At 40.2% G+C, this 72,089-nt stretch overlaps 1 pseudogene; it reads right to left on the bottom strand.

The window, feature by feature from the left end:
• Positions 1-7,362: 7,362 nt before the first annotated feature.
• LOC142176062 (uncharacterized) lies at positions 7,363-50,094 on the bottom strand (annotated as a pseudogene).
• Positions 50,095-72,089: the final 21,995 nt, after the last annotated feature.

A 72,089-nucleotide genomic window follows, 5' to 3' on the forward strand; every position in this document is an offset into this window, starting at 1 on the left:
TGCATAATAAGGCTCCTGAGGTCTAGGAGGAGCTGGAGCACTACTGGCTGCTTGAAGAGCTGAATGAACAGGGCGACTCATATAATCCCTACCATGACAACCTGTTGTTGGGCACGGGCACTAGAGAAATAGCCCGACTCTCGAGACCTCTTGGCCTCCCTCTCCTCTCTCTCCCTAGCATGCATGCCCTCAATCCTCCTAGTAATGCTCACCATCCGCTGATAAGAAATATCCATCTCTAACTCACAAGCCATGCTAGACCTGATGCTGGGAATAAGGTCCTCAATAAATTGGCGAACCATCTCGCGAACAGTAGAAACCAAGGCTGGTGTATGCCTAGCCAAACTGGTGTAACGGACAGCATACTCTGAGACAGTCATAGCACCCTAGTGTAAATGCTCAAACTCGGTACACCATGTGTCCCTGAGGCTCTGAGGAACATACTCTCTCAGGAACAGATCTGAAAACTGAGTCCAAGTAAGTGAAGCAGCCTCATCCGGACTGTCTAACACATAGGTACGTCACCACTCATAGGCGGCTCCTTGAAGCTGGAAGGTAGTGAAGGAAACCCCGCTTGATCCTAATATACCCATGGTACAGAGAATGTGGTAACTCTTATCTAGAAATCCCAGAGCATCCTCTGATGCTAGACCGCTGAATATAGAAGGCTTGTACCTCTTGAACCTCTCAAGCCTCAGTTGCTCCTCCTCGGAAGTCGCTTCCCTTTCCTCGGGCTGAACTAGCACTGCAGGCGATACAAGAATAATCTTAGGTACCTACTTAACATGCACTCGCTGCTCAGGAGTGTGGGCGGCGGGAGTCTATGCTCCTACCCTGGCCCGAGATATAGCTGCAGCAAGGGGAAGCAATCCTGCTTGAGCCAGAGTGGTGTACATGCTCATGAACTATGCCAAAGTCTCCTGAAGAGCTGGAGTAGTTATAGCAGTAGGCGTGTCAGGTGCTTGGATTACGGCTAGAACTACTGGTGGTACCTCGGCAGCAGCTCGCGCAGGTGCTCTGGCTACACCACGTGCGCATCCTCGGCCTCTACCCCGGCCCCAGCCTTTGACGGCTGCAGTAGAGGGCGCGGGTTCCTGACCATCTCGGGTAGCACGTGTCCTCACAATCTGTGAGAGAATAGAAGATAGAAGTTTATAATTCTGATGTCAAAATATCGCACGACAAGGAAATCAAATAAAGTGAAATTTTCCTAACAGTTACATAGCCTCTCGTAGATAAATACAGATGTTTTCGTACCGATCAACGAGACTCTAATAAACCGGCTTGTGATTCATGACTCCTATGAACCTAGAGCTCTGATACCAACTTGTCACGACCCTAGTTCGCCCTCCATGAACCATTGTGACGGCACATAGTCTCTACGACTAGGTAAGCCTAAATTGCGGAAGAAAAACCAAAATTTTCGTAAGTAAAACAATTTAAAACAGGAATAAAGTAAAAATAGTGTTTAAATAGGCCGCTCATCATACACCATGTTTAAATCTCAATACCAATACGTAAATCCAAGACCCGGAAACCCACGAATCACAAGATAAGAAAATACTACATAGCTCTAACTCCGGAATGTTTACTAAGAACAGAAAAATACAGAAGGGCTAAATACTAAAAGCAGGAATAGAAAGGGACTCCTCGGTCTGCGGATGCGGCAGATGTACCTCAAAGTCTCTAAAATACTCGCCTCCCTCAAGGATGGTAGGCCTGAGTAGCGGTACTTGGATCTACACATGAAAAACATGCGTAAAAGGGGCATGAGTACACCACAGTGGTACTTAGTAAGTGCCAAGCCTAACCTTGGTCAGATAGTGACGAGGAAAGTCAGGGCCCTACTAAGGTTAAATAAATAATAAGATTACAGGATAAGATAAACAGTACAATTGAGAATCTACAGTAAGAAATAAAGGCAAACACCAGGAAGTATCACTCATAACAAGGATGATATCCGGGAATCTCTTGGTATCCTCAATATATTCTAGAGATCTCTTGGTATCATCAATATATGCTAGGGATATCTTGGTATCCCGAGGATCTCTTGGTATCCTCAATATACGTGTCAGGGATCTCTTGGTATCCCGCACCTCAATTCAGATCATAAATATGTACAGGGGATATCTCGGGATGTCGTCCCGTAGTCCCAAAGTAAAAACACATAGCAGCAATACAAGAATACCCAATTAAGCTAAATTTCGTACCAAGTAAACAGTTAATTCTGGCCTAACATGCTTCACGTAATGCAATTAAGGCAGTTTAGGCAAATAGGCAATTAAGTCAACTAAACATGCTTTTCTAAACTAGCAACAGGCTAAATTCGCAAATAGAATAAAACAGGAAAAAGAACTTAATTGAAATACTTAAGGAAAAACTGGACTTTTCAACAATTAGCTCAAATACGCGCTCGTTACCTCACATACAAGGCATTTCAATTATCAAATATAACATATCCTAAGGGGAAGGTCCCCCACACAAGGTTAGACAAGTCACTTACCTCGAACCGGCTCAATAATCAATCTGAAACCATGCTCTTGCCACGAGTACTCGACTCCAAATGGCCCAAATCTATTCAATTCAATTGCATAATGTAAATAACACTTCAAGTAACTGATTCTACAATTAAATTCTAAGCTAATACACAAAATTATGTAAAATGAACAAAACTCCCCTCGGGCCCACGTCTCGGAACTAGGCAAAATTTATATTTCCAGAATCCTCAAACTCTCACGAGTTCAGTCATACCAAAGCATCAAAATCGGACCTCAAATGGTCCCTCAAATCATCACTCAAAGGACTCCAATTAGTCAAGGCCTACCCCCCCCCCAATTACCACTGATTTTCCTTAATTTTTCATGCTTAAATTGATAAAAAAACATTCCAATAACGAGTTTAGGGAACAAAGACCTTACCCCAATGAACTCCTCTGAAAGTCTCTCTTGAAAAGTGCTCCCCAAGCTTCTTCCCGTTTTGAAAAAGATGAAAAATTGGCTAAATTTTGTGAAGGCAAGAATTTATATGTTTTGCCCAGCGATTTCCGCATTTGTGATCCTAGGTCATATCTGCGACTTTCACTTAAAGGGCCATTTTCCACATTTTTGGTTACCCTACCGCAGGTGCGGTACCGCTTCTACGGTGAACTACCCGCATCTGCGGTTCCTGAAGAGATGGCCAAATTCAACTTCTGCGGCGACTTAGCCGCTTCTGCAGTGCCGCACCTGCAGAACCCAAATTGCAGGTGCGGTTATGACAGAACCAGCAGCTGAAGCTGCAACTTAAATTCCAAAAGCTTTCCGTCAACCATCCGAATTCATTCCGAGGCCTCCGAGACCTTAACCAAAGGCACCAACAAGTCACAAACGGCTATCCAAACTTGTACCAATCCTTAAAACACCTAAAACAACATCGAAACCTCGAATTAACCTTGGATTCAAGCCTAAGAACTCCAAAATTCTCAAAATACGCTTTCGATCAAAAAGTCTATCAAACCTCGTCCGAATGACCTAAAATTTTGCTTACACGTCACATTCAAAACTACGGAGTTAGTCCAACATCCGGAATTCCATTCCAACCCTCAGATCAAAATCTCACTATCGGACCGGAAACTTCAAAAATTCAACTTTCGGCATTTCAAGCCTAAATTAGCTACGGACCTCCAAAACAAAATCCGAACACGCCCCTAAGCCCGAAATAAACTTGGGGAAAGCAGTTAATAGGGGATCGGGGCATTAATTCTTAAGACGACCGGTTGGGTCCTCACATTTTTTATCGAGTGGGAGAGGTGGCTTACAGACTTGCGTTGCCACTTGGTTTATCAGCAGGTCCATCTAGTATTCCATATGTCCATGCTTCGGAAATATCACGGCGATCCATCTCACGTGTTAGACTTTAGCACTATCCAATTGGACAAGGATTTGACCTACGAGGAGGAGCTGGTAGATATTCTAGACCAACAGGTTCATCAGTTGAGATCGAAGAGTTTTCCTTCATTTCGAGTGTAGTGGAGAGGTCAGCCTACTGAGGTAGCTACCTGGGATTTCGAGTCCAATAAGCGGAGTAGATGTCCCCACCTTTTTCCCATCTCATGTACTTTTCTATGTGCATTCGAGGATGAACGGTTGTTTTAGAGGTGGAGAATATGATGACCCGATAGGTCATCTTATGATTTTAAACCAAATTTCGTGTTCTGAGGCCTTTAAAACCTCATATTATCCCTCTTCGATTTGTGTGGACAGTCCGAACGTATTTTCAGAATACTTTTGTGTTGAAAGTTGATAAAAATAAGGATTTTTTCTTAAAACCTTCATTTCAGTTGTCTTCGGTCAATATTTTTGGTAAATGAACCTGGATTCATGTTTTGATAGTCCCGGTAGCTCCGTATCGAAATATGGGACCTGGGCGTATGCCCGAAATCGGATTCGGAGGTCCCTAGCCGGAGTTATGATTTTTTTTAAAAAATGGAATCTTAAAAAATTATTGGTTTTTAAGAAATTGCTAATGTTTGATCTTGTTGGTACCGGGTCCGTATTTAGTTCCGGAGAACAGTACAGGTTCATTATAATATGTAAGACATGTCTATGAAATTTGGTATTCGGACGTCCGGTTGTGAAAATAGAAATTTCAAAGTGTTCTTGAGAATTTCGTTTGATTTGGTACTAAATTCGTAGTTCTCGGTGTTATTTTGGCGATATAATCGTGCGAGAAAGTTCGTATGTTCTTTATAGACTTTTGTGCATGTTTGGTTTGGAGCCCCGAGGGCTCGAGTGAATTTCTGATAGGCTACAGAGTGATTTAAACTTAGAAAAAATTTGTTGGTGTAACTGAGGTTGTTGCAGGCCTCTGATCTCGTAATTGCAAGATCAGGCATCGCAATTGCAATCTCTGAGAGGTTGGTATTTGCGAGAATCTCATCGCAGATGCGAAGAGAAACTAGGCCATACAGACTTGCAATTGTGAAGAATTCTTCGCATTTGCGAAGTAAAGACGGGAGGGGCAGTGATCGCAAATGCGATCATTTTTTCGCATTTGCGGAGATTCAAGTTCGCAATTGCGAAGGAAACAGAGATGTGAAGGACCTCGCATTTGCGATGGTCCCTTTGTATTTGCGAGCTTCAATTGTGAAGCTCAGGTCGCAAATGCGACATCTGCAGCTGATGAAAAGGGACTTAGACAGGATTTTTCTCCCATTCTTCAAATTTTCAAAACCTAAAACAAAAGAGGCGATTTTTCAAAGATCTTTTCTTCCCCAAATCATACGTAAGGGATTGTAAACTAATTTCTTTCAATCTTTCACTTCATTTTACAGGATTTTATCCTAGAATCTAAGGTTTTCATGGTGGAATTAGAAATTTTTGGGTAGAAACTAGGGATTTCGAAATTTTGGGATTTAGACCTCAAATTGAGGTCAGATTCCAAAAGTAATTACATATCCGGGCTCGGGGTGAATGGGTAATCATGTTTTGGTTAGAATTTCAGGCTTGGACCAAATATGCCCGGGTGTTAACTTTTGTTGACTTTTTCAATAATAGCCTAAATTGAATGCTTATTGATCGTGGGTGATTTCTAAGTCTTATTTTGAAATGTTTGGTTGGTAATTTACTAGATATTGTTGGTTCGAAGGCTAGTTTGAAAGGCAAAGCTGCGATTGAGCTTTGAGTGGCCTTTGGAGCAAAGTAAGTGTTGTTTCTAACTTGACTTGAGGGAATTATGAACCCTCGGACTGTGCTATGTGAATTCCATATGAGCGGTGTGTATGCAAGGTGACGAGTGTTTATACGCCGCCGAATTATTTATTTTTCCTGATTTATCATTTTTTCTTAATTGTTTTTCCTCCGATCTTAATTGTTAAATGATCTAAATGCTTTACATGCTTAATTGCTACATGTTAATCAATATTTTCTTTTGTTAATCATGTTAGCTCTTTTCATAGTTTTCCCTAATCCCTGATATTTGCTTAATTTGACTTGTTTGTACCTTTTAGTTGTAAACTGCTGGTTTGGTCTCGTTGTATAGTATTATTTGTGTAGATTCTATGTTGAACAACGTTCCTTTTCTTGGTTCAGTTTGTTATTTATTTATAATAAAGGCCTTGTGATTTAGCATAGTTATTTGACTGTGTACATTGACTGTTTGGTATTGGTATGGTGGGATCAAGCTGTACGCCGCAACAGGTGTAATAAGGGAGGAATGATATGATGGAATAAGGGTGATATATATATACAGTAAGATTGGATTGCACGCCGCAACATGTGGAATATGGGTGAATTGATATGGTGAAATAAGGATGAATTATGATATTTATATTGATATATGGTGGGATTGCGTTGCACGCGCAACAAATATATATATTATTTACTGTTATTAATAATGTTATGGTGGAATAAGGGAGGATTAACTGTTGTCTGGTGGGATCGGGTTGCACGCTGCAACAACCTATATGTTTCTATTTCTTCAGCTGCATTGTTTTTTGGTATTTTTATTTGAGCTGGTAGAGAATGGTAAGTTTGGGTGATAGTGGTTTATTTTCGAAGGTGTGATTATCATTTACTATTGGCTATTTAATTCTTTACTGTATTTCAATTATTCTGTCATTATTATAGACTACGTACAGGTTTCAGCATAGGTGACCCGCCTTAGCCTCGTCACTACCTCGTCGAGGTTAGGCTTGGCACTTACCAGTACATGGGGTCAGTTGTACTGATACTGCACTCTGCACTTTCTGTGTAGATTTTGGAGCACGGTCCCAGCTGCGGTTATTAACGAGCTCGGATCGGACATTTGCGGAGACTTGAGGTCCGACTGTTCAGTGCCCGCAACTCCTGGAGTCTCTATCTTCTGGCTATTTAGTTGAGTACATTCATTTGAATAGCTTGCTATTTATTCCAGACCCTTATGTGTATTGGTCTAGTAGTTCATGCACTCGTGACATCAGGTTCAGGAAATTGTAATAGATATTTGGTTAGTTCAGCTTCTTCATTGTTACTTTAAATTTATTCACTTACTTTAGTTCCACTTTAATATCTAATTTGATATGTTAAAAAGATTATATTATTCTAACATTGGCTTGCCTAGCAAGTGAATTATTAGGCGTCATCACGGTCCTGATGGTGGAAATTCCGGATCGTGATACTTTTAATACTCTAACCAAAAAATAAAGTAGCAATATAAAATGTACTTAGTACATTATAGATAATATCAAATCAAATGATTTGTTTTCACATAAAACCCAAATCTAACTAAATCATAAAAGAAAATAACTTCAGCCTGTAATTACGTTAAGATCACTCCTAATTCGAATTAATTTCCTTAACTTCTAGACTAAATCTTATAAAACCAACTCTCCACAAGTCAAGCTTTTCATTGCCAGTAATTGACATGCATCACTTCCTTCAAAAATGTTGCACAAGAAGTCACAAAAAAAAAAGAATCATAACTTTATAATAAAGTGAATTCTTTCCTCCTCTAAAATAATTGGAATACCAAAAATAATAACCGATTAAGGTTCTAAAAGAGAAACAAATTGATAATGAATGCAATAATAGCAGCTGAAGAGAGAGATAAATAGATAACATAAAGCAAAAAATCCAACAAAGTGAACGCAACCGCCCAAACCCAACAACAACTAAAATAATATTATTTGGTTGTGGGGGAATGTGGGAGAGGGGAGAGTTGAATTTTAAAATATTAGTTTTGGTAAATGGTATAGTGAGTTGAAAACTAATGAATGTTATATAAGTTTTGCAAACTAACATGAAGGATTTCTCCCTTTGAAAAGAAAGAACAAGAATCTTGTAATTATTTCAAACTTACATGCTTCTTTTTCTTTGTGCCAACTTCACTAACTTCAGTTTTCTTGATTATATTATCCTGAGAAGAAAACTCTGGTAACTTCTCAATCAAATCCCTTTATAATATGTTTCATATTAGTAATAACAACTCCAAAATCACTCAAGATACTTCTATTAATTGCATTTGGAAGATGAGGTCGCTAAATAAGATAAAGTTAATTTGACTTCTATGCCAGGTAAAACAACCCATTAATTATCTCTTAAGTAAGAGATCAATTTATCTAGCTGAAATGAACTATACATCGATCAGAATATACCCTTCAAATTGTTTTACTCTCAAGCAGCACATAATAGCTACATATCCAAAAAAAGAGAAAAAGCAGACAGTAGAATTTTAAACCTTATAAGAAATATGCAAGAGAAGAAACCAAATAACTTATAAATCAAACATCATATGATGCTAAAAAATAATCCAACATTCTATGTGAATAAAGAATACCTGAATCAAATATACGAGCAAAATTAAACTTGCAAAACTTACAGTGTGACCTATTTTATACGACCAATCAGCCGCACTCCAACCACAAATATAAGCAAATAACTTCTACATAATCCAATACAACATTTAATCCTTAAGCCCTTGGTAAAGTAATTTTTCTTTTCCATGGCAGAGATAAATCAAATTGTGCAACTAAATGTGGCAAACATAAACCACCTTTTAGATTTGATTGTTGCATTAGCTTCTTTAGGTCACAGGATTACATGGAATTGTCCTAAAAAAAGCTCCCTATCAATAAAAGTTACTTGAAATTAGAGGGAGATAAACCCATGTCCCTACAAAAGACCACCGAGTGAATAAGATGGACATAATTCAGTTGAGAAGAAGGGAAAAATGGTAAGGAATTGGCTAGAGAGAAACAATGAAGATGATAACCCAGTCTACTAAAACTAGATCCACTCTGACTTCCCCCTGCTGGCTTAAGGCCGACTGCTAGCCTCTATGATCATTACAACGCCACAAACTTTAGCCACTATCACTTACCACCTACGTTTATTACAGATTGAATTTTAATCAAATGCACATATGCAAGAAAAGGAGAAATATTCGGTCACTGTAAAGTTTTTACCAATAACTTAAATCGACTATATGTACTTAAAAAAGCATTGTTATTTTGAAATTATCGGAGCCCATCTGGTTAAAGTGCAACCAGCACAATTAAACCCTTAGCCAATAACTCCAATATAATGTAGACATATAAATGATTATAATTAAATCTTTCCCAAAATAGCACAAGCTACAAATCCAGGATTCTTTAAAATGGGAATGCAACTATCCCTGAACCCATGTGAGGTACATACCCAAAAAACATATACATAACTTTTTTAAGTTGAAATTAGACACGAACAGAAAGTAAAAGCAATAAACGAAGGCTACATCCATAGTAACATCAATTCGTAATTTATAGTTAAAAGGGTATAGTTAAAATGAGTTTATGAACTCACCTTCTTTTTGTGAACAACTGAAATAAGTGATAGTGATAGTTGGTGATCGTCCATTGAGTTATTAGAAACCTCTTACAAAAGAGGAAGATTACTACAATTAAAAGAAAACTAAATTACAAGATTATCTTAAAAACAATAATTTTTTGCTAAAGAGCACAATATTTTTTACCTGCTCATTACCAAATAATTTCCTATTTGAGCCAATAGTAATACCCAAAGACTCTAGATATGCACCTATACCCAACTTTACTTTATTGTCTAATTTTGCTTCCATATTCTTTGTTTCTTCAAATGTTTTTTCCCCATCGTTTTTATTTCTTCTTTTGCTTCAAATAACTTTTGCTCCTTCACTTCTATTTCTTCTTTTGCTTCAGACAAATTTTCTTCCATCTCAATTCTTATAGCGGAGGTAGATTTTTCAACTTCTATCTCAACCCTTCTATCAAATTTTCTTTGCTCGACCTGGGATCTTTTATATGCAGGGCCATAAACAAAATTTGGAGCTGCTCCTTTTCCTAGAGTTCGAACATTTCCATGAGTGTCTGGCCCCATAATGTCACGACCCAAATTTCATTATAGGTCATGATGGCGCCCAACATCATTATTAGGCAAGCCAACACTAATCAACTAGTGAATTCCCATTTTTTATTTAAGCAATCTGTCACGACACAAACCGATGGATCGCGACGGGTGACGAGTCCTACCTGTCGAATACCTTTAAGCATGCGTCTAAGATATAAACATGAATAAAATCTGCAGAACCAGTAGAATAGCGTACGTGAGGAAACCTGTCCAAAAGACATATATACATACACGTGCGAAATACGTAGGGCGAACCGACAAGGCTGCTATAGAAAACTACATATCCAAAACTAAAAGTCGGCAAGGCCACATACTATACGACCATACATATTGTCTACAGACCTCTAATAGAAATATAATTGTACAAAGATGGGACTAAGCCACATCATACCCATATATATATATACACAAACATATCGTACCAAAATCAAAAACAACTCTGGATCAAGTGGAGCACGCTAATTCTCATTGATCAAGTGTCACGACCTCGATTCTCCCTCCATGAACCATCGTAATGGTACCTAGTCTCTACGACAAGGTAATCCTAAACTTGCGGAAGATAACCAAAACTTGCGAAAAATAACCAAAACTTGCGAAAGTAAAACAATTTAAAACAGAAATAAGGCAATAACAGTGTTAAATGTGCCGCTCGGCATACACCATATTCATATAGATCTCAAAACCAATATCTAAATCTAAGACCCGAAAACCCACGAGTCACAAGCTAAGAAAAAGAAATTAACTCTAACTCCGAAATTTGTCTAATAAGAACAAAAAGTACAGAAGGGCTAAATACAAAAAGGCAAGAATAAAAAGGGACTCCTCGGTCTGCAGACGCGGCAGATGTACCTCGAAGTCTCTAAGTAGTCGCCTCCCTCAAAGATGGTAGGTCTGAGTAGGAGTACCTGGACATACACATGAAAAATATGCGCAAAAGGGGCATGAGTAAACCACAACGGTACTCAGTAAGTGCCAAGTCTAACCTCAGTTGGGTAGTGACGAGGAAGGTCAGGGCCCTACTGAGATAAAATAAAGAATATGAGACATGACAGTATAAGATAAGTAGAACAGTTGAAAATCTACAATAAGAATCTACACAGGAAAATAAGGAATACAATAACGGAAACAGAAATAATGGCAAACACTAGGAAGCACCACTCATAACAAGTATAATAATTGGGGATCTCTTAGTATCCCGAGGATCTCTTAGTACCCCCAATATATGCCAGGGATATCTTGGTATCCCGAGGATCTCTCGGTATCCTCAATGTATGCTAGGGATCTCTTGGTATCCCGAGGATCTCTTGGTATCCTCAATATATGTTAGGGATCTCTTGGTATCCTCAATATATGCTAGGGATCTCTTGGTATCCTCAATGTATGCTAGAGATATCTTGGTATCCTTAATATATGTGCCAGGGATCTCTTGATATCCCGCACCTCAGTCCAGATCATAAATACATACAGGAGATCTCCCGGGATGCCGTCCTGTTGTCCCAAAGTAAAAACACACAGCAACAACATAAGAATACCCAATTAACCTAAATTTCGTACCAAGTAAACAGTTAATCCTAGACTACATACTTCACGTAATGCAAGTGAGGCAGTTTAAGCAAATAGACAATTAAGTCAACTAAACATGCTTTTCTAAACTAGCGACAAGCTAAATTCACAAGTAGAATAAAACAGGAAAAGAACTCAACTAAAATACTTAAGGAAAAAACCGGATTATCAACAATTAGCTCAAGTACGCGCTCGGCACCTCACGTACAAGACATTTCAATTATCAAATATATCATATCCTAAGGGGAAGGTCCCCCACACAAGGTTAGACAAGTCACTTACATCGAACCGGCTCAAAGTCAACTCGAAACCACTCTTTTGCCATGAGTACTCAACTACAAATGGCCCAAATCTATTCAATTCAATCGCATAATGTAAATAACTCTTCAAGTAACTGATTTTACAATTAAATTCTAAGCTAATACACGAAATTATATAAAATGACCAAAACGCCCCTCGGGCCCATGTCTCGGAATCGGGTGAAATTTACATTTTTAGAAACCTCGTACTCTCACAAGTCTATACATAATTAGAACACTGAAATCTGAGTCCAAATGACCCCTCAAATCCTCACTTAATGTCCTCTTAAACTCAAGCGCTAATTAACCATTTTTCTCAAATTTCTCACCACTAATTAAGTCTTTAATCACATAAAAACGAGTTATGAAGTCAAGGATATTACCTCCAAGTGATTCCCCTTTGTTTTCCTCAAAAATCTCTCTTAAAAGTTTCAAACCAGGATGAAAATGGTGAAAGAATCACTCAAATTCGCGAAGGCAACTATTTATATGTTCTGCCCAGCGATTTTCGCATTTGCGTATGCGGAAACTACGTCGCATCTGCGACTTTCATTAAATAACCAGAAACCACATCTGTGATCACCCTTTCGCAGATGCGCTACCGCTTCTGCGGTATTCTTTCCGCATCTGCGGATCCTGAAAAAAGGACCAAAATTCGCTTCTGCGATCTCCTTAGCCGCTTCTGCGGTCCCCAAATCGCAAATGAGAAAATACCAGAAGCAGCAAAAACACAGCAGCTGCAACATTTCCTCAATTTCTTGTTAACCATCCGAAATCACCCCGAGGTCCCCGAAACCTCAACCAAAGGCATCAACATATCCTAAAACCTTATTCAAACGTATACCAATCTTCAAAAAAACTTCAAACAACATCAAAACACATCAGATTCAAGCCCAAGTTTCTAAAATCTTCCGAATTCTGCTTTTGATAAAAAAAACTCAATCAAACCACATCCGAATGACCTGAAATTTTTCACACACATCCCAAATGACACAATGGAACTACTGCAACTCTCGGTATTCCTTTCCATCCCTCGGATAAATATCTCGCTTTCGAACCAGAAACTTCAAAAATTCAACCTTCGGCATTTCAAGACTAAATTAGCTACGGACCTCCAAAATACAATCTGAACACACTTCTAACCCCAAAATCACCCAACGGAGCTGACGGAACCATTGATTTTCCATTCTGAGGTCGTCTTCACACTATTCTGACTACGATCAATTTTCTAACACTTAAGCTCTCATTTTGGGACTAAGTGTCCCATAACTCTCCGAACATAAAACCGAACATCCCGGCAAATCAAAATAGTAGAAATAAACTCGGGGAAAGCAGTTAATAGGGGATTGGGGCGTAAATTCTTAAGATGACCGGCCGGGTCGTCACATCCTCCTACACTTAAACTTTCATTCATCCTCAAACGAGCATAGAGACATACCTGAAGTAGTGAGAAGATGAGGGTAACAACTGTGCATATCCTACTCGGTCTCCCAGGTCGCCTCCTCGACCGGCTGGCCCCGCCATTGGACCTTCACTGATGCAATGTTCTTTGACCTCAGCTTTCTAACATGCCTGCCCAATATTGCCACTGGCTCCTCAATATAAGATAGATCCTTGTCCAACTAGACTGAACTGAAATCCAACACGTGCGATGGATCTCCGTGATACCTCTAGAGCATCGAAACATGAAGCACCGGATGAACTCCTACCAAGTTGGGAGGTAAGGCAAGCTCATAAGCAACCTCCACAACACGCCTCAATATCTCAAAAGGGCCAATAAACCTCGGAATCAACTTCCCCTTCATCCAGAATCTCATAACACCCTTCATAGGCAAAACCCGAAGCAGAACCCGCTCTCCAACCATATAGGAAATGTTACGAACCTTTCGGTCCGCGTAACTCTTCTGTCTGGACTGGGCTGTATGAAGTCTATCCTGAATCACCTTAACTTTCTCCAAAGCATCCTGAACCAAATCTATGCCCAATAGTCTAGCCTCACCCAGCTCAAACCAACCCACCGAAGATCTACACTGCCTACCATATAAAGCCTCATGCGGTGCCATCTGAATGCTAGACTGGTAACTATTGTTGTAAGCAAACTCCGCCAATGGCAAGAACTGATCCCAAGACCCTCCAAACTCAACCACACACGCACGGAGCATATTCTCAAGAATCTCAATAATTCGCTCGGACTGTCCGTCCGTCTGAGGGTGAAAAGTTTTACTCAACTCTACCCAAGTACCCAACTCACGCTGAATGGCCCTCCAAAACCGTGATATGAACTGAGTACCTCTATCCGAAATTATGGAAACTAGAATACCATGCAAACAAACAATCTCTCAGATATAATCTCCGCCAACCGCTCCGAAGAATAAGTAGTACACATAGGAATGAAATGAGCAAACTTGGTCAGCCGATCCACAATCACCCAAATAGCATCAAACTTCTTCAAAGTCCGTGGGAGTCCAACTACAAAGTCCATGGTGATCCGCTCCCACATCCACTCCGGAATCTCTATCTGCTGAAGCAACCCACCCAGCCTCTGGTGCTTATACTTCACCTACTGACAGTTGAGGAACCGAGCTACAAATCCAACTATATCTTTCTTCATCCGCCTCCACTAATAGTACTGCCTCAAATCCTGATACATCTTCACGACACCCAGATGAATGGAATTCCGCGAGCTATGGGCCTCCTCTAGAATCAACTCTCAAAGCCCATCGACATTGGGTACTCTGACCCTACATCCTCAATACCGCATCATCACCAATAGTCGCATCCCTAGCATCACCATGCTGAACATTGTCCTTGAGGACAAGCAAATGAGGGTCATCATACTGTCGCTCCCTGATACGATCAAATAACGAAGACCGAGAAACCACGCAAGCTAGAACCCGACTGGGCTCTGAAAGATCCAATCTCACAAACTGGCTGGCTAAAGCCTGAACATCCATCGCCATAGGCCTCTCTGATGCTGGTAAATAAACCAAACTCCCCAAACTCTCTGCTCGGTGACTCAAAGCATCGGCCACCACATTGGCCTTGCCCGAGTGATACAAAATAGTGATATCACAGTCCTTCAGAAACTCCAACCATCTCCTCTAGCGCAAATTTAGATCATTTTGCTTGAACAAATGCTGCAAGCTCCGATGGTCAATATAAATCTCACAGGGAATCCCGTATAAATAGTGGTGCCAAATCTTCAGGGTGTGAATAATGGCAGCCAACTCAAGGTCGTGAATAGGGTAATTCTTCTCATGTATCTTCAACTATCTAGACGCATAGGCAATCACCCTACCATCCTGCATCAACACCGCTCTGAGTCTAACCCTCGAGGCATCACAATAGACCATATAAGACCCCGAACCTGTAGGTAGTATTAAAATTGGGGTTGTGGTCAAAGCTGCCTTGAGCTTCTGAAAGCTCGCCTCACACTCATTCGCCCATTAAAATGGAGCACCCTTCTAGGTCAACCTGGTCAAAGGGGCTGCAATCGATGAAAACCATTCCACAAAGCGACGGTAATAACCCGCCAAACCAAGGAAACTACATATGTCTTTAGTTAAGGATGGTCTGGGCCAACTCTGCACGACATCTATCTTCTTCGGATCTACCTGAATACCTTCACTCGATACCATGTGGCCTAAGAATGCCACTAAATCCAACCAAAACTCACATTTCGAGAATTTAGCATATAGCTTCTTCTCTCTCAAAGTCTAAAGCACGATCCTCAGGTGCTGCTCATGATCTTCCCGACTTCAGGAATACACCAGAATATCATCAATAAAGGCAATGACGAACGAGCCAAGATACGGCCGGAACACACTATGCATCAGATGCATAAAGGCTGTTGGGGCATTGGTCAACCCAAATGACATCTTGTAATGACCATACCGAGTCCTGAAAGTAGTCTTCGAGATATCGGGCTCCTGAATCTTCAACTGATGGTAACCTAAGCGCAAATCAATCTTAGAAAACACCCGCCCGCCGTGAAGCTGGTCAAATAGATAATCGATACGAGGCAATGGATAACGGTTCTTCACTGTAACCTTGTTCAACTGGCGGTAATCAATACACATACGCATAGAACCAACATTTTTCTTTACAAACAAGACAGGAGCACCCCAAGATGAAACACGGGGTCGAATAAAACCCTTATCAAGCAATTACTGCAACTGATCCTTCAACTCCTTCAAGGAGCCATACGATACAGAGGAATAGAAATGGGCTGAGTCCCCGACAGTAGATCAATGCCAAAATCAATATCTCTGTCAGGCGATATGCCTAGAAGATCAGCTGGAAACACATCGGAAAAATCCCGTACTACTGGAACTGAATCAACTAAAGGGGTATCAATACTGACAACTATTACATAAGCTAAATATGTGTCACACCCCTTCTCAACCATACATTGAGCTCTAAGGAAAGAAATAACTATACTGGGAGTGTAATCTAAAGTACCCCTCCACTCAACACGCAGTACACCTGGCATAGCCAACATCACTATTTTGGCGTGACAATCAAGAATAGCATAATGGGGTGACAACAAGTCCATGCCCAAGATAATATCAAAGTCAAACATACTGAGTAACAATAAATCGGCTCTAGTCTCAAAACCAGTAAGAGCAACCAAACACGACTGATAAACACAGTCCACAATGAGAGAATCTCCCACATGTGTAGAAACATAAACAGGGGAACTCAAAGAATCCCAAGGTACACCAAAATACGAAGCAAAATAAGAAGACACATAAGAGTAAGTAGATCCTGGATCGAATATAATCGATGTATCTCTATGGCAAACCAATATAATACTTGTAATGACAGAATCGGAGGTAATAGCCTCGGTACAGGCAGGAAGGGCATAGTATCTGGCTTGACCTCCCCCTCGAGGGCGACCTCTACCTCCCCGACCTCCACCTCTAGCTGGCTGAGCAGGTGGGGTAGCAACTGGAGCTATAACCATGGCCTGTGAACTCTGCAGGGCACATTGTGGCTAAGACGTCTATGGAGGCGCACTCCTCCCAAGTCTAGGGCAATCCCTCACCACATGGCGTGTGTCACCACACTCAAAACAAGCCCTGGGAGGACGTGGCGGCTATGACTGGCTCAAGCCAGGTCTACTAGACTGACCTCTGAAAGCACCCCGCATAGGAGGCGCGCTAGATACCGGTGGTGCATATAAGGATCATGAGGTCTAGGAGGATCTAGGGCACTACTGGCTGCTAGAAGAGCTGAATGAACAGGGCAACTCTTATAACCCCTACCATGACGACTTGCAGTTAGGGTACGAGCACCAGAATAATGGCCCGACTCTCGAGACCTCTTGGCCTCCCTCTCCTCTCTCTCCCTAGCATGCATACCCTCAATCCTCCTAGCAATTCTCACCACCTGCTGATAAGAAATATCCTTCTCCAACTCACAAGCCATGCTAGATTTGATGTTAGGAATAAGGCCCTCAATAAATAGGTGAACTCTCTCGCGAACAGTAGAAACCAAGGCTGGTGCATGCCTAGACAAACTGGTGTAACTGACAGCATACTCTGAAATAGTCATAGCGCCCTAGTGCAAATGCTCAAACTCTGCGCGCCATGCGTACCTAAGGCTCTAAGGAACATACTCCCTCAGGAACAGATCTGAAAATTGAGCCCAAGTCAGTGAAGCAGCCTCATCTGAACTATCTAACTCATAGGTGCGCACCACTCATAGGCGGCTCCTCGAAGCTGGAAGGTAGTGAAAGAAACCTCGCTCAATCCTGAGATACCCATGGTACGGAGAATGCGGTAACACTCATCAATAAATCCCAGAGCATCCTCCGATGCTAGACCACTGAATACAGGAAGCTTGTACTTCTTGAACCTTTCAAGCCTTAACTGCTCATCCTTGAAAGCCACTGCCCTGTCCTCGGGCTGAACTGGCACTACAGGCGGCACAGGAATAATCTTAGGGACCTGATCAACATGCACTCGCTACTTAGGAGTGCGGGCGGCGGGAGTCTGTGCTCCTCCCCCGGCCTGAGATGTAGCTGCAGCAAGGGGAAGCAACCCTGCCTGAGCCAAGCTAGTGTACATGCTCATGAACTATGCAAAAGTCTCCTGAAGAGATGGAGTAGTAGTAGCAGTAGGCGTGTCAGGTGCCTGAACTCTGGTTGGATCTGTTGGTAGTACCTCGACGGCAGCTCGCATAGGTGCTCTGGCTGCATCCCGTGCGCGTCTTCGGTCTCTACCCCAGCCCCGGCCTCTGACAACAGTAGTAGGGGATGCGGGTGCCTAATCATCCAAGTAGCACGTGTCCTCACCATCTGTGAGAGAATAGAAGACATAAGTTTAGAATTGTGAAGTCAAAATATCACACAACAAGGAAATCAAATGAAGTGGAATTTTCATAACAGTTACATAGCCTCTCGTAGATAAGTACAGACGTCTCCGTACCAATCAGTGAGACTATAATAAACCGGCTTGTGATCCATGACTCCTATACACCTAGAGCTCTGATACCAACTTGTCACGACCCCGATTCACCCTCCGTGAACCAGCGTGACGGCACCTAGTCTCTACGACTAGGTAAGCCTAAACTTGTAGAAGATAACCAAAACTTGCAGAAAATAACCAAAACTTGCAGAAGTAAAACAATTTAAAACAGAAATAAGGCAATAATAGTGTTAAATGTGCCGCTCGGCATGCACCATATTCATATAGATCTGAAAACCAATATCTATATCACAAGCTAAGAAAAAGAAATACTACATAGCTCTAACTCCGGAATTTGTCTAATAAGAACAGAAAGTACTGAAGGGCTAAATACAAAAAGGCAGGAATAGAAAGGGACTCCTCAGTCTGTAGACACGACAGATGTACCTCAAAGTCTCTAAGTAGTCGCCTCCCTCAAAGATGGTAGGTCTGAGTAGGAGTACTTGGACATACACATGAAAAATATGCGCAAAAGGGGCATGAGTAAACCACAACGGTACTCAGTAAGTGCCAAGCCTAACCTCAGTTGGGTAGTGACGAGGAAGGTCAGGGCCCTACTAAGATAAAATAAAGAATATGAGACATGACAGTATAAGATAAGTAGAACAGTTGAAAATCTACAATAAGAATCTACACAGGAAAATAAGGAATACAATAACGGAAACAGAAATAATGGCAAACACCAGGAAGTACCACTCATAACAAGGATGATAACCGGGGATCTCTCAGTATCCCGAGTATCTATTAGTACCCTCAACATATACCAGGGATCTCTTGGTATCCCGAGGATCTCTCGGTATCCTCAATATATGTTAGGGATCTCTTGGTATCCTCAATATTTGCTAGGGATCTATTGGTATCCCGAGGATCTCTCGGTATCCTCAATGTATGCTAGGGATCTCTTGGTATCCCGAGGATCTCTTAGTATACTAAATATACGTGCCAAGGATCTCTTGGTATCTCGCACCTCAGTCCAGATCATAAATACATACAAGGGATCTCCCGGGATGCCGTCATGTAGTCCCAAAGTAAAAACACACAACAGCAACACAAGAATACCCAATTAAGCTAAATTTCATACCAAGTAAACAGTTAATCCTAGCCTAACATACTTCACGTAATACAAGTAAGCAGTTTAAGCAAATAGGCAATTAAGTCAACTAAATATGCTTTTCTAAACTAGCAACAAGCTAAATTCACAAGTAGAATAAAACAGGAAAAGAACTTAACTGAAATACTTAAGGAAAAAATCAGATTATCAACAATTAGCTCAAGTACGCACTCGTCACCTCACGTACAAGGCATTTCAATTATCAAATATATCATATCCTAAGGGGAAGGTCCCCCACACAAGGTTAGACAAGCCACTTACCTTGAACCGGCTCAAAGTCAACCCGAAACCATGCTTTTGCCACGAGTACTCGACTCCAAATGGCCCAAATCTATTCAATTCAATCTCATAATGTAAATAACACTTCAAATAACTGATTCTACAAATAAATTCTATGTTGATACACGAAATTATATAAAATGTCCAAAATGCCCCTTGAGCCCAGGTCTCGGAATCGGCTGAAATTTACATTTCAAAAACCTCGTACTCTCACGAGTCAATACATAATAAGAACACTGAAATCAGAGTCCAAATGACCCCTCAAATCCTCATTTAAAGGCCTCTTAAACTCAAGCCCTAATTAACCATTTTTTCCAAATTTCTCACAACTAATTAGGACTTTAATCACACAAAAACGAGTTATGAAGTCATGGATATTACCTCCAAGTGATTCCCCTTTGTTTTCCTCAAAAATCTCTCTGAAAATCTTCAAACCCTGATGAAAATGGTGAAAGAATCCCTCAAATTCACGAAGGCAACTATTTATATGTTCTGAACAACGATTTCCGCATTTGCGACCCTGGGACCACATCTGCGGTCCCACGTCTGCGGAAACTACTTCGCATCTGTGACTTTCATTAAATGACTAGAAACCGCATCTGCAATCACCCTTTCGCAGATGCACTATCGCTTCTGCGGTATTCCTTTTACATCTGCGGAACCTGAAGAAAGGACCAAAATTCACTTCTGCGATCTCCTTAGCCGCTTCTGCGGTCTGCAAACCGCAGATGCGAAAATACCAGAAGCAGCAAAAACACATCAGCTGCAACATTTCCTTAACTTCTTGTTAACCATCTGAAATCACCCCGAGGCCCTCGGGACCTTAACCAAAGGCATCAACATATCCTAAAACCTTATTCAAACTTATACCAATCTTCAAAACACCTCAAACAACATCAAAACACATCGGATTCAAGCCTAAGTTTCTAAAATCTTTTGAATTCTGCTTTTGATCAAAAACTCAACCAAACCACGTCTAAATGACCTGAAATTTTTCACACACATTCCAAATGACACAACGGAACTACTACAACTCTCGGAATTCCATTCCAACCCTCAGATAAAAATCTCGCTATCGAACCGGAAACTTCAAAAATTCAACCTTCGGCATTTCAAGCTTACATTAGCTATGGACCTTCAAAATACAATCTGAACATGCTCCTAACCCCAAAATCACCCAACAGAGCTGACAGAACCATCGGATTTCCATTCCAAGACCGTTTTCATACTGTTCCGACTACAGTCAACTTTCCAACACTTAAGTTCTCATTTAGGGACTAAGTGTCCCAAAACTCTCCCAACTTAAAACCGAACATCCCGACAAATCAAAATAGCAGAAATAAACTTGGGTAATGCAATTAATAGGGTATCGGAGCATAAATTCTTAAGACGGCCGACCGGGTCGTCACATCAAGGATCTTAAGAAGGGGGATCATCAACTTTCCTACCTGCACCCGCATGCATGAAATGCAAGCCCCAGGAAATAGGGCGTCAGTACGAATAATGTACTGAGTATGTAAAACATGAAAATTAGTACATAAAAGACATAGATGAAACATGGAATGAAGAAATTCATCTGTAAGTTTGAATAACTTTGTAAATTTTGAAACATTTATAATGCCATGCACATGCATATAAATGTCGTGCCATGCATGGGTATAGATGTACATAACATCATCAAGCCTCCGAGGGCATCCCATCATGTCATCTCGGCCACTGTGGGTAACATCATCAATATATACCAACTGATCAGGTGGTGGTGCGTATATAACACCGTAACCTTTTTCTCGTATTCCATATAAATATAATATACATATATACGTGTATATAATGCCATCTGGTCATGGGTCAATGTACATGTATAAATGCATGAAATGCATAAGAAATACGTTAATAAGATTTTCTGGGAATGCCATAAAACTCAATATGGCTTTCTGATAAACTTTATCAAATACGTATTTTTTTGAGACCCATGAACAGATGATAGAATTATAAGACTTGTGAGAAAATAAGAATATACACATCTCTAGCATTTTTACGAATAGAGTAGTTTATAGAAGTTGTGCATTTGCTCGTTTCGTTTGTGTCGTATAGATCATGCCAAAAGAAAGAAGGGATGGCCTTAACATACATGGAGTAAAGAAAAATTCGTATAATATTCTTGAAAAAGATTGCACTGTACTCCTTTAGAACCGCAAAATATTACGTTGCTACGGTTCTAATAATTCTCGTTGGAATTGTTTGGTTGCAAGAATTTCATTGGAAGCTTTTTCAGATGGAGTTTAGCTTATGTTCTTGAAGTACTTTGAACTTAGGAAGAAAGATATATGATTCTTACTTTTTTATTCTCTGTCCAAATGAACCAAACTTTTTATAACTTTGAATGTTTTACACATTAATGATGTATTCACTTTAGGTAGCCACCTAAGCTCATATGACTACTTAGTCATATGTCTTAATCGTGGCCTACTGTCATATGGATGGGGGATGGGGTGGAGATTTTAAATCTTTATCAACTAATTTATTAATTAATTAGGTAATTTTCTGTTACCTAATAATTAACCAATTACCCGCATAATTAAGAATTGCCTCAAATTACTTAAATTACTACTCATTTTTAATACCCTTTACGTACCCTACAATCGTGGTCATGGGGTACCTTGTATGGCTCTAGTCGCTAAATACCGGGTATTATGGCTCGGACCGTAATTTATCTCAAATTGACAACCTTCAATGAAACTCATTTTCTTAGATTCATTTACCCTTTATCATTCACGGCACTTACTTATCGCTTGTTGTAAATAGCATAAATACGTTAACCTTAAGATAATTTTATCCCTGAGTCTACGTCAATTAACTGAAGATGAAACTGTAACGTATGAAAATGCGGTACGTAACATAATCCCAATATTTAACTTTACTTAAAATTAACGCATTTGATAAATAACGGATTTTTAAGGCATGTAAAACGGTAACAACTAGAAGAAGTCATAATTATAGAAATACAATCCAAAAATCAAGTCTACTAATATGTGCCAAGATATAGTGTTACAAGTGTGTGGGCAACTAGCAGAATATAAAAGATGACTATCCTACTGTCTGAAATAGAATAGATAGATACAACAAAAGAGAAACTCCGGCATGCTGCTGAATGGCTCAGATGGGGGCAGCTCACGGTGAGGTCTCAGTCCAAGATCAAGTATGCGCGCCGGGCGGGCAACTAGATGCACCTGCCTCAGATCCTGTATAATTAAGTACAGAAACATAGTATGAGTACATAAATTATATGTACCTAGTAAGTATCTAGTCTAACCTCGAAGAAGTAGTAACGAGGGGTCGACTTGACACTTACTAGGGCCAACAATAATATAATTAAAGTGTTATGCTAAGCATGGATATCATGAACAATATTGACAGTTTAATAACAGGAAGTGATACGTTCTTCTTTCATAAATAAGATTTTAAATTTCAGTCATATCATTTAACCACTTACATTCCAAGGCATTTAGACAGTGTAAATCATAGAGAAATTCCAAATAATTAACATGCGCAATTATGTCGAGGTCGTACGGCCCGATCCAACATCATATTAAAATGTGCACTGCCAAAGGGTCGAATGACGCGAACCATAGATTCACCTATTTACTACCGAGGCGCTCGACCCGATTCACAAATAATAATTTTTTTTCAAGAAAGCACACATTTCTCATTTACAATCAAGTATTTAATATATATCCTCAAGTAAGTGAGTATAACCTTCTATAATTATTTTACCAATTTTCAGCATGACTTAAGTGATTATAATAGCAAGTAAGGACGCAAGCATTTTAAATATAGCGTGATACAGGTCCTAAACTACCCGGACAATAACATGATAGTAGCTACGTACGGCCTCTCGTCACCATGTACGTACGTATCCCCCACAGATAGGTACAAATATTTATTTAATTCACCTATGGGGTTAATTCCCTCTTACAAGGTTAGAAAGGAGACTTACCTCGTCTCAAAGCCTACTTCCCAATTCAAGAACACGTTCAAACCTCCAAATTTGACGAGAAATGACTTAAAACTAGTCAAACATTACATAAACTAATCAATCTATGCTCAAAAGTTTACAATTCCACCATTTAAGTGATTTTCCGACCTAAATTACAAGATTCCTAAAATTCACCCCCGAGCCCACATGATCGGATTCCGGAAATTTTTAAAGGAAGTTGTTAACCATAACCTTAGAAACATAAATATATGATTTCTACTAAATTCCATAACAAATTTCGTGGATAAATCTCATTTTTATCAAAACCCTAGGTTTTCATCTAAACCCATGATTTTCACTAATTTACATGTTATAATCTACCCATAAACTATGTATTTAACTCACACTGTATAGAATTTACTTACCTAAAAGTGCTAAGTCGAAATCCCCTCTTTGAGAGCTCCCCAATCGCCCAAATATGTACAGAATGGGAGAAAAATGCCTAACTCCCCGATTAAATGAAGGCCACTGCCTCCAGCTTTTTTGCACCTGCGGATCCACTTCTACGGACCAGGGGTCCGCTTCTGCAGATATGGGTGGGCCGGCTGGGGTCGCTTCTACGGATGGGCTCTCACTTTTGCGGTCCCATTTTTGCAAAAAAGGAATTGCATATGCGAAACCTGGGATCCTCTCCTTGGTCCACATCTGCGAGGCGTTGACCGCTCCTACGAGCTCGCACCTGCGGCTGACCAACCGCAGGTGCGGTTATGAAAGCACTTGGAGCTTCAGCTCTTGCCCCAAACTTTCAACTTGGTTTGAGCCTCGTCTGATTGACGCTCGGGGACTCTAGAGCCCCGCCCGAGCGTACCAACAAGTTTGGAATCATAAGACGGACTTGCTTGAACTCTCAGAATACCCGAAACAACATCAAAAGTAAAAATCACACCCTAAAACAATTGAATCAAACTTAAGAACTTCAAGTTCTTCAATTTACTCTAATGCGCAGAAACGTACGCATACTACTCGGAATGATACCAAATTTTTCTTGCAAGTCTTAAATGACACTACGGAACTATTTCCAATTTCAAAATTTCGTTTGGACCTCGATATCACCAAAAATCACTCCAAACTAAATTTAAAGAACTTCTAAAAGTCTTCAAGAACCAACTTTCACTATTAGGTGCTAAAATGCTCCCGGGTCATTCAAAACCCGATTTGAACATACGCCTAAGTCCAAAATCATCATACGAACTTGTTGGAATCTTCAAATCCTGATTCCGATGTCGTTTACTCAAAATGTTGACCGAAGTCATACTTGACTTTTTATGCCAACCTTAAGGAACCAAGTGTTCCGATTTTAATCCAAACTCTTCCAAATCTCGAACCAACTATCCCCGCAAGTTATAAATCAGTAAAAGCAAGTATGAGAAGTATTATTTATGGGAACGGGGTTTTAGAAAGCAAAACGACCAGTCAGGTCGTTATACATAACATGTGCATACACATTATTGGGAGCACTTCCAGGGGCATTTAACTCAGGATACACCTTAGCAAGTTCATTCATTTCTTTCTTTTGGAAAGAAAAGGTAAAACAATAAAAGTTAATAAAAAAGTAATTTATATTCATAAAGAATTAGAATTTACCATAGTTTCATCAGCTATCTCATTTACTGGTTGTTTTTTCTTTCTCGTATATGTTTCTTTTAACACCTCGATACGACTTGGTTTTACACCATTCTTCTTTGTCATCTATTTAAATAGTAAAAAATGTGTTGCAAATATATTTAGGAAAATAAGTATTGATATATAAATTACAACAAGCTTATAGTGAGCATGGCATACATTATCTATAATTTAAGAATGACTTTTTCTTCCTGATGTGTGTGGCATAATCAACTTCCTTCGACTTTCTTTGTTCCTCTCGCTTTTTTCCTAGAAAAGTTACACATAATATTATATATTAGAGATAATTCATGGCCAGATAATTTTTAAAAGAAAAAGATAAAAAGTAAGAAGAATGACAGAGGAAAAGCATAAAAATATTTAAAGGAAAAAGTATGATTGATAAGTACGGATTTTAACGAGTTTCATGCTCCTCTTGCCTATTCTTTGATTATAAATTATTACAAAATAGTCCCAAAAGGCTCATAAGTTGTGCTTGATTGCAGGTTTGATCGACAAAGTGACGAAATGTCAAAGATCGGCTCAAAAGGAGTGAAACCTGCTCAAGTATCAAAGACAAAATAACCTGAGGGCAAACAAGCCTAGTGCGGACCGCACAAAGTCGAATGCGGCCGCACTAGGTGATTCAGAGAGATGGCAAAACCAGGATTCAGGCAACGCAACCACAATGCACATTGCGCGATCCGCGGTGAAGGTTCAGTGGCCACACTACCTTTTTGTGCGGTCTGCGGAAGAGAGATTCAGAGAGATGAAAAATGCCAAAGTTCAAGCAATGCGGTCCGCGGTCATGATTGTGCGGACCGCTCCAGCTGCCTCCGCAGTCGCGGTCAGCGGAGCCCAAGTTTAGAGAGCCCAGAATTGAGGTCCAAGAGCCTAGTGCGGCCGCAGTCCATTTTATGCAGCCCGCACTGACCCCGCAGGGTTATTTTTGTCCAGTTTTTCCAGCCTAGTATAAATAGAACATTTTACCATTTTTAGGTTATCTGATATATCTAGAACTGAGCTGCGCTCCTGGGATTCTCATCTGTATCCATTTTTGGCATCTTAGCTTCAAATTAACGATAGATTCTTGTATTTAAATTTACATTTAATTAATATGCTTGTTCTTCATCTATTTCTCTATTTTCTCCTTCAAGCATGAGTAGCTAAACCCATTAGCTAGGGTTGTGACTCAACTCTAGTGTGGATAATTGATAGGTGTTGCCATCTATTGTTAGATTGACTATGGGTGTTTGTTATTTGGGACAATTTTATGGTTTAATCTATGAATTGGTGGTTGCGAACACTGGTTGTGGTAAGTTGACTTGGCTCTTCTTGAGAAAAAGAGCCTAAGTCTCCAAAATTGACCCAACAAGGAACTAGGATAGACTCAAGAGAATTGATAGTCCTAATTAAAGGATTAAACCTCGAGAGAGTAATTACCTAACTTGAACCCTAGTTGCTTGAGCTAATTTGCCTATCCATTTTGTCTCAAGAGAGTCAATTGGGCAAAACCACTCTCTCTACCGAGAGGTGTGAGAGTGGGTAAAATTGTGCAACGATTATAGCATAAGCCCCAATTATGTCAATCGAACCTTAGTAACAGCTACCCGTCAATTAGCCACCTAGGTAATGTCACGACCCTAGTGTCTTTCTTCCCATTAGATACAACTTAGCAATTATCTCGTAGCATAATCTAGTTTCAATTAATAGTTTGATAATAGTAGTTTATAATCAAAAACCCAAAAAATGTATGGAAGTGACATCTGGAACAATTACACAACTCTAGTCTAGATAGATACTCGACTCCATTCCTAGCTCTCTGTGGAAATCTATCCCGACCCTCATATCGGGTAAAAGCTATTGCGACCCTCTCTTCCTACTTTTTAGTAGTGTGGAGTTGGCAGCAATCACTTTTTGGCGCTGTGCCGGGGAGCTAACGACTTTGGTTATCTATTTAGTTAGTTTCGTGTATTGTTCTTCTTTCCTTCTTTATTACTTACTTGTTTGTGTCATTACTCAGGTACCAACATGGATTTAAACAACGGTAATGATCCTCTTGGAAACGTGATAGCGGTGGAGGAGGTAGATGATCTTGAGCAAGATGAGGTGCCTCTTGCACCTCAAGGTCAACGGAGAGGCTGGAATGCCAATTCTAATCCAATTGACAATATTCCAGACCCTCCCCCGATTCCTCTAAGAGTGGCTCCCAGAGTATTACCGAACCAAGGCTACGCAGGTTCTATTATCCCACCCCGAATCTGGGCGGGCAATGTTCCGATAACCAATGTGATGTTGACCTTACTTGAGCAGCGTGGGTACTTCACGGGCTCTGCAAATCAAAATTCCTCCAAACATCTCAAGGGGTTCGTAGATACATGTCAGGGGAGCAAACATATGAATGTATCTGAGGATGCGTTGAGATTGAGACTTTTCCCGTTCTCACTTCAGGGAAAGGCATTGGATTGGCTCGAGAGACTCCCCAACCATTCCATCACAACTTGGGATGAGTTGGCGGATAAGTTTATTGCCAAATTCTTCTCTCCTAGTCATATGGCGGCACTTCGAGATGAAATATTAGCCTTCAAGCAAGAGCCAATGGAACCTTTGCATGAGATTTGGGAGCGGTATAGAACGATGGTGAAGGAGTGCCCAAATAATGATATGACCGAGGCCATGATCCAACAAACTTTCTACCAGGGCATAAATACTACAAATCAATGCATTGTTAACCAATTGGCTGGGGGCAATTTTATGAAGCTTTCTTATGAGGGGCATGTGATGTACTTGATGAAATGGCGGACACTTCTTCAGCATGGCAGAGTAGAGCAAATGTGCCTCAAGGTGACCCTACAGTTATCCATTTGCACAAGGAATTACATGATCACGGGCAAGCGATAGCTGAGCTTACTACTACGATGAATCAATTGGCTAAGGCATAGATGCAACAAGTTCAGAATCCTCGCCAAATGAATGCCATGGAGGGTGTTAGTATACTTGTCAACAAGAGAAGGCAAAAGAGGCAACAAAATCAAGGAAATTCTGAGCAATTTGTTGATGAATATGATGGGTGTCAAAATGATGGTTATGATGACCAAAGTGAAGAGTACAATATGTTAACAACTTTCAAGGCAATAGAGGCAACTTTTCAAACCAACAATGGCGACCCCAAGGAAATTGGTGCAATCAACAACAAAGTGGTGGCAATTGGAACAACAACCAAAACAACAATTGGGGTAATCAGAACAACAACCAAGACAATTGAAATGGAAATAAAAACAAATGGGGCAACAAAAACAATCAAGGTGGGTGGAACAACAATGGAAACCAAGGCATCCGGGGGCAAGGATTTCAAAGGCCCCCAATGTACCAACAACCGAACAATCCACTCCCTTTCCCTTCTCAAGGTCCTAGTTCTTCTAGTAATGATATGGGTAGAATTGAAATGATGTTCGAGTAGATGATGAAGAGGAATGTGGATTCAGATGCACAGTTAGCTTCTCATAACACCTCTATCCGAAACTTGGAGGTGCAATTAGGCCAAATCTCTCAGTCATTGAATACTCGCCCAAATGGTGCTCTACCAAGTGATATGGTAGTGAACCCAAAGGGTGGGAACAATCATGTTATGACGATCACAACAAGAAGTGGGAGAGGCGGTGATGTTAATACCTCTAAGCAAAAACAAGTCATGGATGATGATGTTGAGTTGCAAGATGACGAAGTCCCTTTGGTAGTTGAAGATGTGGTTGATGAAAATATGAACAATGAAGTGAGGATTGATATTCAAGAAGTCGAGGTGGAAACCCAAAATGATGTGAACCCGTGTAGGGATCACATAATTGACATGTCGGAGCTGGTTGTGCCAAAAACCAAGGCTCCTTTGCCAAGACCACCTCCACCTTATCCTCAAAGCTCGCGAAGCAGAATAATGATAATCAGTTTAAAAAGTTCATTGACAAGATGAAGAGCTTATCTATTAATGTGCCTCTGGTGGAGGCACTTGAACAAATGCCAGGTTATGCAAAATTCATGAAAGACTTGGTTACAAAGAAGCATTCTATGGACTGTAAAACTATAAAGATGACTCACCAAGTTAGTGCTATAGTGCATTCAATGGCCCCGAAGCTTGAAGATCCCGGTTCTTTCACCATTCCTTGCACCATTGGGAGTGCGGATTTTGCCAAAGCTCTTTGTGACTTGGGAGCTAGTATCAATTTGATGCCCTACTCGGCTTTGGTTATCGGGCAACCTAGGCCAACTTCAATGAGACTTCAAATGGCAGATCGATCGATGAAGCGACCTTTGGGCATTATTGATGATGTGCATGTCTGGGTGGACAAATTCATATTGCCAGCCGACTTTGTTATTTTAGATTATGAAGTGGACTACGAGGTTCCTATTATCTTGGGTAGACCTTTCCTTGCAACGGGGAAGGCATTGGTTGATGTTGAAGCGGGTGAGCTCACTTTCCGAGTGGGAGATGAAAAGGTCATTTTCCACGTTTGCAAATCTATGAAGCAACCCAATAGCACCGAGGTGTGCTCATTTGTAGACCTTGTCACAACTGTGATTGTGGATGACACCAGTGATATGATCAATGTGGAATATCCTCTTGAAGCAGTGCTCTTAAGCATGGATGTCAATGATGATGCTAGTAGAGTGGAGTGCGTGAATGCCCTACATGGGATGGGCTCTTATTCTTATGAGCCAAGAAAATTATCTTTGGATCTTGAAAATCGGAAAACTCCACCAACAAAGCCATCAATTGAGGAGCCATCGGTGTTGGAGTTGAAACCACTTCCTCCACACCTCAGGTATGAATTCTTAGGCTCAAGTTCTACTTTACCAGTTATTCTTTCTTCTTGCCTTACTAACATGCAGGTTGAGGCCACTTTGGCAGTGCTTCAAAAGCGAAAAAGGGCAATTGGATGGACTCTAACTGACATTCAGGGAATAAGCCCCGCATTTTGCATGCACAAAATCATCTTGGAGGAGGATGCAAATCCTTCCTTGGAGCATCAAAGAATATTAAATGAGGCGATGCAAGAAGTGGTGAAGAAAGAGGTTATCAAGTGGTTAGACGCCGGTGTGGTTTATTCTATTTCTGACAGTTCTTGGACTTCAACGGTGCAATGTGTGCCAAAGAAGGGTGGTATGACTGTGGTGACCAATGACAACAATGAACTCATTCCTACTCGCACGGTCACCTGGTGGAGAGTATGTATGGATTATTGGAAGCTAAACAAGGTGACCCGAAAAGATCATTTCCCATTGCCATTCCTTGACCAAATGCTAGATCGTCTTGTGGGGCGTGCTTTCAATTGCTTTTTGGATGGTTACTCAGGGTACAATCAAATTTTAATTGCCCAGAGGACCAAGAGAAGACAACTTTTACATGTCCTTATGGCACATTCGCTTTCTCTCGAATGTCGTTCGGATTGTGTAATGCTCCGGCGACCTTCCAACGTTGCATGATGGCTATTTTCACCGACATGGTGGAAGATATCTTGGAGGTTTTCATGGGTGATTTCAGCATGGTTGGGGATTCTTTTGATGAGTGTCTGAAAAATTTGGATAGAGTATTGGTCCGGTGTGATGACACCAACCTTGTTCTCAATTGGGAAAAGTATCATTTCATGGTAGAAGAGGGTATAGTTTTGGGTCACAAAATCTCGAAGCAAGGAATTGAAGTGGATAAATCCAAGATAGAGGTGATTTCGAGGCTTCCTACCCCTACTTCTATCAAAGGGGTGAGGAGTTTTCTTGGGCACATAGGTTTTTACCGGAGGTTCATAAATGATTTTTCTAAGGTGGTACACCCTTTGTGCAAGTTGCTAGAGAAAGATGCGAAGTTCTTGTTCGATGAGAGTTGTATGCAAGCATTCGAGCATCTCAAGTTCAAGTTGACTTCTACCCCCATCATTACCACACCAAATTGGAGCTTGCATTTCGAGCTCATGTGTGATGCTAGTGATGTTGCGGTTGGGGCTGTTTTGGGCCAAAGGATCAACAAGATATTTCATCCGGTGCACTACGCAAGCAAGACCATGAATGAGGCTCAAAGGAACTATATAGTCACCGAGAAAGAGTTGTTGGATATTGTGTTTGCTATGGAAAAGTTTTGACCTTACCTTATGGGGGCCAAAGTTATAGTTCACACCGATCATGCCACCCTTAGGTACTTAATGACAAAGAAAGACTCCAAGGCAAGATTGATTAGATGGGTGCTACTACTCCAAGAGTTTGATCTAGAAATTGTGGACCGGAAAGGTAGTGAGAATCAAGTGGCGGACCACTTGTCCCGTTTGGATGAGTAGGGGAGGCCTTGTGATAGCCTTGAGATCAATGATTCATTTCCCGACGAACAACTCCTTGTGGTGTCAATGAAGGCCATGGTTTGACGATGTTGCCAATTACCTTGTGACCGGAATAATCCCGTATGAGCTCTCTTCTAACCAAAGGACGAAGCTCAAGCGGGATAGTTTGGATTTCTATTGGGATGCGCCATACCTGTTCAAGATTTGCACGAATGGTGTGATTCGTAGATATGTTCCGGAGGAAGAACAATTGAGTATCTTAGAGGCTTGTCATTCTTCACCCTATGGTGGCCATCATGGTGGGGTGAGGATCGCCTCGAAAGTGCTTAGTTGTGGATTCTATTGGCCGACCTTGTTCAAAGATGCGGGCGATTTTGTCAAGAGATGTGACGAATGCCAAAGAGCGGGCAAAATTTCAAAAAGGGATAAGATGCTTCTCAATACAATTCTAGAAGTGGATATCTTTGATGTTTGGGGCATCAATTTCATGGGTCCATTTGTTATCTCTTGTGGGAACACTTACATTCTCGTGGCGGTTGATTATGTCTCGAAATGGGTTGAAGTCATGGCTTTGCCTAACAATGAAGCCCGGAGTGTTGTGGCATTTCATAAAAAGAGCATCTTCACAGGGTTTGACACTCCTTGTGCGATTATCAGTGATGGGGGTCTCACTTTTGCAACAAGGCTTTCGACACATTGCTTTCGAAGTACGGTGTCAATCATAAGGTTTCTACCCTCTATCATCCTCATGCTAGTAGTCAAGTGGAAGTCTCCAACTGATAAATTAAGAGCATCTTGTCAAAAACTGTCAATGCCAATAGGACCGATTGGTCGAAAAGTTGGATGACGCTCTATGGGCTTATCGAACGGCTTACAAAACTCCGATTGGTATGTCTCTGTATCGGTTGGTGTTTGGAAAAGCTTGTCATCTTCCGGTTTAGAGAACAAGGCCATGTAGGCTTTGAGGAAGTTGAATTGGAATGGGATGTTGTTGTAAATCTTCGTGTTGAACAACTCAATGAGCTCCATGAGTTTAGATTCCATGCCTACTCAAGTGCATCCTTGTATAAGGACAAAATAAAGTACCTTCAAGACAAATATGCTCGGGGTAAGGAGTTCAAGGTTGGAGATATGGTTCTCTTGTTCAATTCCCGGTTATGTCTGTTTCCGGATAAGCTCAAGTCAAAGTGGATGGGCCATTTGAAGTGGTGATTGTGACCCCATTTGGTGCTCTTGATCTAAGGAACAAAAATGGTGAAGTTTTCAGAGTTAATGGCACCGAGTCAAGAATTACCTTGGGAAGTTTGATGACAGCCACATGGTGGCGCTTCTTCATCTAAAGTGATGTAATGGTAACATGCATCGTGCTGCGACGTTAAATCAGGCGCTTCTTGGGAGGCAACCCATGTCTTTTTCTTCTTGTTTTCCTTGATTTTCTTTGTAGTTTAGGTTTTATTTTTGGGACCAATTGGTTGTGAGATGTTGCAGGGATTGTGTTGATACAGTGCAAAACATGATGAACAAATTGAATAGTCTCTGAAGTTGCCAGTGCGGCCACATTGCACTTTGTGCGGCCCGCACTGGTATGAACCAAGTGAGGAACTCTCTGAAATTTACCACCGCGGACGCATTCCATTTAGTGCGGACCGCGGTGGACCTCCGCGATCGTGGTCTGTTTTGTGCGGACCGCGGAGGTTACCTTCTCAAGCTTCTTCTGAACAAACCCAGCACGGTCCGCGGTCCGTTTTGTGCGGCCGCGCTGGTAGGTAAGACTGGGTCCCATATGTTTTTCTATAAAGAGACCACAGGGGTCACCGGTTACCCTTTTGGAAAAATTGATTCTTAGAGACCTAAAAATTACTATTCATCTTCCCTCTTCTTCGTGCTAGCTTGTTTGCATTGTGTTTCTTCACTCTTCTCAATATCTGGCAACAATTCAACCACTTCTTGCTATTTTAATTATTTAATTTCATTTTATGTCCTTTTCTATTAACTGTGTAATCCCCCCCTGTAATTCTTCAATTTTGATGTTAGTTTAGTTTAACTGTTAAGTTTTGTTTGCCTGAGGAGTATTATTAACTCGGTAAATTGAGTAGGGACAAAGTTAGGTGAAAACTCAAACAAAAAGGCAAAACCCATGAACCCTACCTCAGTGTCTTGACTAAGCACCCTCCGCGGACTGCGGTCCCTGTTGTGCGGTCCGTGGTGCTCTTGTGCGGTCTGTTGTACCACTTTGTGCAGACCGCGGTGCTTATGTTCAAAAAGATAGGCATGTTGCCCAGCGCGGACGCACTACATTTTGTACGGTCCGTGCTGGCCCACCATGGCTGCGATGCTACTTTATATGGGCCGCGATGGTTAGATTCAGAGAAGTGGATTTTTAGAACTTTCCACAATGCGGACCGCGGTGCCCCCAGTGCGGCCGCACTCCTTTTTGTGCGATGTGCGATCCGCGATGCACTGTGTCTGCAACATTTTCTGTAACTTTTGGGCTTCTGTTCTTCAATTCATTTTCCACAACTGATTCACTGTTTGTGCTGATACTAACAAAGCTAGATATTTGTGCTTGCAGACAATGGTCAAACAAAGAGGTTAAGGCGCAAAACAACACAGCTGAGGTGATTCCTCTCGGGGAGGCAAGGGCAAGAATATGATTCGACGCACTCCCCAAGTGAGAGAAAGTATTAAAAGGATGCGGAAAGCAATTAAAGCTGCTAATAGAGCTTGTGACCAGTCGGGGAGTGAGTACATGCCTTCCTAGGATATTTCCTCTGATTTTGTGCCCAAATATGTCCCTGACTGGCCCAGGAGAATGAGATTGACTGATGATACTCCTCCACCCACACCTACTGCCCAAGAAGCAGATCATGTCTCCACTAAATCGTCTGAGGGCTCAGCAGCCGGCAGTGGCGAGTACTCCACCTCCCCCATAGCTTCATTATCCGGGGAGGGTGTAGGCGTAGGTGATGAGAGAGATGAGGAGGTACCTGGGGGTGGTGTGCCTCAGGTTGGGGGTGTTGACCGGACTATAAATCCCGCAGTCTGGGAGAATAGATTTGTTAGCCAGGTGGCATGCCACAAGTTTAGGGAATGGTGGCCACTACGGAAGTTGATTCTTGAGAGGAGTTTTATTGACAGAGACCTGCTGCCCCTACACCTTAATATGCATAGACAGTTTTGAGCTTGAGTGAGTTGGGAGCATTTTCGGGATAATTGTGTGAAGGCGAATGAGCACATGGTCAAGGAGTTCTATAGTAATGTAGCCCACATCTTGAAGGGAACTAAAGTGACCAAAGTGCGAAACAAAAATGTGGCATTTACAGGGAAGGCACTAAATGAATACCTGGGTTTCAATGAAGAAGATGAGTCCCTTTACAATGAAAAGTTGGCAATGGGCGAGGAGGTTCGTCTGTGGTTAGCTTCATACCTGTCAATCCTGGGTACTCTTCCAGAGTGGTTGATAGCAGGGGCCAAAATCCTTCGGAGGACCTTTAACTTTGAGGCTAGGGGGTGGTTGACTTTTGTGTACAGTCGGCTTGACCCCACTACCCATGATCAGACTATTCCACTTGCTCGGCTGTTCTTATTGCATCTATTATGGTGGGATACCCTATCAACGTGAGCAATGTGATGTCCCGCATCATTTTTTTAGTGGGGGTTGAGCATGACCGGAACTACCCTTTTCCCAACTATGAATTGGGGTAAGTGTTCTCTACTCATTTTTTGTTATATTTCATGAATCTATCTTTGATTTAGCTTTTGGTTGTATTTCTAGGACCTGGAGGTGAAGAAGAGACCTTTTGACATTAAGGTCAAACCTGTGGCTCCGTTTTTGTGATATAGTTTAAAGGGGTCAGACAACCCCAAGGACAAGAATTACAAGCCGCCTGCCCCTGCCCCGACTGGCCAGTCTGAAAAGTCGGTTGCGGTAGAGCCCTCCACTGAGCCTGCCTCCATAGTTGTTGACATGCCTCCCAGACCTTCCACTACTGTTGGTCCCTCTACTTCAGCTGGCCTGGGGATTCCATCTTCCCGGGCCCATCCTATCACTTCCCACCAGCTAAGACAGACACTTCATATCTTGAACAACTGGACGTCAGCTGCATCATCCAAGTTGTCCACCTTGAATTCTACCATTGCGGCTCAGTCGGCACCGCAGCCAGCACAAATTCCACAGTCAATTGAGGATACATTGAAGAAGATCCTGGAGAACCAGGAAAGGATCATCAGTACTCAGGGTGCCTTGGCTAAGGCAGTGGATTCACATGGCAAGTCCCTAAAGGAGCTTGCTAGGGAGCACAAGAAGCTGCACAAAACACGGGCTTCCAGGGAGTCTGTGAAGGAGCTTAGAGCGGATGTGGACAAACTGAAGTCAGACCAGCTGCCTTTAGATTTGCTATTTGAGGATCCAGCTCCAGCAGTAGAGCCATAGCAGGAGCAGACACCGAGGCTTCCAAAGAAGAATAGGAAGCTCCCTAATGCAGATGAGGCGATCATCCAGCTGGCGGACCCACTGGAGGCTTCCTCCAGTCAGCCATAGGATGTTCCTGATATTCAGCCCGTCCAGGTCCAGGCCCTAGTCCCAGCAGCTGAGCAGTAGGAGACCGGGAACTAGTCAGAGGTTCTCGTGCATACAGAGGTCCCGGGGACCACTGATGATCCCATATAGACAGACACGGCTTAGGGAATCCCCACAATCTTTCCTTATACTTTTTGGTGCTTATTTATTTAGTTGGCATTGGGGACAATGCCAGCTTTTATTTGAGGGGGTGCACCCTAAATTTTTGGATGACTGTATATATTATTACATTTTATGTCTTCTTGATTTTCATCTTTGGTCTGTATATAATTTTACGTTTAGTGTCACGACCCAAACCGAAGGGCCGCGACGGGCACCCGGTGCCTTACTCAACCGAGTACCAACATAACATATCTTTCTTAACATGTTATCATGATTAAATGAGCTAGAAAACCCGTCATGAGATAACAAGAATAAAACATAAGGGAATACTCAACATATGAAGACCCAACATGATATACAAACTAATATATGTGACATATGGGCCTATAAGGCCGACATGACCATTTGTAAACTCGAAACATAGGCCGACAAGGCCATATGATTATCCATACACCTGACATGTGTCTACAAGCCTTAAAGAGTACATAAAATCATAAAGGTCGGGATAGGGCCCCGCCATACAAATCAATACATATCCAAAGTATACTGACCAAATAGGCAACTTCGGAGCAAGTGGAGTGCACCAACACCTTAGTTGAGTTGATAGCCTACTAGGAGGACTATCAATCTATCAATCGGGACCTGCGGGAATGAAACGCAGCATCCCCTAGCAAAAGGGACGTCAGTACGAATAAAGTACCAAGTATGTTAGCCAGGAAAGCATAAACAAGAACAGTAATGTAAAGAGAGAGATAGAGGAGATACAACCTGTAACATCTGAGTACCTCTAGGGGCTATGATATGAAATGCATAATACATATATATACATAAAAAATTTAAAAACATTTGCCTTTGTGGGCATCATCATCATCATATCGTACCCGGCCTCAAAGAGGACTCTGTAAAAGTATACCCGACCATCATAAGGTTCGGTAGAATCGTACTCGGCCACGTGGAGCTCGGTAAACCCAACTGATCAGTGGTTGCACAATATGTGTTGTACCCGGCCGACTATAGCGCGGCTAGGTAGAGTAAAATAGATACATATACATAATGCATGCTCGACTCATAGAATCACATTCTAAACCTTTTGGAGTGACTTAAGAACATTATGGACATCCCTACCATCAATATGAACCTTAGTAGGATTTAAGGATCATACAAACTTGTTTAGAATAATTTTATAAGGAAAGAACAATATGGACAACCTTAGTTGCTAGGAGTAGATCCGTTATGAAGTAGCGTATTCATTTCACTTTAGATCATGCCAAAAGAAAGAAGAAAGTGCCTTACCATACCTTAAACCCGTTGAGTCCTTAATCACTTCCAAGCAACTCTTCAAACAAGTCAACTCAATCTATCATAGTATAAGGAGATTCAAAATCAGTGCTTAGCAAAGGCTAAGTCTATAACTTAAGCTAGTAGCTCGTTTACGTAAATTTTGGCAGCATATCCCTTGTAACAAGGGCCTCCTCCAATACCATATACAAACAACAATGACCAGAGCAATCCATCAATACATAATTATCAATATCAAGACACCATATAACAACAACAAGTCACAACTACATTACGACGAGCGGTTAGCTCAGATTGGAATCCGTATACCCCTTATCAATCCTTATAGACTTCTTACTTCAACATAAAAGTATCATTAATATGATAATGAAGTCATTAATCAATGATTCCAGCCTTAAACCATATATTTATAATAACGAAAATAATCCACAACTTCAACTATCCTCAATTAGCAACTTTATTCACTAGTTCATGTCTAGCCCATCCATTTAACTTAATCAACATCAAGATAACCTTTGGAACAAGAAAGATCACAATATACATACCTTATACAGTAACTTCAAGTCATAATCCAAGTTATATTCAGTTTACAACAACCGTTAATAGCAATACAACGCCATAGAAGTGACTTAAGCTAATCCAAGTATTTTCTTGTAGTTTATCATCCTAATAACTTAACCAACATACAAGCAAGATTAAGCACAATTAGTAGGCTGTTATACTCACCTTAGAAAGCAGCAACAACTTGGAATTTCATCCAAATACAGCCCACAACAATCCTCAATGACAACACAACCTCAAAGAGGTGTTGTTCTTCACTAGAACTAAGTTTTGATGTTGAAATATGGTGTAATCACTTTGGAATCACTTCAAACCCTTGTGGTATATGTTTAGGAGGGTTAGGAGAAGTTTGGAGATGAATTTTAGTTGATAAATGAGCAAAAATAGGCTTCAAAATCGTTTATAAATTGAAGTAGGTCAACCACCGCCTAAGTGGGTCCCATTGGGAGCTACTTGCGCGGTCTCGCGAAAACGCGAATATCTCTCTACTCCGATGTCACATTGACGAACGGTTTTATGTGTTAGAAACAAGACTCACAGACCTTCAATTTGGTAGGTAGAACACCCCATGATTCCAAGTATATGTGGAGAAATTCTCAGATATATTTGACCTAAATTTCAGCAAATTTATGAATGTAACTTGTGGTGACCTTTGCCAACTCTTGTTCCACAACTTGCTTGCCTTCAAAATGTAGAAAATGAATATCATACGACTAAAATAACTCATATAATAACCTCTTTATCATGTTAATAACCCTAGTCTCACCCCCAAAGTACATGTTATAACATTCGAAATTTGTCGACTTTCGACGAAACTTATTTTCTTCAATTAGTTTAGCTTCTAAGATTTCCAACCCTCTTGGTACTCGTTATTCATGATCTTAAATATTTGTAACCTCCAAGGTAACATGATTAACTTACTTTATTTGCTTCCAAATATAATCTCATTTCCGAGCTTACATCAATGACTTACGACGTACTCTCACGTATGAAAACTTGGGGTGTAACATCATTCCCCCTTTGGAACATTCGTCCTCGAATGTTGACTGATGCGCTTATCAGTTTCATAAACTATGGCTCTTACAAATACTTTAATGCTCATCTTTCCATCTAAGCAATTGTTTTGTGAATAAATTCAAATGCTTGGGCATTCCCCCCTTTTAGGCCTCTTTGTCACACCATGACATGTGGTTGGAATTCTTCCAACATCGTAACATTTGATACCTTATGTCATGCAGTATGTACGACTGTGTCCTTGTATGAGCGCCTAGCGACTTCATATTCTCTTTTTCCTCCATCTTTTAGCCAATCTCTAAGCCTCACTTTATGAACATATATAGAATTATGACAAGCTGTCCCTCTAGGCATCTATAGGTGTACTGATGTCTTTCGCTTGGTACTTTATCGAACTTAAGACTATTTTTATCTCTTGTTTCATAGCCTTGTATATCTATCCTTATGTATTTACTACATCTAGGTAGGTTATACTATACCATAAAACTTACTTCGGTTTATTATTACCGAGGTTTGCTACCCAACTCCAGGTTACTCTCTCGCTGCTTATCCTATATGTATAAATCTACGTCCTTTAGTGCTTCCTCATTATTATTCATCTAAGAATAACAAACAAATCTCATCTCGAACTTTGGAACTTGTACCCATCTATTGTTTATTCACCTTAATGTTGATCTATAATCTATCACTGATAACTTGCAACCTCTTACGTAACACACTGTCACTAGGGCTCAAATCTTATCGGGGAACATATGAAGTGATTTTCCTGATCCACCTAGGGATAATACTATATCCCGTGCAATTAATGAAATCCCTTTCTCGTTAAATCATTACTCAATCAAAGGCCTAAGAATCATCCTCTTATCTATCACAATTACACCCTTATTCAACCGCCAAAGCAGCATTCCATCTCTTCTAAATGCACCTAGTCTCAGACTCCTCTGTGTTCATTCAGGCTGTACCGAGCTTTTTATTACATATGGAAATCATCAGCTCCCTTGTTTTGTGGGTTTAATCCCGAGGACATACATATTCTCGTCACTTTCTCACTCACTTTTTCATATCCTTACTCCTATCTACCTAAAACCTTGTTGCTCTACAATACTTTACCTTAGGACCTACACCGATCTATTTATACTACCCGCAACCTTCCTTTAACTTTCTAGCATCATAAATTTCCTTTCGTGCCTTCTCAGTTGTCCTTAAATGTAAGCAATTACTTTTGCTGGTCGTTCTATCACTTGTTGCATGAATACTTGGCTTGTCTTTTTGCCCACGAATACTATAATTTCCTGTACCTCATATGATCTCAAACATCACCTTTGATGTCATTTTTTTTACCATTCATTAGCCATGATAGGTGCCACTTTCTTATGGAGTGTATACAATATTGTAGTGAGACTGTTGTTACAGGATAATTTACTCTTTAGCTCACTATGCTTAGGTGGAAACCTTCTTCCTTATTTCCTCAGCTAGTCTTTCATTGTAGTACTTAGGGAGACCTTCTGGCTCTTGTAAAGTTGCGAGCTTGATATATCGTACACCCGAAGGTAATTTTCGTTATTCTTACTCGCCCATAATAATCCTTAGTTACATAAATTTATGCCTTTGTGCTCGTAGGGTTACTTCTAAGCTCAAATTTTTATTGTCTCCTTAGTGGCACTCTCTCTTATTTTTATAAACCTTAAAAATGGTACCTTTAATTGCCTCAACTCCTATCTGAAATTTTTTCAAATGATTGCGATCTCGTATCTGCGAGACTGAATTCACTATGCTGCGGTTCACTACATTTATCTTGCATGATCTATTGATTTATCTGTGACCTCTTGTCTAGCCATAACTGGGCTCTTCCTGAATCAACTACTAATTACTCGTTGGTCCATTCTCATATATATATATATATATATATATTCTGCATAATCCCTCTTGGGATATATCCTTTGTCTTAACTTATCTCTCGGATATATCCTTTGTCTTAACTTATCTCCCTCCACTAGCTCCTGATGTATCAAGTGTCCATTCACACTTATTTATCAATAACATCCTGGCCAGAAACCTTTACTGCCACTCCCCGGTGTCGTGCTTGTATAATGTTCTAGAGTCGCAACATATCTGCAGGAACTGAATAAATGCAACATCATCCCTTTCTCCTTTTTACCACATTCTACCTTTACCATTCCATAGTTAACTGAACCGCTTAACTCCGACTTAATATCATATCACACCATATTCCCCCCTTCAGGGGAGTACTAAGATTTAGTACTACGACGATCTACCTATAGTTGTTTTACCTCTTCATCTTTGGCGTCTTTTCACATTATCAATGAACCTTAATCACCTTATGGTAACCTTCTGTACCAGAGATAACTAAATTTCTTACGCACGAAGGTGACACCTACGGTAACTGGCACACTTAGTCCCTTAAGATTAACTCTGCTCAGAGTGCTTGCTTTAGGTAAGCGACTTCCTAAATAACCTTTAAAGGTTATTCGTCTGTTGTCTATTCTATTATTGTTGGAGCACGATCTTTGAAATTCTCACGATGTCGACCATTATCAAATCCTCCGGTCCCTAATTCATGTTCGGTTTTATCTTGTTCACCAGCCCATACTGATTTTTATTACTCTGGGGTCTAACCTTTCCTCCTGGTAATCACGTTGAAGTCACCAACTCATTTCTCGAAATAAGAATATGACTTTATGGCTTATACTCTTTTATTGCCTTAAGGCTTGTCACCTCTTGTATTTTCCTTCACTTGACTATAGAATCTATCATCGTGTCATATTTGGATTTACTGTTATCACCCATATATCATATCTTACTCATGATGCTTCATTTATTTTCTTCTTATTCTCCGGATAATATTTCTTTTGTCTATCACTTTATTCTGAAAACTTCAACAAAAGGTTCTTTCCCTATAAGCTCCCCTAGCTTCATCTCACTGGCTCTTGGGAATGCCTAACATTCTTTTTTTTACTCGGGGCTAGAGTCATACTAAGGTAAATATTTGTCCCTTCTAGGATCCCACTGCCTATCTTCTGAAATTTTTGAATATTCCAGTATTCGTATCTGATTGTACTACTCTAGAGTTCACCATCTGGGTGTCTTAGAAGGAGATCTATTACCATATTTGCACCATCTTTCGGAAACGTTAGTTAATGATAACAACCTATCCATAATTTTTGGGTTACTCTAACTCCAACTGGATCTTGATATCCCATCTTTCTCTTAAATAATATTTGTTAGCTCCTATAGAACATAACTGAGATGGGTGTGGCCAATTGTACTTACCTCTGTCATTGATGAAGGTACCAAAATGCTTATATTTCTCTGCCTAATTTGAAAATATTGATAATCTTCATTATCTGGGTGACTCGTACCCCTCTTCACCTTACTTCTTTTACTTGTTAAAACTTGTATCTAGATTCTGAATTCCTCATAGATTTTCACCATATTCGTGAATAGATATTCGTGCCTTAAGACTCCTTATTAAGAAGCATACACATCTTAGTACACACATGATCTGTTGAAGACCTCATATTTACTCATCATAAGCATGATGTGAAATCGAGTTCCTCTGACTCAACCCTTCCACATCCACATGCAGTCTCTTACCAACTATCTTTGTGGATGTAGGTATCGTTGTATTACGACTAAAGTCGAATTTAGGAGTTTGAATTCTTACAACTGAGCTCTACTGCACGATCTTGAGTAAGAAGAAAGAGTGACAGACCTAAATGCCTTGTAGCCTCCTACTTATAAGTGTGGTGCACAACACACCCATAAACAAGACTCTACTAGACACGGGTTGTAGACTCCCTAAGACAGAACTGCTCTAATACCACTTCTGTCACGACCCAAATCGAAGGGCCGCAACGGGCACCCCGTGCCTTACTCAACCGAGTACCAACGTAACATATCTTTCTTAACATGTTATCATGAGTAAATGAGCCAGAAAACCCGTCATGAGATAACAAGAATAAAACATAAGGGAATACTCAACATATGAAGACCCAACATGATATACAAACTAATATATGTGACATATGGGCCTATAAGGCCGACATGACCATTTGTAAACTCGAAACATAGGCCGACAAGGCCATATGATTATCCATACACCTGACATGTGTCTACAAGCCTCTAAGAGTACATAAAATCATAAAGGTCGGGACAGGGCCCCGCCATACCAATCAATACATATCCAAAGTATACTTACCAAATAGGCAACTCTGGAGCAAGTGGAGTGCACCAACACCTTCGCTGAGCTGATAGCCTACTAGGAGGACTGTCAACCTATCAATCGGGACCTGCGGGAATGAAACGCAGCGTCCCCAGATAAAAGGGACGTTAGTACAAATAAAGTACCGAGTATGTTAGGCAGGAAAGCATAAACAAGAACAGTAATGTAAAGAGAGAGATAGAGGAGATACAACCTGTAACATCTGAGTGCCTCTAGGGGCTATGATATGAAATGCATAATACACATATATACATAAAAAATTTAAAAACATTCGCCTCTGTGGGCATCATCATCATCATATCGTACTCGGCCTCAAAGAGGACTCGGTAAAAGCGTACCCGACCATCATTAGGTTCGGTAGAATCGTACTCGGCCACGTGGAGCTTGGTAAACCCAACTGATCAGTGGTTGCACAATATGTGCCGTACCCGGCCGACTATAGCGCGGCTCGATAGAGTAAAATAGATACATATACACAATGCATGCTCGACTCATGGAATCACATTCTAAACCTTTTGGAGTAACTTAAGAACATTATGGACATCCCTACCATCAATATGAACCTTAGTAGGATTTAAGGATCATACACACTTGTTTAGAATAATTTTATAAGGAAAGAACAACATGGACAACCTTAGTTGCTAGGAGTAGATCCGTTATGAAGTAGCGTATTCATTTCACTTTAGATCATGCCAAAAGAAAGAAGAAAGTACCTTAACATACCTTAAACCCGTTGAGTCCTTAATCACTTCCAAGCAACTCTTCAAACAAGTCAACTCAATCTATCATAGTATAAGGAGATTCAAAATCACTGCTTAGCAAAGGCTAAGTCTATAACTTAAGCTAGTAGCTCGGTTACGTAAATTTTGGCAGCATCTCCCTTGTAACAAGGGCCTCCTCCAATACCATATACAAACAACAATGACCAGAGCAATCCATCAATACATAATTATCAATATCAAGACACCATATAACAACAACAAGTCACAACTACATTACGACGAGCGGTTAGCTCCGATTGGAATCCGTATACCCCTTATCAATCCTTATAGACTTCTTACTTCAACATAAAATGATAATGAAGTCATTAATCAATGATTCCAGCCTTAAACCATATATTTATAACAACAAAAATAATCCACAACTTCAACTATCCTCAATTAGCAACTTTATTCACTAGTTCATGTCTAGCCCATCCATTTAACTTAATCAACATCAATATAACCTTAGGAACAAGAAAGATCACAATATACATACCTTATACAGTAACTTCAAGTCAAAATCCAAGTTATATTCAGTTTACAACAACCCTTAATAGCAATACAACGCCATAGAAGTGACTTAAGCTAATCCAAGTATTATCTTGTAGTTTATCATCCTAGCAACTTAACCAACATACAAACAAAATTAAGCACAATTAGTAGGCTGTTATACTCACCTTAGACAGCAGCAACAACTTGGAATTTCATCCAAATACAGCCCACAACAATCCTCAATGACAACACAACCTCAAAGAGGTGTTGTTCTTCACTAGAACTAAGTTTTGATGTTGAAATATGGTGTAATCACTTTGGAATCACTTCAAACCCTTGTAGTATATGTTTAGGAGGGTTAGGAGAAGTTTGGAGACGAATTTTAGTTGAAAAATGAGCAAAAATAGGCGTCCAAATCGTTTATAAATTGAAGTAGGTCAACCACCGCCTAAGTGGGTCCCATTGGGAGCTTCTTGCGCGGTCTCGCGAAAACGCGAATATCTCTCTACTCCGATGTCGTATTGACAAACGGTTTAATGCGTTAGAAACTAGACTCGTAGACCTTCAATTTGGAAGGTATAAAACCCCATGATTCTAAGAATATTTGGAGAAATCCTCAGATACATTTGACCTAAATTTCAGCAAATTTATGAATGTAACTTGTGATGACCTTTGCCAACTCTTGTTCCACAACTTGCTTGCCTTCAAAATGTAGAAAATGAATATCATACGACTAAAATAACTCATAGAATAACCTCCTTATCATGTTAATAACCCTAGTCTTACCCCAAAGTACATGTTATAATATTCAAAACTTGTCGACTTTCGATAAAACTTATTTTCTTCAATTGGTTTAGCTTCTAAGATTTCCAACCCTCTTGGTACTCTTTATTCATGATCTTAAATATTTGTAACCTCCAAGGTAACATGATTAACTTACTTTATTTTCTTCCAAATATAATCTCATTTCCGAGCTTTTATCAATGACTTACGACGTACTCTCACGTATGAAAACTTGGGGTGTAACATTTAGTTACTTTTATTGCACTTTTTTATCTTTCATTTGGTCTGTATATAGAGTTACACTATTGTATATATTCATCCCCCGTTGTATATTCAAATCCCCTATTGTACATAATCATTCTATTTTTTATTTTCGTAAAACAATTTCATTTTTAGCTTCTTATATTGGCTCGCAGCTTCTTGTTTCATTTTTGGCGCTTTCAATAAGCCTTTGGTTTTCTTAATTTCACGGTTCTTTCCAAAGGTGGAGTATTGTGTGAACCGGGTGGCTCTTCCTGGTGATGGAGGGTGTGACAACCTTCTTAAGGGTTTGAGTCCATTTTTGTTTTTTTATTTTTGGTAGCTTGTAGTTAAGGGTACCTCAAGCAAAGCTTCACTTGGGCGTAACACATTTTCTTTTGATCCCATGGTCAAAGACAAGTTGTTGTATTTAGGATGGTGAAAGACCTTGAGACTCTTGTGTTGACCAAACAATCATCATGTGGTCTTTCGGGACTATTGTGTGCTCAATCGTGTCTAAGGTTGTTGTCGGCCCCCGACTCTATGTCTTTAGCAATACTTGAGCTTGTGTGGTTAGAAATCGAATTGTGAGTCCAAGTCCCGAGCCAATGGTCTAGAACTGCCCTGAATGTCTGTTGAGGCGAAATCTTGAGTGAAATTTGGCTTGTGAAGTGATTATAGGCTCTCCTTGATCCAAATGATAGTTGAACAATTCAATAGCCCACCAATGATATAATTCCTAGTTAACCCTTTTCAACCTTAAACCTTTTTCTTTCAAGAATCAATACTATAAGTCTATACCCGTTCTAAAATATCTTGGCACCTGATATTTCCTTGATCAATGGCAAAACTCTAAGTTTGGAGGGAGAGACGGGAAAGGGAACAAAGTGGTAAAAGGTACAAAAGCAAAAAAAAAGGCAATGAAAAAGAAAAGAAAAGAAAAAAGACAAAAAGAAAGCCCAATGTGAAAAAGAATAAAAAGGGATTCAAGAAAAACAAAAGAGAAAAAGGTGTAGAAAAAGTTGAAAAAGGAGAAACACTTTGAAATGCATAAGAAAGAGTGACATTATGCCTCTCTAACCCCTTAAAAGAAGTGAGATACTCAAAGAGTCAAAAGAATTTTGCCAAATGAATCAAAAGAAGTGCTTAAGGGAAGATGGAACCCATTTACACCAAAAACTTTTCCTACCCTGAACCAAAAGCCTTCACATTGACTCCTCAAAAGCCCTATATGATCTTGAGTTGAATGACGCTTACATTAGTGGATACTTACATGAGCGGCAAGCATATGGTACTTAGAACCAGACTTGTGGCCTTTCCTTGAGAAAGATGAGTGAATTCCCATTAACCTCGGTTTGTGTGCTAATAGTCTAAAAGGTGAGGTTTGCTTAGGGAGAGTTGAGGATGTGTGAGTTTGTGTTCCACAATGACCAAAGTAATTGAGAGAGTTCTTTGATGTAATGAGTCAACTCTTGATGCTCTTGTGTCACACTTGATCCATAGTTTTTCAAAGTTTAAATGTTGTTAATGATTCATTCGTATTGAGGGCAATTATTAGTCCCAATTGATGTTTGTTGAGGTTACTTTAGGATAGTTGGAAATACTTGGATTTTCCCTTAAGGGGTGGGTCTTATTTTGTTTGCTTGAGGACAATCAAAGGCTTAAGTTTGGGGGAGTTGATAAGTAGGGATTTTAATGAGTTTCATGCTCCTTCTTGCCTATGCTTTGATTATAAATTGTTACAAAATAGTCCCAAAAGGCTCATAAGTTATGCTTGATTGTAGGTTTGATCGACAAAGTGACGAAATGTCAAAGATCGGCTCAAAAGGAGTGAAACCTGCTCAAGTATCAAAGACAAAGTAACCTGAGGGCAAACAAGCCTAGTGCGGACCGCACAAAGTTGAATGCGGCCCCACTAGGTGATTCAGAGAGATGGCAAAACTGGGCTTCAGGCAATGCGGCCGCAGTACACGTTGCACAGTCCACGGTGAAGGTTCCGCGTCCGCACTACCTTTTTGTGCGGTCCGCGGAAGAGAGATTCAGAGAGATGAAAAATGCCAAAGTTCAAGCCATGCGGTGCGCGGTCATTATTGTGCGGACCGCACCAGCTGCCTCCGCGGTCGCGGTCCGTGGAGCCCAAGTTCAGAGAGCCTAGAATTGAAGTCCAAGAGCCTAGTGCGGCCGCGGTCCATTTTATGCAGCCCGCACTGACCCCACAGAGGTATTTTTGTCCAGTTTTCCCAGCCTTGTATAAATAGAATATTTTACCATTTTTTAGGTTATATGATATATCTAGAACTGAGCTGCGCTCGTGGGATCCTCATCTGTAGCCATTTTTGGCATCTTAGCTTCAAATTAACGATAGATTCTTGTATTTTAATTTAGCATTTAATTAATATGCCTTGTTCTTCATCTATTTCTCTATTTTCTCCTTCAAGCATGAGTAGCTAAACCCATTGGCTAGGGTTGTGGCTCAACCCTAGTGTGGGTAATAGATGGGTGTTGCCATCTATTGTTAGATTGACTATGGGTGTTTGTTATTTGATTCAATTTTATGTTTTAATCTATGAATTGGTAGTTGCAAACACTGGTTTGAGCTAAGTTGACTTGGCTTCTTGAGAAAGAGAGCCTAAGTCTCCAAAATTGACCCAACAAGGAATTGAGATGCACTCAAGAGAATTGATAGTCCAAATTAAAGGGTTAAACCTCGAAAGAGTAATTACCTAACTTGAACCCTAGTTACTTGAGCTAATTTGCCTACCCATTTGGTCTCGAGAGAGTCAATTGGGCAAAATCACTCTCTCTATCGAGAGGTGTAAGAGTGGGTAAAATTGTGCAACGGTTATAGCATAAGCCCCAATTATGTCAATAGAATCTTAGTAACATCTACCCGTCAATTAGCCACCTAGGTAATGTCACGACCCTAATGCCCTTCTTCCCATTAGAGACAACTTATCAATTATCTCATAGCATAATCTAGTTTCAATTAATAGTTTGATAATAGTAGTTTATAATCAAAAACCCAAAAATGTATGGAAGTGACATTTGAAATAATTACACAACTGTAGTCTAGATAGATACTCCACTCCATTCCTAGCTCCCTGTGGAAATCGATCCCGACCCTCATATCGGGTAAAAGTTATTGCGACCCTCTCTTCCTACTTTTTAGTAGTGTGGAGTTAGCAGCAATCAATGATCCGCATACGAAATGTGCTAAGAGCAAGAGAAGAAGATGTTTGATGCTTGGAGAATACATTTCCTTCATTAGAGCTCCAATAATGAACTAATGCATGCCATTGGTCTTCTTCTCCCCTATCTGGACGTTTATCTAAGCGCTCAATATCATTGTTGTATGGCTCATAACCGATCATTTTTGCTTCATGCTTCCATTCTTTCCATTTAGATCCAACCGATGTCATCAACATACGCCGCATATCCTCAGTTGCATCAGTATTTTCCTGCAAACATCAACATATAACACATATATAAAAGCATAATATCAATAAGCATCTTAGTATATAACATTTTTCTTTATTTTTCCAAGCACCTTAATATGAGCCCATATCCTATTCTTGTATAGTTTAGGCACAAGCCTCCAATCTTGATGATTTAAGGGAACTAAAATTCCATTTCGTGCTATGACACACCAAGTTTTGAACTCAATCTAGTTGCATCAAGCCCAATAGCTTGGCTAAGATCATTGAACTCAACATGTAAAATGCCACCATCTTTTCCCCATCCTGAGTGCATCATAGTAGGACCCCTAGGTCGCTTAGATTACTCTTCACTAGCACTAGAGTCTGCAATAACCAAATATAAAAAAGAGGATGCCTATGAAAAAGTGTACAAATACACGAAATGTAACTATTCAAGAAAGATAAGATATTATACAGAATAAGTACCTAGAGAATTTTCTATTTGATGTAAATCATTTCTTGATTTTCCAGATCGGATAGCTTGTCCTTCATTTTGGGGCCAGTTTTGAGGTGGTTGAGGCATCGCCGCACCTCCTATTTGTTCTTCTTGTTGCTCCGAAAAATCAAGCAGAAACATTTCTTGACTAGAATTTCTGTCTTTTTCTTGCCATCACAACAAAGTTGCTCAAAAACTGTAGTTCCTGTAAAATTGAAAAATATTTTCTACTATCCAAAAGTATAAAATAATATCAAACTAATAAGCCAAACAAAAAGACACATGCACATATGAGATTTGAACAACTAAAAAGCATAGTAAGAAATCTCCAACTCAATGATCTATATATGTTCAATAACAATCTTGACAAAAATAATAAAAGTAACTAAGATATATCGTCTTCTTTATCATATGTCTCATTACTTTCCAAAGTAAGTAGGTGAATTTCTATTCCTGACACACCTTCTCTAACCCATTCAATATCCTCTTCATTTTCAAATACAGTATAATCCAGCTGTTGTTCGGGCCACAATTCCATGTGCTCTTCCATTTGCTCATTTGCTGGTTTGTTTTCACCTAAATTATACAAACCTCTTGGTTTAATTTCAACTACAATCTGTCATTCTTTTGCCATTGGATGATTGACATAAAACACATGTTGAACTTGAGAAGAAAGGATGAAAGGTTCATTTGACGGGTGCTTCCTTTTGTAGAGTAGATGAGAAAAATTAATAAGAGTAAATCCATAATCATCTTCCACAATAAGCCCCTTGTTATTGTCCACCCATTCGCATCCAAATAGAATAAACTTGAGGTTTGCGATATAATACAACTGAATTATGTCCGTGAGAATTCCATAAAAGGTGACTTCTGCTAATATGAGATTTCTGTCTCTTGCGCTTGCATAGCTCTGAGTGGCAACCTTTACCATAACTCCACTATTTTGTGTTTTTAGCTTTGCATCACGAGACTTTGTTAGGTATCTAACTCTATTACTTTTATATTCGTTCATCCTTTTTGCTTCCTTTGAGGGACCAATAGCTAGATTTTGAATTTCTTCTGGTATTTGCTCACCTGCCATATGTATCTTCTCAACCTATCAATTATAAATAAGCAAGAACTAATTAAAAATTGATATTGTATATAGTGTGTGTGCGTGTAAAAGCATTTTAGTTGGCTCACAATTATATGTTTTCTAAATCATATGTGAAATTTTTCATTGTGAATTCAATCCACATCATGTCTAGACGAGAATTTTGCTTCTTGATTTCTTTTATATGCTCACTACAAAAGTAAAATAAATAAAAACTTAATAAAAGAAATTATAATTATTATAACTTAATAACTAATTATAACGAAAAATATTATTGATACTTACTCGCGGTATGGAGTTATGGTAGCAGAATTAAATAAAACATATATCTATGCTTGGGCATGGGTAATGTCATCAAGCGTGAACCCGTCAATTTTAGTTTACTGACGACCCTCTTTATTTGGAATCTCATTATACAAACCATAATTTCTTAAAGATGGATTTAACTTTGTTGTCACGACCCAAAATTCGTTAAAGGTCGTGATGGCGCCGGACACCACTGTCAGGCAAGCCAACACTAAATAGTTAATTAAATTCTCATTTTTATATTTCTGAAATTATAAATTTCCTTCAATTTAACTAGTAAAAGATGAACTTTAAGGAATAATAATAATGTTTTCCAATTTCAATACCAAATATCCCATAATTATTCCCAGAACCCGGTGTGACAAGTGCACGAGTATTTACTAGGAAATAAAATAAAATAATATAACTGTCCGGATTTCAAATATGGACAGAAAATAAAATACAAATACTTTAAAGGAGACTCTGCTGGCTTCGAATCGTACATAAGATACAACTCACCTAAGTCCCCGTATCAATCACAATGTTGCATCTACAAGGCCATTAGACATACATGTGCCTGTACAATAAAATGTACAGCAAGTGTAATATGAGTACGAAAATAGCGCGTACCCAATAAGTATCCAGTCTAATCTCAAAAAAGTAGTGACGAGAGGTCGACTCCGACCCTTACTATGGCCAACAATAATATATCGTTAGTATGATAAATCATGGTTTCCATAAGACGACTATAAACTCAATAACGTGAAGCAGGTAAAACATTCTTTTGTTAATAGGAGATTTCCAAATTTATTTTCATATTATTAATAATTCATATCTCCGGCCAATGAGGCCACATCAATCATAAATAACCCCAAAACAGTCAATCAAGTCATGCGCAAATCATGCTGAGGTCGTACGTTCCGATCTAACATAATATTAATTGTGCACTACCGAAGGGTCAAATAGCGGGATCCGTAGATGCATCTATTTACTAGCGAGGCATTCGGCCCGATCCACAAATAGCAATTTATTTTTAAAGGAAAACACAATTTCACATTTACAGTCAACTATTCCATTAAATCTTTCGAGTAAGTGAATTTACCTTTTATACTTCTTTTATCAAGTTTCGATGACTTAAGTAATTGAATTAGCAAGTAAGAGCGCAAACATTTCAATAAAGCACGATACGGGTCCTAAACCACCCAGACAATAGCATAATAGTAGCTACGTATGGACTCTCGTCACCTCATACGTACGTATTCCCAACAAATAGGCACACACATGTCACGACCCCAACCGGACCCAGTCGTGATGGTGCCTCTCGTGAAGACAAGGCCAGCCGACACAAATCCCCAATCCAATCAACAGTTATATTATTTCATAAATAAGTCATTAATAAGCGATAAATCCTAAAATAGAGTATAATAGAACATTTGCGGAAATAAACACAGCTCGACATCGGGGTGTCACCGGTCATGAGCATCTAAAATATCCATCTAAGAGTATGAAGAGTCTACATAGTCTACTACAATTCCAGTACAAATGAAAATATAGACAGGGAGGAGAAATATTGGGCTGTGAACGCCGAGCAGCTACCTAGTGGACACTGAATAGGCTAATAGAAGTAATCAACCCTCGTTGGCAGGACCTGAGGCTCCTGAATCTGCACACATGGTGCAGGGAGTAATGTGAGTACGCCAACTCATTGAGTAATAAAAGTAAAAACAACTGAGAGATAAGAAAACACGTAAACCACAACAAAATGCTATAAGGAGGCAGTGTAAAACCAATATAATGCAATAAAACAGTGCAATCTTATAAAAACACCTGAGTTCAGAATAAGCTTCTTTAAAACATCTTTTAACAGTTAAGCTAGTAAATGAAAAGCAGTGAGAAAAGATAAACACATAAAACCAGCCCCTCGGGCAAAGTAGCAACAGATTTAGCCCCTCGGGCTATCTCACAATCACTCGTATCAGCCCCTCGGGCAATAACATGGAACAACATCAGCCCCTCTGGCTATATCACATCTCACACTGGGTACACGTGCTCACTGGGGATGTACAGACTCAGGGAGGGGCCCTTTACGGCCCAAGCGCAATAACAAGCCATCTCGTGGCATAATCAAACAGGCTCTCAGACTCATATCAATCCACCTTGCGGCGTACAACTCAGACCCTCGGCCTCATAATCATGAATCAGCATAATATCCCTGCGGCGCACAGCCCGATCCCATATTAACCTCACAACAAAGGCCCTTGGCCCTACTCAGTCAGAAATCTCTAAAAGTCACTCGGGCACAGTAAAATATAATGCACAGCTCAAAATATCATTTAAGATGTCAAAATAAAGTAAACATGGCTGAGTTATGAAAAACAGTAGAATATAGCATGACTGAGTTCAAGTATAAAGTCAAAACAGTGAGGAATAGTAGTAAAAATCCCCAAAGGGTTCAAAACAGTTGGCACAAGGCCCAAATATGGCATTCAGCCCAAGACATGATGATAGCAAACAGTTTTCAATCGAATATGCAGTAAAACAGTTATTCGGGATGGACTAAGTCACAATCCCCAACAGTGCACGATCCCACGCTCGTCATCTAGCGTATGTGTCACCTCAAAATAGAACAACAATGTGAAATCTGGGGTTTCATACCCTCTCGACAACATATACAATCATTACCCACCTCTATCCGGTCTAAACTCGAGCCCGTAATGCCTTTGCCTCTCGAATCGGCCTCCAGATGCTCTAAATCTAACCAAAATCAGTACATAGCCATCAAAATATGTTAAGGAAACAAAGCTCACTCAAAAGTAATCAAAATACAACGCAAATCCTGAAATTAACCAAACCCGACCCCCGGGCCCACATCTCGGAATTCGATAAAATTTATATCAACCAACTCCTTATCTCCCCATGAGTTCATAAATACCAAAAGTACCAAAATCGGACTACAAATGACCTCTCAAACCCTTACTCAAAGGTCTCCAATCTCAAGCCCTAATTCCCAATTTTTAACCCTTAATTCCCAATAATTTCAAATTAAATCAGTGAAATAACACCATAGAAACAAGTTTAGGGTCCAAAAACTTTAACTCTATGAAATCCCTCTTCAAATAGCTCCCTCAAGCTCAAACCCGTATGAAAATGGTGAAGAATAGCTCAAAAATCGCGAAGGAAACCTTTTATACTTTCTGGCCCAGGTTTTTTTCACCTGCAGTCCAGATTCCACTTTTGCGTTACCGCTTTTGCGGTCCAAAACACCGCATCTGCGGTTTTCACTTAAAGTCCAAGTCTCGCATCTGCGATCCCTTCCTCGCACCTGCGCTACTGCAGCTGCGGTTCCTTAGCCCCTTCTGTGGTTTTAGCTGACACCCTTCTTGGCCGATTCTGCGGCTTGCTTCCGCATCTGCGGGGTCGCACCTACGGCCTCCCAACCGAAAATGTGGTTATGACAGCAGTCCTAAAACTTCAGCTGCAAAAACCCAACTCAAATCTTCCGTCAACCATCGGAAATCACCTCGAAGCCCCCAGGACCTCAACCAAAAGCACAAACAAAATCATATACCACTATCCAAACTTACACCAATCTTCAAAACACCCCAAACAACATCGAATCAACCAAAACACATCTAATTCAAGCCTAAGGTTCCAAAATCTTCTGAATTCCGCTTTTGATCAAAAAGTCTACCAAACCACGTCCGAATGACCTGAAATTTTGCACACACATCCCAAATGACACAGCGGACCTACTGCAACTCCCAGAATTCCATTCCTACCCCTATATCAAAATTTCACCTATCAACCGGAAAATGCCCAAAATACTAATTTCGCCAATTCAAGCCTAAACCTACTATGGACCTCCAAACATGTTCTGATCACACTCCTAAGTCCCACATCATCTCCCAAAGCTATCTGAACCATCGAAATTCACATCTGAGCCCTTTATTACATAAGTCAACTTTCAGTTAACTTTTCCAACTTAAGCTTACTCAAAAGAGACTAAGTGCCTCAAACCTTACCAATACCTCTCCGAACCCGAGCCAACAAACCCGATAACACATAATATAGTTGAACAAGGCTATAGTAAGCAGAAATGGGGGAAACAGAGCGGTAACTCATGAAATGACCGGCCGGGTCGTTACATCCTCCCCCTCTTAAACAAATGTTTATCCTCGAACGAGTCAAGAAATATACCTGAAGCCTCAAACAAGTGAGAATATCTGCTCCGCATCTCCCGCTCGATCTCCCAGGTAGCCTCCTCCACGGGCCGACCTCTCCACTGCACTTCCACTGAACCGTGCTGAAATCCAAAACATGAGACGGATCTCCAATATACTTCCGGAGCATAGAAACATGAAATTCCGTATGCGCACTAGACAAGCTGGGTGGCAAAGCAAGCTGATAAGCTACCTCCCAATCCTCCGAAGCACCTCTAAAGGCCCAATGAACCGAGGACTCAATTTACCCTTCTTCCCAAATCTCATAACACCCTTCATGGGCGAAACCTTCAACAAGACCTTCTCACCAACCATGTAGGACACATCTCGAACCTTCCTGTCAGCATAACTCTTTTGTCTCGACTGCGCTGTACGAAGCCTCTCCGAATCACCTTCACCTTGTCTAAAGCATCCTGTACCAAGTCTGTACCTAATAGACTAGCCTCACCTGGCTAAAACCGCCCAACTGGAGATCTACACCGCCTCCCACACAAAGCCTCATAAGGGGCCATCTGGATACTCGACTGGTAACTGTTGTTATAAGAAAACTCTGCGAGAGGTAGAAACTGATCCCATGACCCTCCGAAATCCGTGACATAAGCACGCAACATGTCCTCCAATATCTTAATAGTGCGCTCAGACTGCTCGTCCGTCTGAGGGTGAAACGATGTGCTCAACTCAACTTGAGTACCCAACTCTCGTTACACAGACCTCCAAAACTGTGAAGTAAACTGAGTGCCCCTATCTGAAATGATGGAAACTAGGACACCATGCAAACGAACAATCTCCCAGATATATATCTTTGCCAACCGCTCTGAAGAATAGGTAGTACACACAAGAATGAAGTGTGCAGACTTGGTCAGCCGATCCACAATCACCCAAATAGCATCAAACTTCTCTAAAGTCTATGGGAGCCCAACTACAAAGTCCATGGTGATCTGCTCCCACTTCCACTCTGGAATATCCATCTGCTGAAGCAAGCCACCCTGTCTCTTATGCTCATATTTCACCTGCTGACAATTGAGACACCGAGCTACAAATCCCACAATGTCCTTCTTCATTCTCCTCCACCAATAATATTGTCTCAGATCCAGATACATCTTTGCGGCACCCGGATGAATGGAATACCTCAAGCTATGGGCCTCCTCCAGAATCAACTCCCGAAGCCCATCTACATTGGGCACACATATCCGGCCCTTCATCCTTAACACCCCATCATCACCAATGGTCATATCTCTGGCATCATCGTGCTGAACTTTGCCCTTGAGGACAAGAAAATGAGGACATCATACTGGCATTCTCTAATGGGATCAAATAAGGAAGACCAAGAAATCACACAAGCCAATACCCGACTGGGCTCCGAAATATCCAACCTCATAAACCAATTTGCCAAGGCCTGAACATAAACTGCAAGAGGTCTCTCCCCAACTGGAATATATGCCAAACTCCCCATACTCACCGCCTTTCTACTCAAAGCATCGGCCACCACGTTGGCCTTCCCTAGATGGTACAAAATAGTAATATCATAATCCTTTAGCAACTCCAACCATCTTCGCTGCCTCAAATTGAGATCCTTCTATTTGAACAAGTGCTGGAGGCTAAGATGATCAGTAAACACCTCACAAGATACACCATACAAATAATGCCTCCAAACCTTCAACGCGTGAACAATGGCAGCCAACTCCAAATTATGAACATGGTAGTTCTTCTCATGGGGCTTCAACTGAAGAGAATCATAAGTAATAACTCTACTCTCATGCATCAACACACACCCGATACCAACTCTTGAAGCATCACAATACATGGTGTAAGCACGTGATTTTTGCCCTATATGAGAAATACTCCCAAAGAAATGCAAAATAAAATGATTTTCCTTGGTGTGCAATTTTGAGTATTTTGTGATATTTTTGGATAATTATTTGTATTTGTTTGTGTTTGCTTATTTGTTAAATTAATAAAAAAATATAAAAATATGTCGCATTTTGCATGTAGGATTTAATTCTACAATTGTTAGTAATTAAATTAGTTTTACAAAAATTAAAAATTACAAAAATAGGCACCTTTTGCATTTTTAGTATTTAATGTCCAAATATACAATTTTATGCTTAATTATTACTTAACTGTGCATTAATTGTTATTGGGAGTTAATTTGTGCTTTTATAACTTAATTTAGTTCTTAATAATAATTTAAGTACTTTTATAATTTAGTTTTAGAAAAATAAAAGAAGAAAAGAGAACAAAAATACAAAGAAAAATCGGATTGGGCCACTTCTTCAATTTCAAACCACAGGCCCAAATAATTGCCCAACTTTCCCCATGACCCGGTCCGTTTCAAACCGGGTCGATCCGGTCCGCTCCATTAACCCAACACCCCTTCTTCATTTTTGTCCAACACAAAACAAAACCGAAAAAATAAAAAAATAAAAAGTGAATTATCACTATTAATAGTTTTATTTTTTGTTTTTTTTATATATAAAAAAAATCCGAAAATATTTTATTTTATTTATTATTTTTATTTTAAAAAATATATATATATAGTAATTTCGGAAATGATTTTAAAAAAATAAAAAATAAAAAAAATAAAAAAAGTAAAAGAATGTAGAAAATTTAAAAAAAGTAAAAAGTTTTAAAAAATTTAAAAGTAAAATAAGGTTGGAATTAAAAAATAAATATAAAGGTATCTGAAAATTTAAAAAATTTAAAGTAATTGAAAGTAGCATTTTTAAAAGAAAAAGAAAAGATAGTGGTTTGTTTTTTAAAGAAAAGTTAAATAAAGTGAGATTCTCTTTTAAAAAAATAAAAAGTGGGATTTTAAATAAGATAAAGTAATTAAAGTTGGAATTTTAAAAATAAAAGTAAATAAAGGTGGGATTTCTTTTTCTAAAGAAATAAATGCAATTTGTAAGTGGGATTTCTTTTAATTAAAAAAATAATAAAATAATAAAAAAAACAAATCTGAAAATTTCGAAAATTTTGCTATAAATAGAAGAGAAAATTTAGGAAGAAGGGGTGGAAAAAAGAGGAAAAACTAGATAGAGAGAAGAAGAAAAGGGGGGCGGAGAGAGCCGTATACACTCGATATACCCTCTGGATACACAGAATATACAAGGACAGAGTTCATTTTTGAGAGAGTAAAAAAGATAGAAACAAATTTTCTGAAATATTGAGAGCGGAAGAACGCCATAGAGAGTTCAAATCTAGAAAGAAAAAAATAAAGAGAGATTTCCGCACTATTTGTCTTCTCCATTTTTACTAGTTTTCTCCGTGTTGCTGGAATTTCTGGACTGAGGTGTTGAAGCTACTGTGTTGGGCTTTCTGCTGCTGTATGTTGCTGTGTTACATACTACTTTGCTGATCTTCTTCTTCTTGTACTGTCATTTCCAGGTAACTGCCTAGGAGCATTGCATCCTCAATGTGTTGTTATCAAATCTGTTAAACTCTAAACGCTAACAAGTTTGTTTTCCGAATCTCAAACAGTTAGTTGTTAAAGAATTCTGGCAACACACCCTTACCAAACTAGATCCAAAGGACCGATAACAACAAGCATGACTACTTCAGAGAATAGTACCAAGGAAGAAAGGCCGGTGAGCCAGTTGTTAAAGGAAGCGATGGAAAAGATAGAAAGGATGGGACTAGAGATGAATGCAATGCAGCTAGCTCTAGCCAAAGCACAAAGGAGCCCTGAGCCACTAGGGCACGTGCCCGAATACCCCCACTCCGGCCCTTCAACAAGCCTCCCAAATCATCGTTGTCTTCAGGAGAGAAGCCCCCATGATTCCCAAGCTCCACCATCCCATCAACCTCTCCCGACACCAAATGTTCCCACTTTTGTGGGACCCACATCAGTCACCCTGCAAAGAACGACCATCGAGCCATTGTTTCAGTCTCCTGATACGCAATACTATCCCCCTGAGCCCACATTTCATGCACCAGAACCCTGTACCTACAACCTGCACTTAGAGGTACCGGCAGAGATTGAAAAGCTGGTTAAAATCCCCGAACAAGATGAGGTGACGAGGAAGTTCAAGAGCCTGGAGCAGTCCTTCAGGAACCTGCACGGATTGGGCAACCAGGTCAGCGTGGCCTACAAGGATCTATGCCCCTTTCCCGGATGTCCATCTCCCGGCTGGGTTCAAGATGCCTAAGTTTGATTTATATGAAGGGCACGGTGATCCCATGGCGCATTTGCGGGGATTCTGTAGCAAAATGAGAGGGGCAGGTGGCAAAGATGAGCTGCTGATAGCTTATTTCGGCCAAAGTCTGAGTGGATCGGCACTAGAATGGTATACCAGGCAGGATTCCAGCAGATGGTACACTTGGGATGATCTGGCGCAGGCTTTCGCAGGTCATTTTCAATACAATCTCGAGATAGTCCCTGACCGTCTCACATTGCTGAGGACTGGAAAGAAGCCTGGGGAAAGTTTTCGTGAGTTCGGTTTCCGCTGGAGAGAACAAGCGGCCAGAGTTGATCCTCCCATGAAAGAGGGAGAAATGGTGGACTACTTCTTGCAAACACTTGATCCAACTTACTTTGGTCACTTGGTGACAACGGTTGGGAAATCCTTCAATGAAGTGGTAAAGATAGGGGTCATGATAGAGGAGGGCCTAAGGTCTGACAAAATCTTAAATTACTCAGCGCTCAAGGCAACGACCCAGGCTATTCAGAGCGGCGCGGGAGGTGCGCTCGAGGTCGCATCAGTCGAAGCAGGTACTGGGTCCAAATTCAAAGGTCCTTCCCCTCACTACCAGCCCAGGCCCAGTCATCCAAATTATCCACACACTCCATACAACCTTCCACAACCCTACTACCCACCATCAGAGCTACTCTTTTCAGACCATCATGCCCAAGCCTGCCCCCGAGCTCCATATAATCCGCCTCAGTATTATCCTCCGAACAAGGTCCAGTCGCAGGGTCAACCATCAGGTCACCCCCGCTGGCGAGAGCCAGCACCACGTGATGCATTCTTGCCTTCACAACGTTTTCAAGCACCCAACGACCCTAGAAAACAGGGGCATGGGGGAAAACAAAGGCAAGGAAACAATTTCACGCCAATTGGGGAGTCCTACGCGAGTTTGTTTGAAAAGCTAAAGCTTTCAGGACTGATTGAGCCGCTCCTTGGCTATACTCCAGACCCATATGCAAAAGGATTCGATCCTGCTGTTCGATGCGTGTATCACTCTAATGTCCAAGGACATAGCATTGAAGACTGTCGTTCTTTGAAAAAGGAAATAGAAAGAATGATTCAGGAAGGGGCAATTGTGATCGATGACAGTGACAGGGAGCACGCGAATCCTCTTGAGAACTTGTTGACCGATGTTGATGATATTGAAGCTGGTAATGGTCTTGGCAGTATCGATGCGAAGCTCAGTGGCTAAGATGTCAGTCTTGATAAAGTGGAAGGACGCTCTGTTACTTGGTTAACAGGAGAGAAGCTTGTGGTGGCTTATTTTGTTTTCATTTCTGTTGTTCGGATCATTAGGATTGTAATTCGTATTGTTTTGTGTCAATATCATGCCGCTTATCTTCCCGTTTTTGTCATAGCGGTCTGTTTAAGTTTTGTTAGGGTTGTTTAGGATTTTGTTCTGGTTTGTTTTGTTTTGTTATTCAAACTATTTCGCCGGTAGTCTAATGCAAAATCCGGTCTTTTATTATTTCCAATCTTCTTTTGTTTAGTCCTTTTATCATTTTTTCAACGACGATTCTAGTGACATGACATGCGCACACAGTTTGGGGCCTAATATTAAAGTTAATTATAAAACCCCGATCAGACCATTTAAAGGAAATAAGGACGGTTGAGATTATTCAGAGCTCGAGTCATATGGAACTGGGGCAAGTAAAATATGAAGAAAAATCGTTAAAAGCAAGATTTGCCAAATTGGCATGAGGGTCGTTCATGATAATGAGAGTGTCGCCCAACGGTTCTTTAGAAAGGACTAATGAAAAAGCAAATGTTGAATAAAATTGTCAAGTCCAGCACCATCGGAAGAGGCTACAAATCGTTGTTCAAATTGTGTTGTTTGCACTTGGCATAGTTTGAAGACTGGAATGACGAAGGCATTTTATTCCGCTACCTAAACACTTTATCCTTCGTTACCCCTTTTGAGCCTTACTTATTTTTTGTCATACCCCTCGTTCGGAATCAGAAAAAACGACTAGAAAACGCAAGAATATGGCATGAAAAAAAAAACAAAACAAAACGAAAAAAGAGAAAAATGAAAGAAGAAAAAAAGAAAAGAAAAAAACAAACAAAAGAAAGTCGGAATGAAAAGAGGAATTGGGAACTACGTTTGACCTGATTCCTCAAAGAGGATACGTAGGCGCTTCACGGCTCGGTCATAGTTTTGAAAAATGAAAAAAAATCAGTTAGGATATCCCCAAGCAAGAAACTGGGGCAAAGGTTGCGTTTATTGTGAATAAATCTAATTCCGAAGGTTGTAACTAATAACCCAAAATTAATGTATTTTTTTAGCCTTTTATACCCTTTCTTTCTAGCCTATCCAAAACCCACATTACGGTCCAAAGAAAGACCTTCTGACCAGTCTTCAAAAGATGCCAAGTCAGACAAATGAGAGTCTTACCGGCGAACATAACATTCTGTTCCACAGCAGAAAGGACTCTAATCTCCAACAGAAAGAGTCATACCGGCGACACTCCAAATCCCCAGCTGGAAAGTAATACAAATGAGAGAGTCTTATCGGTGAAAACCTTCACAGGCACCATAAGGCGATGAAAGCTGAGAGAAAACCAAAATGAGAGAGGCTTGATAGTGAAAAAACCCTTCGGGCACTACAAGTCGAATAAGATTGGGAATCAGATGGGGAATCGTCAAGGGAAGGTCTTGAGAGATGATTGACGGCAGAGGATAGGCCGCATACGCATGTCATGGCCATTAGAGTCGGTATCTGCGTTTGATAGATTTTTATTTATAGTTTCTTTTGTTAAAGAGTCATCTTTTCCTTTGTCTTTATTTTGTTTCTTTTTATTTTTTTCCTTTCATAGGAAAATTCCCTAGTAGAGCCTGTTTGGTCGGAACCAGTGGGAAATGACTTCAAAATAGGCCATCAACTAGTACATCCAAGTGGTACAAGGAACAGGTGCAAAACCCGTGTCAAGAAGGGTATCCCTATCAAGATGAGATTGATAAAAGGGATGGGCTAGTGTCAGCAATTAATATCATCCCCAACAAGTTTGATAGCATAATGGAACACAAAGCTGGGAAAGGAGAAAGAGGAAACCATCCCCAACAAGAGTGGCATGACCGCTTACCATGTTTTTAAACTAACAAATTTTTCTTTGATTTAGAAACAGGGAAAATGAACGTTATTGATGGCGGAAAGACAGGCCATAAAGAAAATCATCAAACCGGGGCAGAAAATTTTCTCATTGTGAAAATTTTCTCGAAGACAGGCGCCCACCTGAATAACGAGAGGAATACTTTTATGTCTTAGTATAGACAGGCGCCCACCTGAATAACGAGAGGAATACTTTTTGTCTGTCCATTTTATATTTCAGGCACCCACCTGTATAACAAGAGAATACATTTCATGTCTTTACCATTAGTTGCCCACCTGTATAACAAGGGAATACATTCCACGTCTGTTCCAATAGGAGACGCACTTCCTAAGCCTAGCCTTTACCAATAGGAGACGCACTACCTAAGCCTAGCCTTTACCAATAGGAGACGCACTTCCTAAGTCTAGTTTTGCCAATAGGAGACGCACTTCCTAAGTTATTTCACCCATAGGAGATGCATTTCCTCCTAAGTTTATTTTTACCCATAGGAGATGCATTTCCTCCTAAGTTTGTTTTAGTTTCACCCATAGGAGATGCATTTCCTCCTAAGTTTGTTTTAGTCCACCCATAGGAGATGCATTTCCTCCTAAGTTTGTTTTAGTTTCACCCATAGGAGATGCATTTCCTCCTAAGTTTGTTTTAGTCCACCCATAGGAGATGCATTTCCTCCTAAGTTTGTTTTAGTTTCACCCATAGGAGATGCATTTCCTCCTAAGTTTGTTTTAGTCCACCCATAGGAGATGCATTTCCTCCTAAGTTTGTTTTAGTCCACCCATAGGAGATGCATTTCCTCCTAAGTTTGTTTTAGTTTCACCCATAGGAGATGCATTTCCTCCTAAGTTTGTTTTAGTCCACCCATAGGAGATGCATTTCCTCCTAAGTTTGTTTTAGTTTCACCCATAGGAGATGCATTTCCTCCTAAGTTTGTTTTAGTCCACCCATAGGAGATGCATTTCCTCCTAAGTTTGTTTTAGTTCCACCCATAGGAGATGCATTTCCTCCTAAGTTTGTTTTAGTTTCGCCCTTAGGAGATGCATTTCCTCCTAAGTTTGTTTTTACCCTCACCCTTAGGAGATGCATTTCCTCCTAAGTTTGTTTTTACCCATAGGAGATGTATTTCCTCCTAAAGTTTATTTTTACCAATAGGAGACGCACATCCTAAGTTAAGTTTCACCAATAGGAGACGCACATCCTAAGATAAGTTTCACCATTAGGAGACGCACTTCCTAAGTCAATTTCACCAATAGGAGACGCACATCCTAAGTAAGTTCCACCAAGAGGAGACGCACATCCTAAGTTAGTTTCACCAAGAGGAGACGCACTTCCTAAGAAAAGTTTCACCAATAGGAGACGCACGTCCTAAGGAGACGCACGCACTTCCTAAAAATAGTTTCACCAAGAGGAGACGCACATCCTAAGTTAGTTTCACCAAGAGGAGACGCACTTCCTAAGAAAAGTTTCACCAATAGGAGATGCACGTCCTAAGGAGACGCACTTCCTAAAAATAGTTTCACCAAGAGGAGACGCACATCCTAAGTTAGTTTCACCAACAGGAGACGCACATCCTAAGTTAGTTTCACCAACAGGAGACGCACATCCTAAGTTAAGTTTCACCAAGAGGAGACGCACTTCCTAAGTAAGTTTCACCAAGAGGAGACGCACATCCTAAGTCAGTTTCACCAATAGGAGACGCACATCCTAAGAATAGTTTCATCAATAGGAGACGCACTTCCTAAGAATAGTTTCACCAATAGGAGACGCACTTCCTAAGCTAAGTTTCACCAATAGGAGACGCACTTCCTAAGCTAAGTTTCACCAATAGGAGACGCACATCCTAAGGAGACGCACTTCCTAAGAATAGTTTCACCAAGAGGAGACGCACTTCCTAAGAATAGTTTCACCAAGAGGAGACGCACATCCTAAGTTAGTCCTAAGATAAGTTTCACCAAGAGGAGACGCACTTCCTAAGAATAGTTTCACCTATAGGAGACGCACTTCCTAAGAATAGTTTCACCAGTAGGAGACGCACTTCCTAAGCCAAGTTTTACCAATAGGAGACGCACTTCCTAAGAATAGTTTCACCAATAGGAGACACACTTCCTAAGTTTAGTTGTACCAATAGGAGACGCACTTCCTAAGTTATTTCACCCAATAGGAGACGCACATCCTAAGTTATTTCACCCAATAGGAGACGCACTTCCTAAGTTAGTTTTACCCAATAGGAGACGCACTTCCTAAGAAAAGTTTCACCAATAGGAGACGCACTTCCTAAGTTTATTTCACCAATAGGAGACGCACTTCCTAAGTTTATTTCACCAACAGGAGACGCACTTCCTAAGTATAGTTGTACCCATAGGAGATGCACTTCCTAAGTAAGTTTTACCAATAGGAGATGCACTTCCTAAGTTTAGTTTTTCCCAATAGGAGACGCACTTCCTAAGTTTATTGTACCCAATAGGAGACGCACTTCCTAAGTTCAGTTTTACCATATGAGACGCACTTCCTAAAGTTCAGTTTTACCATAGGAGACGCACTTCCTAAGTTCAGTTTTACCATAGGAGACGCACTTCCTAAGTTCAGTTCTACCAATAGGAGACGCATTTTCTAAGTTCAGTTTTACCATAGGAGACGCACTTCCCAAGTTCAGTTCTACCAATAGGAGACGCACTTCCTAAGTTTATTGTACCCACAGGAGACGCACTTCCTAAGTTTATTGTACCCAATAGGAGACGCGCTTCCTTAAAGTTTAGTTTTGCCCATAGGAGACGCACTTCCTAAGTTTACTTTTATCCCATAGGAGACGCACTTCCTAAATTAAGATTTCACGCATATGAGACGCATTTCCTAAATTATTTTCATTCATAGGAGACGCACTTCCTAGTTCAAAATCATTAAGGTTTCACCCATAGGAGACGCACTTCCTAAGACTATTTAACCCCTAGGAGACGCACTTCCTAAGTTTAATTTCGTGCATAGGAAACGCACTTCCTGAATTAAGTTTACTTTAGGAGACGCACTTCCTAGTTTGGCTTTTTCAGGTTATACTTTTACTTTGGGAGATGCACTTCCTAGTTTGGCTTTTTCAGGTTATACTTTATTTCAGGAGACGCACTTCCGGAATAGAGATTTCACCCTTAGGAGATGCACTTCGTAGTTTGATTGATTTTGAGTTCGACCATAGGAAACACAATTCCTAGTCTAGTTCTTTGAAGTTTTCACCCTTAGGAGATGCACTTCCTAGTTTAGCATATTCCGATTCAATCATAGAAGAAGCACTTTCTAGTTTGAGTCATTGAGGTTTTTTTAGCAGACACATTTGCTAGCAAGAGTTTTGGTTTTACTCGTAGGAGATGCACATCCTAGCCAAGTCTTTAGTTTACTCTCATCATTGCATCAGTAGTATAAATAGGTTACAATTTTGCTAACGACTCACAAATCTTCCCAGTGCAAACTGGGTTAGGAAATTCTCGTTTGTTTTGTTTGTTTTGGTTGTAGGATCCCACCTGGAGAATAGAGGTTGTTAAATTCAAGATGATGAAGCCAGACGCCTGCCCATAATAACAGAAGAATACATTCCAGTCTTTACTTTTCAAGTGTTGAAGTTGGGAGCCCGCCCAGATAACAGAGGAATACATTTCAGTCTTTAATTTTCATGTAGTGAAGTTGGGAGTCCGCAAGATAACAGAAGCATACATTCCAGTCTTTACTTTTCAAGTGTTGAAGTTGGGAGCCCGCCCAAATAACAGAGGCATACATTCCAGTCTTTACTTTTCAAGTGTTGAAGTTGGGAGCCCGCCCATAATAACAGAGGCATACATTTCAAGATCAAGTCAGAAGACAATAAAACAGAGGGTTACAACAAGAATCTCCAACATGAAACAATAAAATCTCAGCACCGGAAACAGAAGGTTGCAACAAGAGGTCCCAGCACAAATTCAGGCGCATGACTCAAAAGGAAGAAAAGACGCGTCTTGAAAGAAGCAGCTGGTGAACATTAAATCATGCCCAGCATAACAAGTCTGATGAAGAAAGCCGTACCCACCAGAGGAACCGCCAAAAGCTTAATGAAGAAAGCCATGTCCCCAGCGGACCGAGCAAAATGATGAAAACTGGTATTCAGAAAAGCAGATGGCCAGTATCATTCCAAAATTCACGGAAGAAAAGCACCGGAGGAAACACAAGTCGACAAGAAAGCAAGGCAACAAGAACAAATTTCAATATAGCCTAGCTTCTTGTTTTCTTTTAAGCACGGTGTAACAAGGAGATCGGTAAGTAGTGATAACAACATGCAACAGCAGTAACATCGCAGTCCCACGGTAGTCCCAGCTACCAAAACTTCCCGAACTACATTAACCTGATTCCCCTTTAGCCAGGGATATGTAGGAAACCTTTGAAGCAAAGGTTCGGTTAAATCTTTTTCAAAAAAAATGCTTCACACGGAGTACTCGGATGGGCAAAAATCGCTCGCTTTATCTTTGCACGAAAACCCTTCGTGTCTCCGGGCAAAGAGGGCAGCTGTAAGCACGTGATTTTTGCCCTATATGAGAAATACTCCCAAAAAATGCAAAATAAAATGATTTTCCTTGGTGTGCAATTTTGAGTATTTTTGTGATATTTTTGGATAATTATTTGTATTTGTTTGTGTTTGCTTATTTGTTAAATTAATAAAAAATATAAAAATATGTCGCATTTTGCATGCAGGATTTAATTCTACAATTGTTAGTAATTAAATTAGTTTTACAAAAATTAAAAATTATAAAAATAGGCACCTTTTGCATTTTTAGCATTTAATGTCCAAATATACAATTTTATGCTTAATTATTACTTAATTGTGCGTTAATTGTTATTGGGAGTTAATTTGCGCTTTTATAACTTAATTTAGTTCTTAATAATAATTTAAGTACTTTTATAATTTAGTTTTAGAAAATAAAAGAAGAAAAGAGAACAAAAATACAAAGAAAAATCGGATTGGGCCACTTCTTCAATTTCAAACCACAGGCTCAAATAATTGCCCAACTTTGCCCATGACCCGGTTCGTTTCAAACTGGGTCGATCCGGTCCGCTCCATTAACCCAACACCCCTTCTTCATTTTTGTCCAACACAAAACAAAACCGAAAAAATAAAAAATAAAAAGTGAATTATCACTATTAATAGTTTTATTTTTTGTTTTTTTATATATATAAAAAAAAATCCGAAAATATTTTATTTTATTTATTATTTTTATTTTAAAATATATATATATATAGTAATTTCGGAAATAAAAAATAAAAAAATAAAAAAAAGTAAAAGAATGTAGAAAATTTTAAAAAAGTAAAAAGTTTTAAAAAATTTAAAAGTAAAATAAGGTTGGAATTAAAAAATAAATATAAAGGTATCTGAAAATTTAAAAAATTTAAAGTAATTGAAAGTAGCATTTTTAAAAGAAAAAGAAAAGATAGTGGTTTGTTTTTTAAAGTAAAGTTAAATAAAGTGAGATTCTCTTTTAAAAAAATAAAAAGTGGGATTTTAAATAAGATAAAGTAATTAAAGTTGGAATTTTAAAAATAAAAGTAAATAAAGGTGGGATTTCTTTTTCTAAAAAAATAAAAGCAATTTGTAAGTGGGATTTCTTTTAATTAAAAAAATAATAAAATAATAAAAAAACAAATCTGAAAATTTCGAAAATTTTGCTATAAATAGAAGAGAAAATTTAGGAAGAAGGGGTGGAAAAAAGAGGAAAAACTAGATAGAGAGAAGAAGAAAAGAGGGGGCGGAGAGAGCCGTATACACTCGATATACACTCTGGATACACAGAATATACAGGGACAGAATTAATTTTGAAGAGAGTAAAAAATATAGAAACAAATTTTCTGAAATATTGAGAGTGGAAGAACACCATAGAGAGTTCAAATCTAGAAATAAAAAAATAAAGAGAGATTTCCGCACTATTTGTCTTCTCCATTTTTACTAGTTTTCTCCGTGTTGCTGGGATTTCTGGACTGAGGTGTTGAAGCTACTGTGTTGGGCTTTCTGCTGCTGTATGTTGCTGTGTTACATACTACTCTCCTACTTCTTTTCTTCTTGTACTGTCATTTCCAGGTACACATTTGTATACTCTTGGCTTGAAGCGAAAAAAATGAAATATTAATCAGGCTTTGTTTCTGTTGAATTCCTCCTGTTTAGATTTGTGTTTGAATATTAATTTTCCTCTCTTTGTATAAAAATGTAGTTGATTGATTAATGAGTAATAAGGTTACATATGTATAACTTCTTCATATAATAATGTTAGTTTAAATTAATCGAAAAATAGTTAATCTGTTTTGATATTATGGTGTGTCAATCTCATGTTCTAGTATTATTGAATAAAAGAATATAGAATGAAAGCAGTTTTTCTTTGAACAAACTCGATCGCAATTTTCCATTCGCATTAACCGTAAACTAATAACTAATAAGTTACATCTTTTCAGCATGTAATTAATTGAGGTATTTTCTTTTGTTTTAGAGACAAACTTAATAGAAAAAATGTAGTCACTGTAGGTTTATCCTTTAAAATAAAAATGAGATGAGCCTCGCCGAAAAATACAAAAATCGCGGGGCCCTCAGTAAATATTTGCTTTAAAATTGCTTAGACTTCGGGATGGACCGTTTAGCAAAATTCCACGGCCTTCCTAAAATAATGATACGCTAGTCACTTTAGGCGCGTATTTAATAAAGTTATCTCTTTAAACTCGGGTGCACATTGATGTGACCCAAATCCAAATCTCAACGGAGTCGAGATATGTCAATAACCACGGGTGCATTGATGTAACGTGGTTCGAGATATGTTTTCACGACGTTGCAATTCTCGTAAAATAATAATTATGAAATTGGTAAAAAGATAAAATTTGCACATAAGTTCACATTTGTATAAAATCAGATAATCAAGCCGAATATGACAGTTGAGCGACCGTGCTAGAACCACGGAACTCGGGAATGCCTAACACCTTCTCCCGGGTTAACAGAATTCCTTATCCAGATTTCTGGTACGCAGACCGTAATATAGAGTCATTCTTTTCCTCGATTCGGGATTAAATTGGTGACTTGGGACACCCTAAATCTCCCAAGTGGCGACTCTGAAATAAGTAAATAAATCCCGTTTCGATTGTCCTTTAATTGGAAAAACTCCCTTGTACCCTCGCGGGTGCGGAAAAAGGAGGTGCGACACATGGTATATGAACCTGAAGTTGATGGCAAACTATCACTGGAGCTATGGTCAAGGCAGTCTTGAGCTTCTGAAAGCTCTCCTCGCACTCATCCAACCACCTAAATAGAGCACCCTTTTGAGTCAACTTAGTCAAGGGCGATGCGATAGATGAGAATCCCTAAACAAATCGGCGGTAATAACCCGCCAAATCAAGAAATATGTGAATCTCTATGGCTGAGGACAGTCTGGGCCAACTCTGAACCGCCTCTATCTTCTTTGGATCAACTTGGATACCCTTACTGGACACCACATGCCCCAAGAAAGCCACTGAACTGAGCCAAAACTCACACTTGGAGAACTTTGCATAAAGCTTCTCCTCCCTCAATCTCTGCAACACAACTCTCAAATGCTCCTCATGCTCCTCCTGACCACGTGAATACACCAGAATATCATCAATGAAAACTATGGCAAACGAGTCGAGATAAGGCTGAAACACGCTGTTCATCAAATGCATGAACACTATTGGGGCATTGGTCAGCCCAAAAGACATCACCAAGAACTCATAATGACCATATCAGGTCTTGAAAGCCATCTTAAGAATATTTGAATCCCTGATCTTCAACTGGTGATAACCTGAACAGAGATCAATCTTGGAGAACACTCTCGCTCCCTGAAGCTAGTCAAAAAAATCATCAATACGAGGCAAAGGATACTTGTTCTTGATTGTTACTTTGTTCAACTGTTTGTAATCAATGCACATCCTCATTGTTCCATCCTTTTTCTTCACAAAAAGAACTGGCACACCCCAAGGCAACACACTAGGCCGAATAAACCCCTTATCAAGGAGTTCCTGAAGCTGCTCCTTCAACTCCATTGGTGTCATATGATATGGTGGAATAGAAATGGGCTGAGTGCCCGACACCAGATCAATACCAAAATCACTATCCCTGTCCAGTGGCATGCCTGACAGGTCTATAGGAAACATATCGGGAAACTCCTCACAACAGGAACAGAATTAATACTAGGAGTCTCTGCACCGACATCCCTCACAAAGGCTAGATATGAAAGACAACCCTTCCCAACCATATGATGGGCCTCCAAGAATGAAATTACCCTACTAGGAACATAATCAGTCAAACATCGCCACTCAATCCGTGGCACAGTCGATATAGCCAATGTCACTATTTTAGCATGACAGTCCAAAATAGCGCGATACGAAGATAGCCAATCCATGCCCAATATAACATCGAAGTCTACCATACATAACAACAAAAGATCCACTCGGGTTTTCTGACCCCCAATAGTCACCACACAAGATTGGTACACACGATCTACAACAACAGTATCGCCCACCGTATTATATATACGAACAGATGAAATAAGAGACTTATGGGGTGTATCCAAATAACGAGCAAAGTATGATGACACATAAGAATAAGTGGAACCGGGATCAAATAATACAGAGGCATCTCTGTGGCAGACTGAGACAATACCTGTGATCACGGCATCTGAAGTAATAGCATCGGGTCTAGCTGGAAGTGCATAGAAACGGGCCTGACCGCCACCTGATCGACCTCCCCCTCTAGGGTGATTCCTAGTTGACTGACCTCCACCCCTAGCTGACTGGGTGAATGGGGGTGAAGTAATTGGCGCTGAAGCTGATGACTGACTCCTCTGCTGAGATGAACCCCAGACGACGAGGACACTGCCTCCATATATGACTCATCTCTCCACACTCATAGCAACTCCCGGGTGCTGGAGACGGGACTGAAGGGAACCCCTAGCACCGGAATGACTAGAAGATGCATGTAGCATAGAAGAGCCCTGAATTGATGGAGCACGGGACAAACTCTGATCTGGAAGGGCACTAAGTGATGACTGTCCCTGATGAGAACTGTGAGAACCACGACCCGATGATGCCCCACAGTAACCTGGGCGAGCTGATTGAGCATGTCTGAATGGACAGCCTCTACTGTGCTGAAACTGACCTCTCGAATGAGCACCACCATAACTACCAGATCCCCTAGGCCTCTTTGCCTCCCTCTTATCTCGCTCCTGGCGACAAACTGACTCAATCTCGTGAGCAATGTCTACAACCTCCTCAAAGGTAGCACCAGACACCCTCTCCCCGGTCATGAGATACGAAGTTGATATGTGAGGCCATCAACGAACCTCCTAATCCTCTCTCTGTCTGTCGGTCATGAGGTACGAAGTTGATATGTGAGGCCATCAACAAACCTCCTAATCCTCTCTCTGTCTGTCGGAACCAACCAAATAGCATGACAAGCTAACTCTAAGAACCTCATCTCAAACTGCATCACAATCAAATACTCGAACTGCCTGCGCAGCTTCTCTCTGCGAGACTGTCGCACATACTTCTCAAAAAAGAGAACGGAGAACTGTTGCCTAGTAAGGGGTGCTGAACCAATAGGCCTATGCCTCTCATAAGCCTCCCACCAAGTGAAGGCAGCTCCAGAAAACTGAAAAGTA

The sequence above is a fragment of the Nicotiana tabacum genome, chromosome 22, assembly GCF_000715075.1.
Source record: "Nicotiana tabacum cultivar K326 chromosome 22, ASM71507v2, whole genome shotgun sequence".
Classification (NCBI taxonomy): domain Eukaryota; kingdom Viridiplantae; phylum Streptophyta; class Magnoliopsida; order Solanales; family Solanaceae; genus Nicotiana; species Nicotiana tabacum.